The sequence below is a fragment of the Microcaecilia unicolor genome, chromosome 12 (assembly GCF_901765095.1).
Source record: "Microcaecilia unicolor chromosome 12, aMicUni1.1, whole genome shotgun sequence".
NCBI lineage: Eukaryota > Metazoa > Chordata > Amphibia > Gymnophiona > Siphonopidae > Microcaecilia > Microcaecilia unicolor.
In genome coordinates, this window is record NC_044042.1 from 97,459,666 (window position 1) to 97,520,613 (window position 60,948).

General features: G+C 45.0%; 1 protein-coding gene across 1 annotated transcript; it reads left to right on the forward strand.

Annotated features, from left to right (window-relative positions):
- The first annotated feature begins 25,760 nt into the window (after positions 1-25,760).
- NAGLU (N-acetyl-alpha-glucosaminidase) lies at positions 25,761-56,150 on the forward strand. The gene is given in 7 exon segments (XM_030221766.1): positions 25,761-26,337; positions 39,047-39,194; positions 44,214-44,360; positions 46,277-46,362; positions 51,895-52,151; positions 53,303-54,430; positions 54,433-56,150. Coding segments are annotated over 7 exon segments (2,274 nt in total). The 5' UTR covers positions 25,761-25,918; the 3' UTR covers positions 54,522-56,150.
- The last annotated feature ends 4,798 nt before the right edge of the window (positions 56,151-60,948 follow it).

Genomic DNA, 60,948 nt, shown 5'->3' on the forward strand with positions numbered 1-60,948 from the left:
CCAATCCCACTTCCTAGCACCTAAATTCTGCAATTAGATTTAATGCAAATACTTTTAAAACTTATTTTTAGCACTTTTAAAATTTCTGGGGTCAGTGCAAGTCTCTTTAGTATGAAGTGCTCATGTGCAGGAATTCATCCTAGTTAAATATCTCCCTGGCAACCCAGGACACCTCCAGCCAACCCCCCTGCTCTGCTTTCCCAGCAGTAAGGTAATCAAATTACAACTGGCTATACACAAGGCTAGAGACGGCTTTCACAGCAGCTGCTGCTATTTAAACCCCCCAGAGCAGCGGGACTCACTCCCTGGAGAACTACTACTACTACTACTATTTAGCATTTCTATAGAAACAGCTGATCCATCCTGCTGTGGCTGGGGAGGCATAGCCTCCCGAAGCCTCTTATACCGGGCGCCTATGCAATCAGGGACCATCCAGTTAAGTGTCACTGAATATCGCTGGATAGCCCTGCACAAGAAATTAAGGGATAGGATATTCAGCCACCAGCAGTATTTGTTTAACCACTGCCGGTGTTATACCTGGATATTCGATGCCGGGGCTCATCCGGGCACTGGCATTGAATATCTGGATTTATGCAGCCAGCTACAGCAGTGGTTTCCAAACCTGGTCCTGGAAGTACCCCAGCCAGTCAGGTTTTCAGGATATCCACAATGAATATTCATGAGAGAGATCTGCATACACTGCCTCCACTGCATGCAAATATCTCTCATGAATATTCATCATGGATATCCTGAAAACCTGACTGGCTGGGGTACTTCCAGGACCAGGTTTGGGAACCACTGGCCTAAGCGACACTGCATAAAGATAGGACTGATTTTTATGTGGTCCGACATGGCTGCCTAACTTAGGCTGAACATCAGTACTTAACTGCATAAGTGCCAGCTGCATCCCCGAACCTCTCACAAAATAACTGGCTTTCGCTTTTAGCAATCGGTGATATTTAACAGCACTATCCAGTTAAGTATCACTGAATATCAGTGAATAGTGCGGCACGAGCAATTCAACTGGCCAGGAGCGATCCCTAAATGGCTAGGAGCCTGATTTGTGATAATTTCCTAAAGACCTGGTTATTTACAAGTTTTTGCTGTGTTTCATGATCATCTTGGAATCCTGGGTCCTTGTTCTTGTGCAATTTCTTCCAATGACCTTGATGAACTGAATTTGGTATAAGTTTATGATGTCTGTTTTTAATGGAAACCAATGAGAACATTGTGTAAAGCTTTTAATAAATAAATAAAGACATCTGTGACTAGAAATTTTAAAAACAGTGAAGAAAAAACCCTTAGACTGAGAGCACACTGTGCCATTTTTCAGCAGCTTGCTTAGGTGAACTCTCCCCCCCCCCACACACACACTAACTCCCCTGTTTACAATGCCGTGCTAGTGGCCTGCCAGTGCGCTAATGCCTACCAGTACAATACAGGGCTAAATTTACAACTCTATGTCTGATCTTCAAGGCCCTTAAAGGAAATGGCCCCGAGAACTTGAAGAACAGGATGACCCTCTACACACCTCCAAGGACACTAAGGTCCTCCCAATGGGTATCCCTAACCACACCCTCTCCAAAAGACATTACACGATGTGTTACCGGCAAGCAAGCTTTCTCCGGAGTAGTCTCCACACTCTGGAATGCACTCCCTGAAAGGCTCTGCTTAACACGAGACCATCTCTTTTTCAGGAAGCAGGTGACAGCTTGGCTCTTCAAACAGGCCTTTAATGGAAGAAGTAACTAACTTCTGATTGATTGATTTATGGGTTCAAAGTGGCTTACAATTTACATTTTGGGTGGGTGTTCTGTCCTACGACAGCCTCGCACTAGTTATAACATGATCCTAAAATGTGTATAATACTTTTACTGCTATTCTCAGTTCTAAGGACTATCATTGCTGCAGTTTCTCACTGCAAAGATAAATGAGCAATGCACTGTGGGTAATGTAGTTCACAGGCAGTGCAACCACACTTGCTTGGCTGTGTAAGAACTGTTACCACTGGTTATGAGGCTGCCCAGACCTCTTCTCTCTCTCTCTGCCAAGCTTGGCTCTTTTGTTTTCCTGCTATCATTTCCTGATCATTTTCACTATCTCTGTCCTGGGAGGTCAGCCAGGTATGACCTTTCCCTCCAATCGAGAGCCGTCCTCTAGGACCACCCCTTGCTACCCGATGGCAGGCTCTGTCCCCATTGGTTTCTATCTGCTCCTCCCTGAACCCACGTGAAGCCTCAACACCTCTTTGTCCCTTCAGCCATGAGGCTTTCCCACCACCTAGCTAGAGACATGGAGCATGTACCATCTTATTCCAGACAGCTCTGTCCTGCTGAAACTCCCTGTAACGAACCTGATTTTTTTTTACCTTGAAAATATCTCCTCTCTAATGAGATATTGCACATTCCAGTCACCCAGCTTTGGACCATTTCTACCTGTTCAACTATCCTTCCCCCCCTGCAATATATCTACCTCTCTTCAGATCTCCACCCCCAATAGCTCTCAGATTAAGGAGCCTCTGTGTCCTGGAGCAGCATCTCTGAACATCTATCTGTGAGTAAATTATCTGTGATTTATTCAATAAAAGAGACTTCATAAAAATAATAGAGACTTCGGGTGATTGGTGTGCCAAGGTTATACTCCAAGATATTGGGGCCTCTAGTTATTAAGCCTCAAGATTCTTGACAGTGGGGTTACAATAGTGTTGTACAATGTGGAGAGGGCATCCATAGTTCATGTATTTGTTTATATAGTTTCTGAACAGATGGATTTGAAGGTGGGAGAGATTCTTGTGATTCGTTGTGGAGTTTTGGTGGTCTTTATTCATATAGTTTTATGGAGGTAGTGTTGGAAGTAGGTGGTGATATCTTTGTGTTTAGCTGTAGAATCTTTTGAAGAGAGAAGTTTTGATTTCCTTTCTGAATAGGAGGAGATTTGTGATGCTTCTTATGGTTTTTGGTATCAAGTTCCACCATTTGTACCCTAGATAGCTAAATCCTGCTGTGCAGATGGTTTTGTAGATGGTATTTTTGCAGTTAGGAAGGTGTAGGAGTAGGTAGTTTCTGTTTTCTGCGTTTGAATTTCTTGTAGATAGTTTGATCATGTCAAACATATATTTGGGTGTCATTCCAAATAGTATCTTGTACATTAGGTTGCTCACCTCATTCTTGCTTCGACTGGTAGGCAATGTAGTGTCTCAAGCAGTGGGATTACTCTTTCATATTTCGATTGAAAATCAGTCTTGCTGCCATGTTTTGGACTGTTTGTAGTGATTTTAGTGCATTTTCCTTGTACCCTATGTATGCTGCATTGCAGTAGTCTAGTTGCAATAGTATTATTGATTGGACCAGTATACGGAAAGATTGTTTAGGGAAATAGTCTCTTATCCTTCTCAGTTTCCAAAGTGTTCTGAAGCATTTTGATGTCACTGCTGATATTTGGTTGTCCAGTGTTAGTTATTTGTCAAGTATGATCCCTAGTATTTTAAGGTGTGTTTCAAGTTTGTATGTTTGTTGGTTGATTGTGAATTTTTGGTAGGATGTGGGGCTGTGTGGGCTAGATAGTACAAGGAATTAGATTTTGTGTTTGTTCAGTTTGAGTTTGAAAGTTGTAGCCAGTCCAATCCTTCTTTTTATTTTGTCCTGTATGTTTGTGATATTGTATTGGAAAGGTATGTAGATGGTGATGTCATCTGCATATATGAATGGGTTGAAACCCATTAGTTCCAGTTTTTTTCCGAGTAGTGCCATCATTGCATTGAATAGTATTGGCGATAGTGGCGATCTTTGTAGTACCCCGCACTCGGAGATCCATGATGCTATTTGATTGGATATCTTTACAATATAGGATCTGGTTTTTAGGAATTCATTAAACCATGTTGCCACTGCCCCGCTGATTCCCATGTTGTCGAGCAGTGTTGTGTAGTGTGGTCTTGTAGGATGAAAATAAGTAATTAGGGCAATAATTATTCCCTGATAATACTTATTACAAGGTTCCCGCTCAGCCTAGGGGAAATATTATAAAGGAACCTTGTTGCTGGCACCCTGCCAGTGTTTTGTTCTTCACCAAAGAACCAAAGCCACGTCACAGATGATAATTATTATTTTATTTATTACAGGTAGAAAAATAGACACTCTGCAATAGCTTATATGCAATATAATATCTCTTACTGATATGCACATTGACAAAATATATTGTCTAACTACACTCTGATTATCCTGAGACTACATACAGTAATGATTAGAACAGTACAAATGATATCCTAATGATCCTTATGAAACCTTATCACATCTTATGCAAAATACACATTAGCAGCTTTCCCTGACCAAGAGCTGACATAAACCAGTCATACTTAGATAAAACCACTGCCTAACCCCAGACTTGGAAATATATCACTGTGATCTTACCACACTGTCCTGATGACAGCTTCAGATAAGACCGGAGCAGAATCTCCCCAGACGCTATCTCAGCTGTCTGTGTCTTATGTAGTGCAGGTCTTTCTCAGCAAACAAGCAGGTTTCTGTCTCTCTGTTGGTAATCAGAGCCAAAATCTCTGCCACAAGTATTTGCACCAGTTATGCAGGTCAAAAGGTTGGTATCATACAGTCTCTAGCTCACCCAGAGCCTTGCTGGATTTCTCAGTTCTTCAGAGGTACTCCACCTCCGAGGGTCTCCGACTAACTTCTCTCCTCTCCCCGCGCTTCCAGACCTCTCTGTCGGGTGATAGCCTGGACCAATTCTTCTCTCGTACAGTCCAGTGCATGGGCAAGAAGAGTTCTTTGTTTTGTGACCTTGGAGATGGTAACTTCTGGTGCCATGAGTATGACTCCCTTCCCAGCCTCAGAGATAGAAGGGGGATGGTTGGAACACAGAATGTCCTTGGCTTCAGCAAGCCTGTCAGTGATTTTCCACAAGCTGAAGCTGTATCTTGATGACACAGAGATGAGCAGGTCAGAGGGTTGCAGCAGCCATCTTATTGTATCAAGCTGTCATAGGCTTGTATAGGCCATGACCAGCTCAGGCTAGATCACAGGGAAATAGCCCTACAGTCTACTAAGTCGAACACACTTAACATGTTGAATTGTAATAGTAATACGTTTTGTCCTTGGCTTATTATGCTTCTGAATTTCGTTAATAGAGTGATTATGACCATCTCAGTGCTGTGTTTGCAGTCTGAATCCTGACTGTGAGTTATGAAGAATTGAGAATTTTGTCAAGTATACCATTAGTTGCTATGTTATTAGAGCTTCCATCGTTTTGGTCAGTAGTGGCAACTAGTCTATAGTTTGTGATATCGCTGATCTTGCTGGTTGTGTTTTGGGGGATGGGTGTGAGTACTATGTCTCCTTTGTCTGTTGGGACTTAACCTATTTCAAACGTGTATGTGATGTTGTCAGGTTCTCAGGTTCAGAGCCCGCGGGGCCGGGCTCTGGAGCAAATGTGAGCCCTTGGGCTGCTGACGAGGAGCAAAAACAGCAGGCAAAACCCACCAACCAATGCTGGGCAAGCACACCGGCACTGGCAGGGACTGCAGGCACCACCCAGCGAGCTGGAACACACGGACTGGAATCCCCCGGACTGGAGGACACAGGACTGGAACACCGGACTGGAACACTGGACTGGAGCACACACTGGACTGGTCCGTACAGCTTCACCTGACTTAGCCACTGCCCCCCCAAGGGTTGAGCCCTTGGGTTCGAGTGGCCGGCAGGACTTACCGGATACCAGATGACACAGGGACCAGGACTGGAAACAGAAGTACTCCTAAATCCTAAACTGACCTAATTGCTCCCAAGCCCTAAACCAACAGAAGTGTTCCTAACAGTAAACTAACAAAAGGACTTCCTAAGCCCTATACTAACAGGAGTGCCCCTAGGCACTGACCTAACAGGAGTGCTTCTCACAGCACCAAAGGAAAAGCAGGGGAGTTACAAGGGAAGGCAGGGAAGCTAAACACAAAGCTAATAAAGGTGCTTCCAAAACACCAAGCTACAGCAGCTCTACAACTCTAAACTAACTAAGGTGCCCCCACACACCAAACAACCAGAAGAGCTCCTAGCACTAAAAGGGAAGACAGGGGAGCCACAAGGGAAAAACAGGGAAGCTAAACACGTAAGCCAAAAGTGCTTCCAAAGCACCAAACACAAACAGCAAAGACAGCAATGCTCCCAACAGCACAAACACCAGAAGTACTTCTAACAGCCAAATCTGCGGTGTTCCTAACAACACCAAACCCTGAAGTACTTCTATCAGCAACAGAGCTTCCAAAGCCCTACATACAGCAATGCTATCAAAGCACCAAGAGGGAAAAGCAGGGGAACCACAAGGGAAAAGGAGGAAAACTAAACACACAGTCACCAGTGCACACTGCACTAACACTAACCTGGACCTTTAGCAAAAGCAAGCAGGGAAACTAGACACAAAGTCAGAAGTGCACACTGCACCACCCTACCTAAAGCAAATGTTGCAAAGGCCCTGAAGGGAAGAACACCACTTCCTTATCAAGGCCCTCCCTGATGATGTCACACTCCCTAGACCCAGGCAGACAGCACACTGAAACCCAGAGAGGCCCAACCCACACAAATGCAGCACCGTGAAGCACTTGAAGCCAGTACACCCAAAGAGAGGTAGAGCTAACTCAGTCCACACACACAGCTGTAGTAAAGTGAAACAATTAGAGTCATGCTGCTGGAAGCTGCCAGCATAGAGAGAGAGAGCTAGCTCAGAAAGGACAGACAAAAGAAACAGAAGCCAGCTAAGAAGCTGACCCCCAGGAAAAAGGTAAGTTTGAGAGGGGTTCTGACCACGGTCATAACAGATGTGTTTGGTGAGATGTTCGATGAATCACACGCAAGGAGTGACTCGGGCTGCACATACTGCAGCAGGACATGTTTATCCACTCCTACCCTAGCTGAGATAACATTTAATCATCTCTCTGACTATGCCAATTTGATGCATGCTGCACGCACGTAGCCCCTTATGTGCCTTGGTAAAAGGGCCCCTTAAATTTCAGGCCCCAGGAAATTCCAAGATGGCGGCCGAGTAAGATGTTAGGAAGATAGCTCCGCTGTTATCCGCTCTACTCCTGGAACATTTTTGCCTTGATAACCTTGAAACTCTAAATAATATGCCTAAAAGGAGAGGTAAAGCGCGAGCAAGCCCCGTTACTCCCTCCTTACCTAGAGCGGGAACGATGGAACACTTCCTTCTACCGAGCACATCGTCGGGGACTGCTTCGCTGCTGGAGAGATTAGGGAGAGGTCTCCCGTTCCCCCAGCTTGAACATGGTTTTCTGGCATGGGCCCTGGGTCGACGCCTGAGAAGCCGAGGAGTCCTTCTGTGGAGAGCACAGAGGTGAAGAGAGGAGTAGCTGTTCCTGTGGAAGAACTCGGAGCAGTGGGAGGTCAATCAGCTTTGCCTGCAATTTTCACAGCTGATTTTTCAAGTAAGTCGTTTCTACCTGAAAAACCTCAACAAATAACGTTGGATAATATTTGGGAAGCACTTGTAGGCTTAGAAGCCTCATTTACTCAACAATTTACTCAGTTAAATAAGAAATTCACGTTAGATAATGAAAGGATCACTGAAATGGACATGATGTTAAAATCTGTGGGCAAGGAAGTTGAAACCAATTCTTCTGCAATTAAAAATTCTCAACAAATACAAATAAATTTAATTAAAGAGAATATGTATCTTCAAAATAGGATTGAAGTACTAGAGAACTATCAACGTTCAAATGCCCTCAGACTGATAAACTTTCCTAAGCAAGTTGCTATTTCCCCATTGATAACCTTTAAGCAGTATTTAACAGAAGCTTTAAAAATTCCAGAAAAAACACATCCACCTATTTCAAAGATTTTCTATATAGAACCGTTTCGCAAGAAAGATTCTTTACAAAGTGAGGAAGTTAAAGCTCAATCACTGGACTTGAATTTGACTCAGATTATTGAAGGAGACAATGAGGGTTTAACAACTGCAACGCTTAAAGTGATTTTCATACTCCAACCGGATAGAGACTGGATACTTAAACAATTTTTTCTGAATAAGAGACCTGATTTCCTAAACTGTAAAATTAGAATTTATCCGGATGTCTCAAGAAATACTCAAAAGAAAAGACAGGAATTTCTGAAACTGAGACCAAAGGCAATACAACTTGGAGCCTTATTCTGGCTGAACTTTCCCTGCAAGTGCGTGATAAAACTAAATTCAATTAAGTATGTATTTTTTGAGGCTAATCAATTAAACTCTTTTCTGGAGACAAAGCTGAAAGACTTACATCCTCCACTACCAGGAACATTAATAACTTCAACTCCATAAATATTGTATATTGCTTGGTATGCTTATATCAGCCTCCATTTGTTAGATTTTGAAGTTGTCTTCAAAATTGAAATATTTCCCTGAAAATTGTGATAATTCTCCCCAATATTGTGGACTATAGACGAGAAATGATCTTCTTGCTATTATAATTTTTCCCTTTTTTTTCTTTCTTTGATGTATTTTTAAGAAATTTACCAAGATACTAAATCGTCTTTATCTGTAATCAAGATATTATGCTTGAATATATTTTGAAATGAATAAATAAATAAATAAATAAATAAATAAATAAATAAAAATTTCAGGCCCCAAATTTGCCCCTTCCCCCCCCTCAAAAAAAAAAACCTCATTATGCTTGTACATATTAAACTATGTGGGGGGAATTTTATAAATGGTGCTCAAAAATCAGCGCTCACCGTGATCCTATCAAGGGCGTGCACCCTTGATAGAATCGTGCTTAGTTCTGATTCCTGCGCTTATCTTTTACTGCCAAACTTACACCTGCTGAACCCTGGTGTAAAAGCCGGCACCCACGTTAGGTGCGCTGAGACAGTATTCAGTAAGAATGCATGCAACTTTTTGGCATGCCCATGCCCCTCCCATGGCCACACCCACTTTTGAGTTACACTCTATGGGCCCCTTTTACAAAGCAGCAGCAAGCCCAACATGGGCTTATCGCTGGCTAAAGAGGAAGTTAGTTCCCACCTCCAGTGCATCGTCATATCCAGTGCTACAAAAATATTTTTACCGTCAGGTTAACATGGGAGCCCTTACCGCCATCTCAATGGGTGGCGATAAGGGCTCCTACCCGAAATGGCCGTGTGGCAAATGAAGCATTTGCCACACAGCCATTTCCTGAAAAAAAAAGGAAAGACATACCTTTTACCCGCCATGGTAAAAGGGGGCCTCGGCACGCATCAAAAACACGCACCGACGCCAATGCAGGCCCCATTTTGTCATAGCTTGGTAAAAGGGGCCCTATTAGAGTTAGGCGCCATGCCTTATAGAATAGTGCGGATGCAAAGTTTAATGGGGGCCAATTAACATCAAGAATTGGTTGTTAGCACCCAATTATTGACATTAATTGGCTCAGCCAATTAATTTGGACATGCATCTTGAAAGCGCCCAAATTTTGACACACAAATCTAGGCACCATATATAGAATCCGGGGGGGGGGGGGTAACACAGTATTTATTTTTATTTATTTATTTGTAGCATTGTATCCCACATTTTCCCACCAATTTGCAGGCTCAATGTGGCTTACATTTGCTGTAATGGTGGTTGCCATTTCCGGGTAACAGAATTACAAATGTTATTGCATTAAGGTGCTTACATATATGGTAACATACATGGAACATAGCATATATGGAACAGATCATGGTATATATATATATATATATATATATATATATATATATATATACCATGTGCATACATATATGGTAAAGAAGAATAAATTATGGTATCGCATGAAGTTTCCTGAGAAAAATTGGGTTGTAACATACATTAGGTCATCGATTATAGAGAGTCCCTATTCAGCATAAGGTTGAAGTGGTAGTGCTTGATCATAAATTTCAAAGAGGTTAATCATTCATGTGGTAAAAGATCGGTTATGTATAGATCGTGTTTTGTGTTATTATTTAGTATTTAAGATGGATGTTTGTGGTATGCCTTCTTGAAAAGATCTGTTTTCAGTAGCCTTCGGAAGATGGTTAGGTCCTGCGTTGTTTTTATGGCCTTCGGTAGTGCGTTCCATAGCTGCATGCAGATGTATGAGAAACTGGTTGCGTATGTGGATTTATATTTTAGTCCTTTACAGTTAGGATAATGGAGATTAAGGAATGAGCGTGATGATCTTTTTGCATTCCTAATAGGCAAGTCTATAAGGTCTGACATATCACACAGACACACAAATAATAAGTCAGAAAACAACAAGGCATGTGGTCCGCCAAATCCAACGTGAAAGAGAACAAGAAAAGGCAGACCTTACATAAGTACATAAGTAATGCCTCACTGGGAAAAGACCAAGGGTCCATCGAGCCCAGCATCCTGTCCACAACAGCGGCCAATCCAGGCCAAGGGCACCTGGCAAACTTCCCAACGTACAAACATTCTATACATGTTATTTCTGGAATTGTGGATTTTTCCCAAGTCCATTTAGTAGAGGTTTATGGACTTGTCCTTTAGGAAACCGTCTAACCCCGTTTTAAACTCTGCCAAGCTAACCGCCTTCACCACGTTCTCCGGCAACTAATTCCTGAGTTTAATTATGCGTTGGGTGAAGAAACATTTTCTCCGATTTGTTTTAAAGATGACCTTGTGGAAAACACAGTCATTATTAGTCAACTAAAAACTCCCAGAAGTGTCAACATAAAACGAAGTGCTTTCAGATAAAGACTGATCTCAGAGTATTACTTGCCAGGTTTCAGACAGGCTGATTCTGAAGTTTTACTCCATTTGATCACTACTGCCCCTGACGCAGCCTGTAATTCTGGCAAAACATGGCCATGTCGGACGTTTTACGTTGAAAATTCTGGGAGCTTTTTGACTAATAATAATAATTATTGATCTTTTAAATCAATTAAAATTCAATGCGAAGAAATGCAAAGTGATGCACTTAGGGAGTAGAAATCCAAGAGAGGCGTATGTGTTAGGCGGTGAGAGTCTGCTAGTTACGGATGGGGAGAGGGATCTTGGGGTCATAGTATCTGAGGATCTGAAGGCGATGAAACAGTGTGACAAGGCGGTGGCTGTAGCTAGAAGGTTACTAGGCTGTATAGAGAGAGGTGTGACCAGCAGAAGAAAAGAGGTGTTGATGCCCCTGTACAAGTCGTTGGTGAGGCCCCACCTGGAGTATTGTGTTCAGTTTTGGAGGCCGTATCTTGCTAAGGATGTAAAAAGAATTGAAGCGGTGCAAAGAAAAGCTACGAGGATGGTATGGGATTTGCGTTACAAGACGTACGAGGAGAGACTTGCGGACCTGAACATGTATACCCTGGAGGAAAGGTGGAACGGGGTGATATGATACAGACGTTCAAATATTTGAAAGGTATTAATCCGCAAACGAACCTTTTCCGGAGATGGGAAGGCGGTAGAACGAGAGGGCATGAAATGAGATTGAAGGGGGGCAGACTCAAGAAGAATGTCAGGAAGTATTTTTTCACGGAGAGGGTGGTGGATGCTTGGAATGCCCTCCCGCGGGAGGTGGTGGAGATGAAAACGGTAACGGAATTCAAACATGCGTGGGATAAACTAAAGGAATCCTGTGCAGAAGAAAGGGATCCTCAGGAGCTTAGCCTAGAATGGGTGGCAGAGCTGGTGGTTGGGAGGCGGAGCTAGTGTGGGCAGACATATACGGTCTGTGCTGGGGCTGGTGGTTGGGAGGGGGGACTAGTGCTGGGCAGACTTATACGGTCTGTGCCAGAGCCGGTGGTTGGGCGGCGGGGATAGTGCTGGGCAGACTTATACGGTCTGTGCCAGAGCCGGTGGTGGGTGGCAGGGATAGTGCTGGGCAGACTTATACGGTCTGTGCCAGAGCTGGTGGTTGGGAGGCGGGGTTGGTGGTTGGGAGGCGGGGATAGGGCTGGCCAGACTTATACGGTCTGTGCACTGAAGAGGACAGTACAAATAAAAAAAGTAGCACATATGAATTTATCTTCTTGGGCAGACTGGATGGACCATGCAGGTCTTTTTCTGCCGTCATCTACTATGTTACTATGTTACTTTTGTTTTCCACAAGGTCTGCCTTTTGTTGTTCTCTTACACAAATAATAAGGGCAGCTTCCAAAAGTCGTTTACCCAGCTAAACAGATAATTTGAATATTGTCTACCCTTCCGGCAGGTTGGTTTTTGAGTTTTTGCTTTGACTGCAGCTGCTCTTTGTTCCCCCTCCCCCACCCTACCCAAGCAGCTTCTGTCCTAGGCAACTGCCTTGCCGTGCCTAATAGTTGGATCAAAACACATGAAGTCCATACACACTAATAGAAATGCATCAATACACTCTCTTCTGAATTTTCCTACCCCGTATTCTCACCACACTTCAATCTCCACCCACAGATACAACTGTGATACCCTATGTCCTCTTGCTATTGTTCTATCGCCCTATCTTTTCCCCATTGTAACATTCCATTGTTTCTACGCCCTAAACGATGTCTGACTTGACTCTGTTTTCCCATAACTCTTCACAATGTAACTTATAATCGTACTGTAACACATTGTATTTCCATCACTCACAATGTATTGTAAGCCACACTGAGCCCGCAAATAGGTGGGAAAATGTGGGATACAAATGCAATAAAATAAATAAATAAATAAAGACCCATCTATTTGAATCAATTTACGGAAAGAACCAAAACACATAGAGTCCACACTCACTGTTCATCAATGCATCATACATCCACCTATGATCTCCCATCCCCCATAATTCCACATTACTCATACATTTACTCACAGAAATATGTACACCATATGCCTTTGTGTCTTAACACTGCCCTTAAGCTTCCCATTGTCTCCTCCCAATGTCTCAATGTTGATGTCCCATTGTGATTTTCCTAATGATAATTCGATTATCTCGCATAACTTGTACAATATAACCCATAACCAAGTTGTAACAAATGTATTTTCATTATTCTTATCTTATTGTAAGCCACACTGAGCCCGCAAAGAGGTGGGAAAATGTGGGATACAAATGCAAACAATAAATAAATAAATAAAAGACTAGACCTGTGTAGACATCTAACACGGCAAGAGTGAAAGCAGAGAAAATCAACAGAAACAGGTGGAAAAGACATTCCAAAAGAAACATTTCTCTGCCCTTGAAAGATGACTTGGAATTACCAAAGGACCCATAACTTTGTTTCATTGGCCACAGGTTTTGTATTTGTTTGAAGCAGGATCATCTGACACAGCCTTATGCCAAAACCCATGCAATAGAGGAAGTACAGGAAGCTCGTGACAAGCAGGGAACACATTCAAGTCATGTGCCAGTGAGACTGCAGACAAAACAGGAATTTGAACTGCAACAGGGACATTGTGTATTGTTATTCAGAGGAGAATTTTTACCAGTAGTTTACCCAGTGCATTTTTCCTAGCAAAAAAGGTGCCAGTACTCAAATGCTAGGCCACCCTTCAGGGGCGGGGTGATCACTGAGGGACCCACCCCACAATAGCCAGGCCCCTGCAACCAGTCACAGAATCTATGACAAGGCAGAGTTGGCGTGTAGAGCCTGAGCTCGTTCGTTAAAACTTGGGGGATCAGGGGTCAATTTTAGCAGACGATAGAAATGCTGGTACTTAGTACCCCCAAGTATCCCCTCAAAAAAAGCCCTGAGTTTACCTATGTAGATTATCAGGGCTCCTCGAAAGGACTGTTCAAAGAATCCACAGGCTTTCACAGTGCAGGTGCTCTTAGCTGGGTTACAAGAAGCATTAGGAAAGCACAAACAGCAGGGAGTGACACTAAGGATGATGCAGAATAAAAACATCCAATGTACTGAGACTTTATTCACAGTAAAATGGATGACACGAATCGTGTTTCGGCCACCAAGGCCTGCCTCAGAAGTCCCTAAACAAATACAGAAACAAAAATATCATAAAGCCATAAAAACATATGCGTATAATAAAATGTGAGATAAAATATCAAGAGATAAGATGACAAAAGAACATATAGAACATTTATATTAACTCATGGTAATATAAAAGGTTACAAACTTGAATATGAAGCAAAACAAATTTAGAACAAATATGGTTAAAAGCCTAGACATATGACAGGAGAGGAGCAAAGTACAGTATCAAAAAAAGATTGAAAGCATAAAGAAATCCTTGGAGTGGAGGAGTGGCTTAGTGGTTAGGGTGGTGGACTTTGGTCCTGAGGAACTGAGTTCAATTGCCACTTCAGGCACAGGCAGCTCCTTGTGACTCTGGGCAAGTCACTTAACCCTCCATTGCCCATGTAAGCCGCATTGAGCCTGCCATGAGTGGGAAAGCGCGGGGTACAAATGTAACAACAAAAATATGACAGGAGAATAAACATATGCAGAAGTCATACAACTTCTATGTGAAGCCTAGATATATGTTATAGAAATAAGCAATCATAGAGGAAAACAGAAAGATGTGAATTGAAAGTAAAAAGTACTCAGGGCTTGTCTTCAGACTATTTTCAAATATACTGTACACATGCCATATCACCCCCGAATCGGCATCCAATAGCAGGGACACAGAAAAACAGGGTGTAGGGGGACCCCAGAGATGATCGCAAATATCAATAGTGTCTGTGGCTAGAACATGCAAAACACCCAAAAGTCCTTCTCCCAAGCTCACAGACTTGTCAAAGGGTCCCCTGAAGCTTGAGTGTTCACTTAGAACAAAGCATCTGCCAGGCACAGAGCTGACAGAAAAATCGACAGAGAGGGGGTTGCTCTAGACTATGTATAACCCCCTCCCCCCAACGTGCCAAAGTATGTACAATAACAAGGAGATGAAATAATGAGACAAACAGTCCATGAAAACAAAGTCAAGTGGCTGCAAACAGTATTGAAGATATATTTTCTTCTAGGTCTCAGGCATCTCTTCCACTCCTTATCCGCTGGTCAGACCTGCCCCTTATCTTGGCACCAGCAGGGCCACCGAGAGGAGGGGGGGGCAGGGGGGACAAAATTCCCTGGGCCTCCAAGGGGCACCTGGCGCCGCAGTTCCACCCGCCCTCCGTCATCGACCGTCTGCCACCGGGCCGGGCCCCCTGCAATGAACTCACAGCGCCTCTCACCTCCGTGTGAAAGCGCAGCAGGGCAGCAGATCGCCTCCCTTCGGGCCTCCTTCCCTCCCTGTGTCCCGCCGTCATCTGTTGTACTACTACTACTACTTATCATTTCTAAAGCGCTACTAGACGTACGCAGCGCTGTACACTTGAACATGAAGAGACAGTCCCTGCTCGACAGAGCTTACAATCTAATTAGGACAGACAGAACAAACAAGAGATAAGGAAATATTAAAGTGAGGATGATAAAATAAGGGTTCTGAACAAAGTGAATAAGGGTTAGGAGTTAAAAGCAGGGTGGGACACAGGGAGGGAAGGAGGCCCGAAGGGAAGCGAACTGCTGCCCTGCTGCCTGCAGCGCTTTCACACGGAGGTGAGAGGTGCTGTGATTTCAACGAGGGGGCCAGGCCCGGTGGCAGATGGAGGGGGGGCGGGTGGAGCGGCAGCAACCTTGGGAGTGGGGGGGTGGAGGCGGGGCCCTGGGGGCGGCCTTGCCCCGGGCCCAGCCCAGTCTCTCGGGCGGCCCTGGGCACCAGCATTGTATGTGGCCAGCTAAAACACAGACTGTTAAGTGCGATATCCAGCACTTAACTAGCTTGGATGAACCGCATAAAGATAGGTGTTTGTTTTATATGGTCCTAATTATTTGGTTATCTTAGCCGGTTAAGGTCTGCATATCGGCACTTAACCAGCTAAGTGCTAACTTTGCCCCCCGAAAGCCCACAGATTACCCAGTTTAACTCCGGACAAGCAATTTAAACAGCCGGAGCCATTTCTGACCAGTTAATCGCTTTGAACATTGACCCCTCGTTGTACACTGAGGCCAGTGCGGTGAGAGGCATCAGTCAGTGATAATTCAGTGTAAGCTGAGGTCAATGCAATAATTGTTAAAAGTGGAATAACTATTAAACGTAGTGGTGACTTCCTGAAATGCAAAAACGCTGAAGAAGTAGTTTTGAAACTGGTCACACTGGGATAAAGTCCATGAAAACTTTTTTCCTGCACAGCTTGCCCAAGTTTTAAAGTGAAAGCACGTGAATCCTTTTACATCTTTCTTTCCAGATCATTTTTGCCCAGAACATAACATATGCAGATTTGAAAATGCAATCTCTGGATGCTATTTTCCTGCTCGGCTTAACCCCCCCCCCCCCCCCCCCCCCCACCCACACACACACAAGGAACACCCCCTCTAAGTACAAGTGCATTGAGGAAGTGCAGTTTTCAGACAATGCTACTGACCCCATAAATGGCTTTGAAAATTGTCCTCCTCGTGTAGTAATCTCTACATTTTCACTTAGACACAGTCCCTAACTTTCTATTTACTGAAAAAGCAAATGGGGGTTATTCAAAAAGGGACTGCTGGGTTGTCACTAATGTTTGATTTTTAATTAGGTGTGTATTGTTATCTGCCTTGGATAAAGACGGGCTATACATTTTTATAAATCTAATAATAAAATTGAGACTCCATTTTTTTCTGTCAAAGGCCCTACACTTTGTAATGCATAAGAACATAAGAGTAGCCATACTGGGTCAGAACAATGGTCCATCTAGCCCAGTATCCTGTTTTCCCGAACAGTGGCCAAGCCAGGTCACAAGTACTTGGCAGAAACCCAAATCTTGGCAACACTCCATACTACAAATCCCAGGGCAAGCCGTTGCTTCCCATGTCTGCCTCAATAGCAGACTATGGACTTTTCCTCCAGGAATTTGTCCAAATCTTTTTTAAACCCAGATACGCTAACCACTTTTACAACATCCTCCAGCAAAGAGTTCCAGAGCTTAACTATTCATTGAATGAAAAATATTTCCTCCTATTTGTTTTAAAAGTATTTCCATGTAACTTCCTCAAGTGTCCCCTAGTCTTTGGACAAGTAGAAAATCGATCTACTTCTACTCGTTCTACACCACTCAGGATTTTGCAGATCTCAATCATATCTCCCCTCATCCGTCTCTTTCCAAGCTGAAGAGTCCTAACCTCTAGCCTTTCCTCATACGAGAGGAGTCCCATCCCCTTTATCATTTTAATCAATCTTCTTTGAACCTTTTCTAATTCCGTTGTATCTTTTTTGAGATATGACGACCAGAACTGAACGTAATACTCAAGGTGCAGACGCACCTTGGAGTGATACAGAGGCATTCTAGTATTTTCGGTTTTATTCACCATCCCTTTCCTAATAATTCCTAGCACCCTGTTTGCTTTTTTTGGCCACTGCCACACACTGAGCAGAAGATTTCACCGTATTATCTACAACAACACCCAGATCTTTTTCTTGAGTGCTGACCCCTAAGCATTGCCTCACCATCTATGTACTGAGACAACATTTGACCGATTCAAATCCGACCTGAAGACCTTTTTATTTAATGATGCCTTAACTTAAGACTATTACTGCCCAACCCAGTGGTTCCCAATCCTGGTCCTGGAGGCACCCCAGCCACTCAGGTTTTCAGGATATCCGCAATGAATATTCATGAAAGAGATTTGCATACACTGCCTCCACTGCATGCAAATCTCGGTCCGCCCTGGGTGCACGCTGCAGGCGGGTGCAAGGGAGCAGCTGCACAGCTGTCAGCTCCTCTGGTTCCCTGCTTCCTCTGATGTTACTTCCTGTTCCAGGGCAGTGGGAACAGGGAACTGGCGGAGCTGACAATTGCGTGGCTGTCCCAGCACCCCAGGAGGTAAGAGCAATGCACTGGGGGGGAGGGAGTGTTTGGAGGTGATCACCAGGGGGGTGTTTGGAGGTGATGCGCCTGCGGGGGGGGGGGGGGGGTGCGCAGCAGCGATCTTCCCCAGGTGGCAGCCGACCAAGGAACACCACTGATTGTGGATATCCTGAAAACCTGACTGGCTGGGATGCCTCCAGGACTAGGTTTTGGAACCACTGGTCCAACCCCTTTCCTCATGCAATACTAGGCTTCCTCCCAGCTTGAGCCTGTGGGCTATGACTCTCAGCCCCTCTACCCTTCCCCAATTTATCCCACCTCTCATCTTTCCTTTCACATATTGTAGTTCTCCACCCCACCCCACCCCCATTATTTTATCTTCACCAATAGCTTTCTACTATACACTACCCTGACTTGATAACTGCATTAATATTGTAAACCACTCAGATAACCTCCTTAATGGATGGTTTGGCAAACATTTAATAAACTTGGAAACTTGGTATTATATCTGTCTAATAGGTCCCTGAGGCAACCACACCTGGAGTACTAGGTGCAGTTCTGATCACCCCACCTCAAACAGGATATAGCAAAACAAGAAAAGCTGCAGAGAAGTGGAATAAGAAATGATAAAGGGAACAGAACACCTTCATTGTGAAAAATAGGATAAAAGTTTGTGCTTTTCTGTCTGGAGAAAAGATGACTGAGAAGGGATATGACCAGTGACATAGCTAAGGGTGGGCCTGGGTGGGCACAGGCCCACTCATTCTTGCCTCAGGTCCACCCAGTCAGCAGCTCATGAGTCCCCCAAAACTCTTCAGTGGCGGCGCCTCACTACTCTCGCTCCCTGTTCTCCACTCGTGGCCTGGCATCTGCCCATCTCTCTCTCTCTAGAACCCCCCTCCCGGTCTACCTCAGAGTTACTGCCAGCGGCAATTCCTATAGGCATCCTGCGCCGGCCCTGCAGGCTTCTCTCTATCATGTCCTGCCCTCAATGATGTCACTTCTTGTTTCTTTGGCAGGAACATTGTAGAGAGAAGCCTGCAGGGCTGGCGCAAGTTGCCTATAGGAATTGCGATGGCCAACAGCTCTGAGGTAGGACTGAGGGAGAGGGTTCAGAAAGAAACGGGCAGACGTTGGTTCATTAACAACATTACATGTATGTACAGGAGTGGGTGTGGGAATGGGAAGGGCTCACCCAGGTTAACTCTGGGCCCACCCAAAATGGCAGGTCTACCTACGCCCCTGGATATGACAGAAGTTTATAAAATTATGAGTTGGGTGGAACAGTTTAAAAGAGAATGGTTGTTTAACCTTTTCTACTCCTTCTCCACAGTTTATATGGAGAGTTATATATGGCTGACACAATATTTTTTAAAATTAATCCTGATTAAATGAATGTTCTGTGGGTCAAGGCTAACCAGAAAAAGTCACAGGGGCCCTTTCATAATGGCCTCTGCAGTGCAGCGTGCGTCAAATCAGCATTACAGCCTGGCTAGCGCATGCGCCAGGCGGTAATTCCAAGTTTGGCGCGCGCCGAAAACCCGCGGTAGAAAATAATTTTCTATTTTCTGCCGCAGGGTCGTTCCTGGCAGTTGGCGCACGCTGGACGATTTCTGCTTGGGTAACGCGTGAGCCCTTACCACTAAGTCAGTGGGTGGTGTTAAGGACTTAGGCGCGCTGGTTTTCATTTTGCCGCACGTCCATTTCCCGGCCACCGCAAAAAACCCCCTTTTTTCCCAACGCGGTGGAGAAGTAGTCCAGCACACATCCAATACACGTACCCACACAGGCCACTTTTTGGCACGCCTTCATCAAAGGGCCCCAGGGGAAACATTTGTTGGGAATTTGATTTGGAAGGTTTTCTTTAAATTGGGTTTATTGCAAAGATTTAAAATATTTCCTGAATAAATATCATTTACAACTTGTTATTCAGACATCAATTCTTTCATTATTAGATTACTGTAACACCTTTCTATTCAGATTTCCAATTAAACAAGTACAATCCTTTGAAAATGTATTGGCCAGGAGTCAAGATGGCGCCGACACGCTGAGCTTTGTGAGACGCTCGAAGAGAACTTCTGCTGCTGTTTCTTCATTTTTCCTCTGAATCGAGATGCCACATTCAAAAAGAAAGGGGACCGTCAAAGTTTCGCTCTCCCAGACTCGTACGTCGTCCCCTGGGCAGCGAACAATCGATAGTTTCACAACTCGGTGCCCACCTCAACAAACCGGAGAAGGAGCTCCGCTAGACGCAGGTACAGGGAACCTGACGCCATTGGAGTTTGAAGTTTCGCTATCTCCTCCGGATCCTGGTAATCCGCCCTGCCCTGCCCGAACACGCGAGGGGAGTGCTGCACCACTTGACCCAGAAGTTAGGGAAGTTGTGGGCAGTAGAGAGGGCCCCCCCTCGGAGATGAAGACGGCAGTGGAAGGTGATTTAACATCGGGAACAGGTTTAGTCCCGCCCAGGGTAGTAACTCTTGACACTCTTTGGACTGCAATGGAAAAGATGCAAATTTTGATTATAAATTCAACGCAAGAAACTAAGAATCTCGTAACTACTATTGATCAACTTTCTAAATCAGTTGATAAACTGAAACAGGACTTTAAAGAACAGGAGAAGAAGTCTCAAGATGAGATTCAAAGGATTAAAGAAAATGTTACAGTTATAATGAAAGACAATACTAGTATTCGTCAGAAGATAGAACAAATGGAAAATTATAATAGAAGATTAAATATGCGAATCCTAAATTTTCCAAAGCCAATAGGAGTCTCGCCATTGGACATGTTTAAAAAATTTCTTGTTGAAAATTTAAAAATTCCTAATCAAAATATACCTCCAATAAATAAGATTTTCTTTCTTCCGGTAAAGAAAAGCCAAGAAGAGACTCCTGGACTTTTAGACCAAGGAAATTTTGGCGAATTGAAAGATATCTCACTTATTCTAGAGGACTCATTGACAGAGGTAACTAGCAGAGCTACTCTATTAATTTCATTTGTATTCGAACAAGACTTTAACTCTATACTAAGACTATACTTTAAAAATTCTCAACAGAAGTTCTGTGGTCAGAAATTGTGGATCTTTCCAGATGTTGCAAAGACAACACAGGAGAGAAGGAAACAATTCCTGGCATTGAGGGAAGAAACGAGATCATTGGGTGCAACTTTTTTGCTTGCATACCCATGTAAATGCATTGTGAAATATCTGGCTGTAAAATATGTATTTTTTGTACCGAATCAACTAAGAGAATTTATAGGCATGAAAAAGATTGTCAAGTCATGATACCAGATTTAAAGATTTAAAAGAAGGTGGAAGTTAGGGCATATGCCTTTTCATGTTTATTAGTATTCTTTTCTTTTTTAGATTCCCTGAATCTGTATTTTCTCCTCCTCCAGAATTTATATTGAGGTCTAAGATAGTGACATTGTGATTTAATTTTGAATTTCTTATATTTTGCTTTAAGTATTATTATACTGTATGTTCACAATGTACCTAATGTTACATGTAACAAGATATCTTCTTGTGAAATTTAAAATTGCATAAATAAAATAATAAAAAAAAAAAGAAAATGTATTGGCTAAACTGATTGTAGGTGGAAGGAAATCTAATATAATAATTTGCTCCGTCAACGTTCCAATGTGTCTCACTGGGTTCGTAACCATCTCCTGACGTCACTCTCCCGCAGTAGAAGCCTGCATGCCTGACGTCAGGAGATGTTACTGTGGTCGCCTCTGTCTCACTGTCTTCGGACTCTGCATTGCTGCCGCTCTCCTCCGCAACCCCACGTCCCTCTCGCTTCCCGCTCAGGTATCGGTGCCGGTCGTTCCATCTTCACTTACCAAGTCAGGGTTACGGCGGCCGCCAGCAACAGTAAAAGGCGTGCAGGCTCGGCCCTTTTCTCTCTCTCAGCTGTGGTCCCGCCCTTGCGGAAACAGGAAATGAAGGCGGGACCACAGCTGAGAGAGAGAAAAGGGCCGAGCCTGCATGCCTTTTACCGCTGCTGGCGGCCGCCGTAACCCCAACGAGGTAAGTCAAGATGACTTTCAAACTTTGTAGGGAGAGGGCCTGGAACTGAAAGGGAGGAAGGGAGGGATGACGACCCTGGAACTGGGAGGGAGGGAAGGGGGGACCCTGGAACTGGGAGGGAGGGAGGGAGCCTGAAACTCGGAGGAAGGGGGGACCCTGAAACTCGGAGGGAGGGGGGACCCTGAACCTTGGAGGGAGGGAGGGGGGACCCTGAAACTGGGAGGGAGGGGATGACCCTGGAACCCGGAGGGAGGGGACTACCCTGGAACTCGGAAGGAGGGAGGGAGGGGGGGTGGCACATACTTTCAATCTCACACACACACTCTTTCTCTCACAGACACACTCGCACCCAGTCTCACTCTCTCTCTCTGTCACACACACACACACACTCGCACATTCACTCTCTCTCTCTCTCTCACACAGTCACTCTCACACACTCTCTCAAACATACACACTCCGAGGAAAACCTTGCTAGCGCCCGTTTCATTTCTTTCAGAAACGGGCCTTTTTTACTAGTATGATTATATATCACTGCTGTTATGTGAAAATCACTGGCTGCCAGTATGAGCTAGAATTGAGTTCAAAGTGCTGTCATTTGTTTTTAAGATTTTATGCAGTTTATGTCCTGCTTATTTAATATCTGTGGATTAAAATTTGTCAACCTTCTCGTTGTTGTATTAGATTGACACAATAATTGTTATTGGTACTGTGTTCTCATCAAGTTTGTCGATTAGGGGACCTTTCACTAAGCCGCTGTAAAAAGTGGCCTGCGGTAGTGCAAGAGTGACTTTTGGGCACGCGCTGGGCCATTTTTTTACCGTGTCTAGGAAAAAGGGCCTTATTTTAAGAGGCTGGAAAATGGACGTGTGCTAAAATTGAAACCAGCATATGTCCATTTTCGGCCTGAGACCTTACTGCCATCCATTGACCTAGCGGTAAGGTCTCACGCGCTACCTCTGCGGTAAGCATGCAGCATGCACCAACTACTGTATACCGCCAGGTAAGTAGCCTGTAGTAGAAAATAGAAAATTATTTTCTACCACAAGATTCGGCGTGTGCCAAATTTGGAATTACCGCCGGGCTCACACACTAGCCAGGCGATAGAGTCGATTTGGCATGCGCTGTACACGCGTAGGCCCTCCTGCACCTTTGTAAAAGGGCCCCTTAATGAGTACAAAATATTGAACTTTGGAAAGCTCTTGAGCTCTGGAATACTTTGCCGTCATATATTAGGAAAATAACCTATGTGGCATTTCAGAAAGCCCTGAAAACATGGCTATTCCTCACCAATTTGCTTCATTTCTTTGAAGGCATGAATAAACATGTGGATAAATGTGAGTCGGTTGATGTAGTGTATCTAGATTTTCAGAAAGCTTTTGACAAAGTTCCTCATGAGAGACTCCTGAGAAAATTAAAGAGTCATGGGATAGGAGGCAAGGTTCTGGTGTGGCTTAGGAATTGGTTATTGGACAGAAAACAGAGGGTAAGGTAAAATGATCATTTCTCTCAATGGAGGAGGGTGAACAGTGGAGTGCCACAGGGACTGGTGCTATTTAACATATTTATAAATGATATGGAAATCGGAACAACGAGTGAGATGATTAAATTTGCAGATGATATAAAACTATTCAAGATTGTTAAAACACGTGTGGACTGTGAAATATTGCAGGAAGACCTTAGGAAACTGGAAGCCTGGCCATCCAGATGGCAGATGAAATTTAATGTGGACAAATGCAAGGCGATGCACATTGGAAAGAATAATCCGAATCATAGTTACCTGATGCTAGGGGTCCACCTTGGGGGTCAGCACTCAAGAAAAAGATCTGGGTGTCATTGTAGAGAATATGCTGAAATCATCTGCTTAGTGTGCAGTGGCGGCCAAAAAAGCAAACAGGATGCTAGGAATTATTAGGAAAGAGATGGTGAATAAGACCGAAAGCACTATAATGCCTTTGTATTGCTCCATGGTGCATTTGCACCTTGAGTACTGCATTTAGTTCTGGTCACTGTATCTCAAAAAAGATATAGCAGAATTAGAAAAGGTTCAAAGTAGAGCAACCAAAATGATAAAGGGGATGGGTTCAAATCTCACTGCTACTCCTTGTGATCTTGGGAAGTCACTTACAACCTCCATTATCTCAAGTACACAATTAGATTGAGCATTCCAGGAACAGGGGAATACCATTTTGAGCTGCTACTGAAAAAGGTGTGAGGAAAAGTCAAGTGACCCAACGGTAGGATGAAATCTGAGCATTCCTTCAGAAATACTTTGCCTCCCCTTTCCCTACACCTACGGGTACCTGTGCTCTGAAATGTCTGTCATGCATTCAGCCACTGACAGTGCTCTGGGCCTCCAGGCCACTAAAGGTCATTGGGCCCCCCATCTGCACACTGCTGCCCTGCCCCCACTTACTAGTGTGCCCTCCCTGTCCTACTTTGAAGGGCCCTGGTGGTCTAGTGGCCTTTTCGGGGGTAGGAAAGAACCCTACTCTTTTCTGCCGCTGCTCTGCCTGGCGGCGTCCTGTTTTCAAAACAGCTGCCAAAACTCCCTGTGGTAGCCTCTTGAGACTACCACAAGGAAGTCTCAGCAGCCATTTTGAAAATGTGGCACGACTGCCGGTCGGGCAGAGTAGCAGCAGCGAGCACTCCAGGCAAGAAAGAGTAGGGTTCTTTCCTGCTCTCAAAGAGGATGCTAGACCACCAGGAGCCTTGCAAGTGGGACTGGGGAGGGTCCACAGAGGCTCAGGGGGGCTGTATTTTGCAGGGGCGGGGAGACCACTGCCCAGTTGCCCGTATGCAGGGTCGCCGAGAGGGGGGGGGGGACAAAATTCCCTGGGCTGGCGCCGCCGCCGCAGTCTGGTCCGCCCGCCCTCCGTCACTCCCTGGCATTGAATTTAAGCGCCTCACCTTCGGAAGCACAGCAGATCAATCCTTCCTTCCATGTCCCACCCTCGCCTGACGTAACTTCCGCGAGGGCGGGACACTGAAGGAAGGAGTGGTCTGCCGCTGCTTGCTGCGCTTTCGAAGGTGATGCGCTTAAGGTCAGTGCAGAGGGCCTAGGGGTGGAGAGAGGGCCCGGTGGCGGGTGGAGGGGGGCCCGGTGACCTCGGGTGGGGGGCCCCGGGGGCAGCCTTGTACCGGGCCTGGCCCAGTCTCTCAGCGGCCCTGCCCGTATGGTCAGTCCGCCCCTGTTTCCCAAGCACCAAAGAAAAACATGTCATCTCATGCTGCTTTTCTCATCTGCAATTTGTTTCTACACTTATACCCCAGATGCACTATCTGCAAAATCTCACTCTGGAAATATTCGCCTTTGGTATTTCTATATGGCGAGAGAAGATCTGGGAGTAAGGAAGTAGGTAGGACAATAAGGATATTTTGGGTCCCAAATGACGGAATCACATTTCGTAGCAAGGCTTTCTAAACCTGCAGCTAGTTCAGTTTTCAGGCTATCCACAATAAATAAATGTGAATATTTTGGATCTTATATTCATTTGTGGATATCCTGGAATTAAGCTTGGCTGTAAGGTTCTGAAAAATAATCCTTCCCTCACTACTGTAATCTTTAGAGCTATATTTTCTGTGTAGTGTAGCTAGGGCTATTAAAAACTGAATTTGCATTTATACATTTGTATTGTATGGGGGCTGATTGGTCTTTAAAAAGTAATACATAGAAATAAAAAACAGAAAATAAAATAAGATACCTTTTTTATTGGACTAACAATACATTTTTGATTGCCTTAGGAAGGCAACCCTTCTTCAGATCAGACCAGAAGTAAGCAATCAATCTTAATTTCTCTTCTCCATTTTGTTTTATTTCTATTTATTACCTTTAAACGTGGACTAACATGGCTACCCACATCACTCTACTCTTTCAAAAGTGAAAGTGGTCAATCACAAAGGGGCGGGCCCGAGGCTGGAGTGACCAATGGGAAGGAGAGGCGGGGCCTGGGAGGTTCGTAGAATCAGGAAGTGGGGCTAGTCTAGTGCTCGCTTGAGTTGCCGGTCAGCTGAAGTGGTGCAGAGGACTTTTCCCTTCTTGCTGCTTGATGGGTGCAGAAAGGGAGTGTTGAGCCGAGGGATCCAGTAAGAGAAGCTGCAAGAGGATCCAGCAGAGAGGGAGGGATCTGGGAGGCAGTAACAAAAAGCTGCAAGAAGATCCAGCCATGAAAGGTGCTTCTCAGCCTCTGGCTTTCCTCTCTTGCTTGTTTGTAGTGGAACTGGTGGCAGGAGGTGGGGTTTTCCCAACTCTTGCTCATCTAAAGCCTCAGGCAAGCGATGAGATCCAGACCCAGGCGGTAAGGGAGCTGCTGCAGAGGCTGATCGGGGTCAGGGCCAGTGAATTTGAGGTTTCCGTGAATAGTTCTGTGGCTGGCAAGGATGGCTTGGATACTTACCAGCTGAGTTCTGGTGGTGGGGGCAAAGTGCTGGTGACTGGGAGCACAGGGGTTTCTGCGGCTACTGGACTGTACAGCTATCTGAAATATTATTGTGGCTGCCACATTTCCTGGTCTGGAGTCCAGATGCAGCTTCCCTCACCTCTACCTGCTGTCAGCAGAGTGATCAGAGTCACAACACCCAACAGGTAAGAACATTAACATTACCATCATGGTTTATATCCAGCTGTTGCCTTTCAGTCCATTGACAGTTATCTGGGAATTACAATCAATGATCCACGTTTAACCTCAAAAAGAGGAGCACATATTTTTTAAAAAGAAAAGTTTTAACTTTCTTTCTAAAATTAAGGTAAACATGAGAAAGCAAAAATAATCCAGCAATATCCTTACATAATCCAGCAGCCTGAACAGCCAAGGATTTCTCAAAAATTGATATTCTCCTTTTCCCCTTAACAGAAAGGAAGGTAAAAAAAAAAATTGGCACTGTTGTTACATCGTGATCTTAAAGAGGCTGCAAAATGAAAATAATAGAGAAAATAACTAGGAACGAACCTTGAAGAGTTTTAAAAAGAAAACAAGCTAGTTTTAAAAGACTTTTTTTTTTTTTTTATTTGTACCCCGCACTTTTTCCCACTCATGGCAGGCTCAATGCGGCAGGCAATGGAGGGTTAAGTGACTTGCCCAAAGTCACAAGGAGCTGCCTGGGCCAGGAATCAAACTCAGTTTCTCAGTTCCCTAGGACCAAAGTCCACCACCCTAACCACTAGGCCACTCCTTTCCTTCCACAGGTAACCAATGAAGTCTGGCATAGAAAGGAGAACTTAAAGAGGCCAAGCAGGGCCGCCAAGAGACTGAACTGGGCCCGGGGCAGGGCCACTGCGCCCTCCCCCCCCCCAAATCATCATCTGCTGCCGCCCCCCTCTCCGATCGCTGCCACTCCCTCCCCGATCACAGACACCCCCCCAATCTCTGCTGACCCCTCCATCGCTGCCGCAACAGAATTGAGATACCTTGGCTGGCAGTGATCCCGAGGCCCAGCCAGCAGAAGACGTCTTCCTCCAGCGCTGACTGGTTTCAAAACCGAGCATGTGTGCCTGAGAGGAAAAGCAGCCGCTCAGCAATGGGCAGAAGAGCAGCGCTGGAGAAAGCTCTGGGTGCTCCGCAGCCTCCAAGGGGGGCCCGGCACTGGAGTTTTCTCTCTCCTGCTCCTGTCGGGACGTTATCATTCGGATCCCGTCAGGAGCAGGAGAAAGTCAGTTATTGCAATTAGGGTAACAAGCAAGGACTACTCTTACAGAGTTTTAAATACATTTCATTACCATCTAAGAAGGAAACACTAAATAAATCATACAATATACTATATAAACTAAAAGACACTTTTATATTAGGCTAATATCCTTAATACTGTAGCAAGTTTTAAGTTATTGAAAAACTCAAAAACATTAAGATGGAGTCAGCAGTCCAGCAGCGAGAGGGGTGCTATCCAGTCTTTTGCATTGAGTGTCACATGTATGATTATCTCCCAGTTGGTGAGATGTCATATGTGTGTGCCCAATGCAAAGAGCTGCTAGCTCTCAGAGAACGTGTCCGTTCTCTTGAGGCTAGAGTAGCAGACTTGGTGGAGCTGAGGGAGATAGAGGAGACCTACAGGGATGTTGTAGAGAAGTCCCACCTTCAGTCTGGTAGCCCCTGTGTTACCTTGGAGGAGGGCGGTCTCCTAGAAGGAGAGCATCACCCTGGTGAAGTAGGAAGTACTCCTGTAGCCACGACCTGCCCACCAGGGGACGTACTATCCTCTCGTACTGAGGATATGTCTCCAAGTGCTGACCGGGAAGGAAAGGTTAGGACAGCTGTTGTAGTTGGTGATTCGATCATTAGGCATATAGATAGCTGGATGGCTGGTGGACGTGAGGATCGCCCGGTGACTTGCCTGCCTGGTGCGAGGGTGGCGGACCTCAAGTGTCACCTAGATAGGATTTTAGATAGTGCTGGGGAGGAGCCAGCTGTTTTGGTACATGTGGATACCAATGACATAGGAAAATGTGGGAGGGAGGTTCTGGAAGTCAAATTTAGGCTCTTAGGTAGAAAGCTCAAATCCAGATCCTCTAGGGTAGCATTTTCTGAAATGCTACCCGTTCCATGCGTAGGGCCGAAGAGACAGGCAGAGCTTCGGAGTCTCAATGCGTGGATGAGACAATGGTGCGAGGAGGAGGGTTTTAGATTTGTTAGGAACTGCGCAACATTCTGGGGAAGGGGGAGCCTATTCCGAAAGGATGGGCTCCACCTTAACTAGGGTGGGACCAGGCTGCTGGCATCAGCATTTAAAAAGGAGATAGAGCAGCTTTTAAACTAGAAACTGGGGGAAGGCCGACATTCGCTCAAAAGCGCATGGTTCAGGCTAAGGTATCTTTCCAAAGATGTCACCAAAACAGGGAAGATAGGGTGTCCTGATGGTGAGGTTGCAAAACAGACCGTAGTAGATCAGGTGTCCTTAAATAAAAATAAAAATCAGACAAAAGATTGCAGTCTGGACACAGGAGTGGAACCCCTGACGCAGCTTCGGTGAAACGGGGACTCCCTGTTGGGTTATGTGGATCTGATGTGGCTGTGAATAGAAGCAGCACAGCACTGGAGGAATTGGAGACACTCCAGATAAGTGCTGGGGGGCTGCCCCACTGGAATACTACTATCGAGACGTAGTGCACAGTTAGGATTTCTGATATTTCTGGTGCACGGGTCTGTTACTTGCAGTGCGCAGTAAGGTTTGTCTGCATTCTGTGTCCTTTCCTGTGCATGGTTTGTCACTTGGACTTTTCAGCACACGCTCAAGCACAAATAAACTGTGGAGTTTTTTTCAGGCAAGATGATGGTGTACCGGACCCACGCCTTATAGCTGAATGTATTAGCTGGCTAGGTGGTACTACTGAGGCCTTTTTTCTCCACTAGTAGACGGCTGGGTGATGCTTGAGAGTTTGAGTTACATTTGGTTAATAAGTAGAAGTATACCTGCAGCCAGTGAGCTGCAGGATTGGATTTTCATATATAAGCATGTATGCCACATTTCTGCATTTGGGCTGTCAGCATCACTACATGACATCATCAAATGTGCACATAACTTACCCTACACAGGGCAGTAACCACCAGATCTGTTGTGTTTGGAGTAAGGTAGGCAGCTGTTCTGTGTTGACTATTATTTCTTCTTCCATGGTCACCAGGGCAGGAGGCGACATGTGTCTGTAACATTTTCTGTACAACAAAGCTAGTAAGGCTCCCTGTGAGGGAGATGCTGGACAGGAGTGGGGGAAGGAAAGAGAAGAGAAAAGGGAGATGCTGGGAAGGGGGAAGGAAGAGAAGAGGAAGGTGCTGGACTGAGGGAGGGAAGAGAAGAAAAAATGGAGATGTTGGACTGGGAGAAGGAGCAGAAAAGAGAAAAGGGAGCTGCTGGACCGGAGAGGTGAGAGAAAAGGGAGTTGCTGGACCAGAGGAGGTGAGAGAAAAGGGAGTTGCTGGACCAGAGGAGGTGAGAGAAAAGGGAGCTGCTGGACCAGGGGAGGTGAGAGAAAAGGGAGCTGCTGGACCAGGGGAGGTGAGAGAAAAGGGAGCTGCTGGACCAGGGGAGGTGAGAGAAAAGGGAGCTGCTGGACCAGGGGAGGTGAGAGAAAAGGGAGCTGCTGGACCAGGGGAGATGAGAGAAAAGGGAGCTGCTGGACCAGGGGAGGTGAGAGAAAAGGGAGATGCTGGACCAGGGGAGGTGAGAGAAAAGGGAGATGCTGGACCAGGGGAGGTAAGAGAAAAGGGAGATGCTGGGCTGGGAGGAGGTGAGCGAAAAGGAAAATGCTGGAGAAAAGGGAAATGCTGGGACCGGAAGACATGAAAGGGAAATGCTTGGACCGGAAGAGGCAAGAGAAAAAGGAGATGCTGGACCAGAAGAGGTGAGAGAAAAGGGAGATTCAGGCCCGGGGGAGACCAGAGAAAAGGGAGATGCCTGACTGGGGGAAGACCAGAGAAAAGGGAGATGCTGAACCGGGGGAGGCCAGAGAAAAGGGAGATGCTAGGCCAGGGGACAAGGGAAGAGAAAGGGGAGGAAAGAAAAAAGGGAGATGCTAGACCAAAGGAGGGGATGACAGGGGGGCAGTATAGTTGTATGCCTAGGCCTATCAAAGGGTTAGAACATAAGAATAGCCATAGTGGGTCAGACCAATGGTCCATCTAGCCCAGTATCCTGCTTCCAACAGTGGCCAATCCAGGTCACAAGTACCTGGCAGAAATTAGTAGCAACATTCCATGCTACTTGGGGCAAGCGGTGGCTTCCCCCATGTCCATCTCACTAACAGACTATGGACTTGTCCAAACCTTTTTATAAACCCAGATACACTAACCCAGGGGTAGGCAACACCAGTCCTCGAGAGCCGCAGGCAGGTCAGGTTTTCAGGATATCCACAATGAATATGCAGGAGATAGATTTGCATACCATGGAGGCAGTGCTTGCAAATCTATCTCCTGCATAGTCATTATGGATATCCTGAAAACCTGACCTGCCTGCGGCTCTCGAGGACCGGAGTTGCCTACCCCTGCACTAACCGTTGTTACCATATCCTCCAGCAAAGAGCTCCAGAGTTTAACTATTCTGAGTGAAAAAAAATATTTCCTCCTATTTGTTTTAAAAGTATTTCCATGCAATTTCATTGAGTGTCCCTGGCCTTTGTACTTTTTGAAAGAGTGAAAAAAATCATGGGCGGCTAAATGGCAAATGACGTTTAATGTGAACAAGTGCAAGGTGATGCATGTGGGAAAAAAGAACCCGAATTATAGCTACGTCATGCAAGGTTCCACGTTAGGAGTTACGGACCAAGAAAGGGATCTGGGTGTCGTCGTCGATAATACACTGAAACCTTCTGCTCAGTGTGCTGCTGCGGCTAGGAAAGTGTTGGGTATTATTAGGAAAGGTATGGAAAACAGGTGTGAGGATGTTATAATGCCGTTGTATCGCTCCATGGTGCGACCGCACCTTGAGTATTGTGTTCAATTCTGGTCGCCGCATCTCAAGAAAGATATAGTAGAACTGGAAAAGGTGCAGTGAAGGGCGACGAAAATGATAGCGGGGATGGGACGACTTCCTTATAAAGAAAGACTAAGGAGGCTAGGGCTTTTCAGCTTGGAGAAGAGACAGCTGAGGGGAGACATGATAGAGGTATATAAAATAATGAGTGGAGTGGAACAGGTGGATGTGAAGCGTCTGTTCACGCTTTCCAAAAATACTAGGACTAGGGGGCATGCGATGAAACTACAGTGTAGTAAATTTAAAACAAATAGGAGAAAAGTTTTCTTCACCCAACGCATAATTAAACTCTGGAATTCGTTGCCGGAGAACGTAGTGAAGGCGGTTAGCTTGGCAGAGTTTAAAAAGGGGTTGAACGGTTTCCTAAATGGACTTGGGAAAAATCCAAAAATTTCGGGAATAACATGTATAGAACGTTTGTACGTTTGGGTAGCTTGTCAGGTGCCCTTGACCTGGATTGGCCGCTGTCGGGGGACAGGATGCTGGGCTCGATGGACCTTTGGTCTTTTCCCAGTATGGCATTACTTATGTACTTAATTCACTTCTACCTGTTCTACACCACTCAGGATTGTATAGACCTCAATTATATACCCCCCCCCCCCCTCTTCAGCCATCTGTTTTCCAATCTGAAAAGCCCTAACCACTTTAGCCAGTCCTCATATGGGAGGAATTCCATACCCTTTATTATTTTGGTCACTCTTTTTTTAACCTTTCCTAATTCCACTATATCTTTTGTGAGATAAGGCGAACAGAATTGAGTGCAATATTTTAGGTGAGGTTGCACCATGGAGCAATACAGAGGCATTATAGTATTCTTGGTCTTATTTTGCATCCCTTTCCTAATAATTCCTAGTATCCTGTTTGCTTTTTCGGCCGTTGTCGCACACTGGGCAGAAGATTTCAGTGTATTGTCTACAATGGAATGGAATGGAGAAAAAAATGAGGCCATTATAATGCCTTTCTATCGCTCTGTGGTGTGACTGCACCTCAAATATTGTGTGCAATTCTGGTCACTGTATCTCAAAAAAGATATAGTTGAATTACAAAAGGTGCAGAGCAGGGCGACAAAATTGATAAAAGGAGATGGGACGACTTCCCTATGAGGAAAGGCTGAAGCAGCTAGGGCTCTTAGCTTGGAGAAAAGAAGGCTGAGGGCTATAAAATAATGAGTGGAGTGGAACGGGTAGATGTGAATCACTTGTTTACTCTTTCCAAAAATACTAGGACGAGGGGGCACGCAATGAATCTACAAAGTAGTAAATTTAAAACGAATCGTAGAAACTTTTTCTTCACTCAACGTGTAATTAAACTCTGGAATTCGTTGCCAGAGAATGTGGTAAAGGTGGTTAGCTTAGTGGGGTTTAAAAAAGGTTTTGACGGCTTCCTAAAGGAAAAGTCCATACCATTATTAAAATGAACTTGGGGGAAAATTCACTGCTTATTTCTGAGATAAACAGCATAAAATGTTTTGTACTTTTTTGGATCTTACTTGTGACCTGGATTGGCCACTGTTGGAAACAGGATGCTGGGCTTGATGGACCTTTGGTCTGTCCCAGTGTGGCAATACTTATGTACTTAAGAGCCCACAAGCCTCTTGGGAATGAAATAAAGCTCAGAACCAGAAAAGACATTTTAATGATTTTCTGTCATTAGCTGCTTTATCAGTTACTGCTATTTTCAGAACATCTGGTTCTGTGAATTTATTTTCAGAACATCTGGTTCTGTGAATTTAAATGATCTGCCACCCCTCTGTATCCCATTAAAGGAAGAATATAGGCTTTACAATTCCATCTGATAGTCATTTGTTATTTTGAAGGCTCCTTGTAATGCCTTTATGGCCTCTCTATACATAACACAAGGGGGTGAAATGGCTGCAGAGATTGCCAGAAACTGAAACATTCTTACTTACAGGAGGCAGTGCAGAATGTGAATTTTTAAAATGGGCTGACATCCAACTCGGTACCCTTGTCTACTTATCTACTGTTTGCTGAATGTGACCTTCAGGAAGTCACTTAACCTCCTTATGCTTAATTTACTGTTGGGCTCATTTTCAAGAGAGATACGGCCAAAAAGTGGCATAAATCTACATTTGGATGTTTTTCTCACAAATACTTAGATGTTTTTCAGCCATAATGGAACAGAACAAAACCGTCCAAGACTAACACTAAGACATTTTGAGCTAGACCTGTTTTTATAACGAATAAGGCACAAAAAGGTGCCCTAAATGACCAGACGACCACTGGGGGGAATCAGGGGTGACTTCCCCTTACTCCCCCATTGGTCACTAACTCCCTCCCACCCTCCAAAAATGTGATTAAAAAAATACTTGCCATCCTCTATGCCAACCTCAGATGTTATACTCAGGTACATTAGAACAGCATGCAGGTCACTGGAATAGTCTAGTGGTGGGTGCAGTGCAGACAGGTGGACCTCTCCCTACCTGTTACACCTGTGGAGGAAACTGTGAGCCCTCCAAAACACACTAGAAACCCACTGTACCCACATATAGGTGCCCCCTTCACCTGTAAGGGCTATGGTAGTGATGTAAGAGTTAGGGGTTGTGGGGGGCTCAGCAGACAAGATAAGGGAGCAATGGTGAGATGTGTACCTGGGATAATTTTATGAAGTCCACTGCAGTGTTAGGGTGCCCTATTGCTTTCCTGGGATGTCTAGTGGACCAGTCTACTAAAAATGCTGGCTCCTACATCCCAATGGCTTGATTTTGTGCGTTTTGCACTTGGGCGTTTTTTTATTTGAAAATGGACCAAAAAACAAATGTCCAAATCACAAAACCTTGTTCAAAACAGTATTTTCAAAAACAAAAGATAGACGTTTTTCTTTTTTGGAAATGACCTTCTTTCCTATTCAGATTTTGGAGGGTTTTTTTTTGCAAAACATCCAAAGTCAGATTTAAACATCATATCGAGAATGCCCCTCTGTGTGACCTTAAAAGAGTCACTTATCCCCCTCACCAATAAGTTTAGGCAGTGAGTTCTTTGGGGATATGGCACCAGGTGAATTCTGATTCTGTTTTGTCATATGAGCTCAAAAGCCCAAAGAAAGGGATGAAAAGTTTTTTGGGGGGGGCATGGTCTTAGTTCCAGCGCACTGGTCCCTCTGAGCTGAATTGCTGCCAGTGGGAGGCGGTGCTTCAATGTTATGTTTTCAATTGCTAGAGACAGGCAGGTTCCCTGGAGTCCTGCAGAGGTTTCCCTGTCCCTTATAGCTGAAAATTAAAATAACCTTTCGGCCGAAACCAAAACTGGACAGAAAAAAAGATTTGGGGGAATCGGTAATTGTTCAATAACATAGTAACATATAGGCATATTTTCAAGCACTTAGCCTTCCAAAGTTCCATAGGTTTCTATGGAACTTTGGAAGACTAAGTGCTTTGAAAATACGCCTCATAGTAACATAGTAGATGATGGCAGAAAAAGACCTGCATGGCCCATCTAGTCTGCCCAACAAGATAAACTCATATGTGCTACTTCTTGTGTATAACTTACCTTGATTTGTATCTGCCATTTTCAGGACACAGACTGTAGAAGTCTTGCCCAGAACTAGCCCCATTTTCAGGACACAAACCGTAGAAGTCTTGCCCAGAACTAGCCCCACCACCCAAACACCAGCCTCGCCTCCCAATCTCGGCTAATTGTTCAATATATTTGGAAGGTACTGTGGGACTCTGAAGTGATACAGAAATGCAATTGATTTTACTCGGCTATGATTACAGCATGTCACAGAATGTCATTTTGTTCATGGATCAGCTAAATTAACTCTGTGTTGTCGTTCATTAGAGGGCTTTCTTAGCAAGTAGCTGGCAGTGTTCTGCCACCAGCAGCCTAATACTAGTTTTATAGTGTTGTCCTAAAATGTGTTTAATGCCTTTACTATTGTTGGAGGAGTAGCCTCACTGCTTCTCATCCTTTGAAGTTCACACCATCCGTCTATTCTACCCGCTGCCACTCAGAGTTGCAGTCATTTACCACCCCCCTGATAAGTCCCTATCTTCCTTCCTTACCGACTTCGATGCCTGGCTCTCCGTTTTTCTTGAGCCCTCATCCCCATCCCTCATTCTCAGAGACTTTAACATACATGTTGATGACCAATCCGACCCTCACGCTTCTCAGTTCCTCACTCTAGCATCCTCCTTCAACCTCCAGCTATGCTCCACCACCCCTACTCACCGAGACGGCCATTGTCTTGACCTCGTCCTCTCCTCTACCTGCTCACCTTCCAATTTCTGCGCCTCAGCTCTTTCTCCCTCTGACCATCACCTGATCACCTTCACACTGCATCACCCTCCCCCGCAGTCCCGCCCAACACTAACCACTACTTCCAGGAATCTCCAGGTTGTCGACCCTCCCAACTTATCCTCCATTATCTCTAATCTCCTCCCTTCCATCATGTCCTCCGAGTCTGTCGACAAGGCTGTCTCCGCTTACAATGCCTCTCTCTCCTCTGCTCTGGACACCCTTGCACCATCCATCTCCCGTCCCACAAGACGTACTAATCCTCAGCCCTGGCTGACCCCTTGCATCCGTTACCTTCGCTCCTGCGCCCGATCTGCTGAACGCCTGTGGAGGAAATCTCGTACCCATTCAGATTTCCTTCATTACAAATTCATGCTATCCTCCTTCCAGTCCTCCCTATTCCTTGCCAAACAGGACTATTACACCCAGTTGACCAATTCTCTCAGCGCCAACCCTCGTCGTCTCTTCGCCACCCTTAACTCCCTCCTCAAAGTGCTCTCCGCTCCCACCCCTCCTCACTCTCACCTCAATCACTGGCTGACTACTTCTGCGACAAGGTGCAAAAGATCAACCTTGAGTTCACTACAAGGCACCTCTTCCTCTTCACCCTTCAACCCTCTCCCTCAACCAACCAACCCAGGCCTCTTTCTCCTCCTTTCCTGATATCACCGAGGAGGAAACCGCCCGCCTTCTTTCCTCCTCGAAATGCACCACTTGTTCCTCTGATCCCATCCCCACCAACTTACTTAACACCATCTCTCATACTGTCACCCCCTCCATCAGTCATATCCTCAACCTCTTTCTCTCCACTGCAACTGTCCCTGACACCTTCAAGCACGCCGTAGTCACACCTATCCTCAAAAAAACATCACTTGACCCTACCAGTCCCTCCAACTACCGCCCCATCTCCCTCCTACCCTTCCTCTCCAAAATACTTGAGCGTGCTGTTCACAGCCGCTGCCTTGATTTTCTCTCCTCTCATGCCATCCTCAATCCGCTTCAATCCGGTTTTCGCCCTCTACACTCGACAGAAACGGCACTCTCTAAAGTCTGTAATGACCTGTTCCTTGCCAAATCCAGAGGCCACTACTCCATCCTCATCCTCCTTGATCTATCCGCTGCTTTTGATACTGTCAATCATGATTTACTTCTTGCCACACTGTCCTCATTTGGGTTCCAGGGTTCTGTCCTCTCCTGGTTCTCCTCCTATCTCTCCCACCGCACCTTCAGAGTACACTCTCATGGATCTTCCTCCACCCCCATCCCGCTCTCTGTTGGAGTTCCCCAGGGATCTGTCCTTGGACCCCTTCTTTTTTCAATCTACACCTCTTCCCTGGGCTCACTGATCTCATCTCATGGTTTCCAGCATCATCTTTATGCAGATGACACCCAGCTGTATCTCTCCACACCAGACATCACCGCGGTGACCCAGGCCAAGGTATCGGCCTGCTTATCCGACATTGCTGCATGGATGTCCAACCGCCACCTGAAACTGAACATGTCCAAGACCGAGCTTATCGTCTTTCCACCAAAACCCACTTCTCCTCTTCCTCCACTCTCTATCTCAGTTGATGGCACCCTCATCCTTCCCGTCTCATCTGCCCGCAACCTCGGAGTCATCTTCGACTCCTCCCTCTCCTTCTCTGCGCATATCCAGCAGATAGCCAAGTCCTGTCGCTTCTTTCTCTTTAACATCAGCAAAATTCACCCTTTCCTCTCTGAGCACACCACCCGTACTCTCGTCCACGCTCTCATTACCTCTCGCCTTGACTACTGCAACCTACTCCTTACTGGCCTCCCACTTAGCCATCTATCCCCCCTTCATTCTGTTCAGAACTCTGCTGCACGTCTTATATTCCGCCTGAACCGATATACTCGTATCACCCCTCTTCTCAGGTCACTTCACTGGCTTCCAATCAGATACCGCATACAGTTCAAGCTTCTCCTTCTTACCTACAAATGCACTCGATCTGCAGCCCCTCATTACCTCTCTACCCTCATTTCCCCTTACGTTCCCGCCCGTAACCTCCGCTCACAGGACAAATCCCTCCTCTCAGTACCCTTCTCCACCACCGCCGCCAACTCCAGGCTCTGCTCATTCTGCCTCGCCTCACCCTATGCTTGGAATCAACTTCCTGAGCCCTTACGCCAAGCCCCCTCCCTACCCATCTTCAAATCCTTGCTCAAAGCCCACCTCTTCAATGTTGCTTTCGGCACCTAACTTTTATACCTTTCAGGAAATCTAGACTGCCCCTATTTGACTGACTGTACATTTGTCCTTTAGATTGTAAGCTCCTTTGAGAAGGGACTGTCCTTCTATGTTAAATTGTACAGCGCTGCGTAACCCTAGTAGCGCTTTAGAAATGTCAAGTAGTAGTAGTAGCCTAGTGGTTAATGCAGTGGACTTTGATCCTGGGGAACTGAGTTCGATTCCCACTGCAGCTCCTTGTGACTCTGGGCAAGTCACTTAACCCTCCATTGCCCCTGGTACAAAATAAATACCTGAATATTGAATGTAGTTGCAAAAACCTCAGAAAGGTGGTATATGAAGTCCCATTTCCCTTTCTCTTTCTCATTTCTAAGGATTTTTATTGCTGCATTCACTCACTGCAAAGATATATGAGCAATGCATTGTGCATAATGTAGTCTCACATGTACTGCAGTCACACCTACTTGTTTGTATAAAGCTTGTCACTAGTGGTCTATTCTCCTACAAAGACCTCCTCCCTTTCTCAGCCAAGCTTGGCTTCCTTGTCTATCTATGGTCATTTCCTCATTATTCCTATTCCTGATGGGTCAGCTAGGGTATGACCTTTCTCTCCAATTGAGGATTGCTCTCTAGGAGGACCCCCCCGCTACCTGGTCTCAAGTTCTGGCCCTATTGGTCCTTCTATCTCTCTCCCCTGGGCGGGTGGATGCTCTTCTGGACTTCTCTGACCCATGAGCTCAGACCTTCTCCATCTTGTTTGGATGAACATGTTCCTGATCCCTTGAAGAGAACTCTTCTTTTTACCTTCTTCATTCTTTCTCACAAGATATTGCACGAATCAGTATCCCGTCTCTGAACCACCTTCATTCACCTATCAGCTCTCCCACCTCTGCCATGAAGCTTGTTTCTCTTCAAATTTCCATCTCCAGCCTCCGTTACAGCTGTCAGAACTACGAAGTCTCTTGCCTTGGGGCAGTAACTTCTGAGAATCTACTAACTCTGAGTAAAGTGAATTTCAGAAATAGGTAAGAGACTTCTGGTGTTTGCTGCCATGCCAAAGTTATACTGTCTGCTAATTTTAGTACATATCTGGCTCAAGAAGATATTATGCTTTAAGAAACCAGAAACAGTATAAACCGTTCAGACTGGCACAGCTACACATGAATATATTGTTGGAGGCAGCATTTATTTTAATTCTGGAGTTTTGCAATGCAGGAGATAAATACTTTATTTTTTGGAGATGTGAATTCTGATTTCAACTCAAGTCACGAATGGTGTTCATCCCAGTAGATGTTTGCCCGCCTCCCTAGTACACTTCCAGGAAAGAGTGAGTCCTGTAAATATTTCAATCTGTTACCTTTTATATTCGCTTACAGGTTCCGTTACTATCAGAATGTGTGTACCACCAGTTATTCCTTTGTCTGGTGGGACTGGGATCGCTGGGAAAAGGAGATCGACTGGATGGCTCTCAGTGGCATCAATTTACCTCTGGCATTTACTGGGCAGGAGGCCATCTGGCAGCGGGTTGAGTATTTGCATGCTTCCTATTATCTTGGCACAGTTCAAGCTGCTCTGTGGCTGGTAGGTGTCACGCAGGTCTGACCAAAGAAACTTGAATGGCCCTCTGTCATTCTGAATAAGAGAGAAACATCGGTTTTAAATAGATTATGAACCTGGTAGCCTGCTGCTGCTCTGAAACAGCGACCACAACTGTTTGAGCTCCTTTATGGCTCCTCGTTTCACAAACCAATGAGATTTCACCCCATTTAGATACGCTTTTAGGGAAACTAGGTGGCTAAGGGCGTTAGTGGTGACATTGCCAAGCACAGAGCTATGAAAGGCTTTCAAGGTGAATTCAAGAAGAGCTGGTATTGAAAGTGAAGATTAAAAAGCTAAGGAATGAAGACCTGAAATCCCACAGTCTTCACTTGCTCAAATAGTACATGTGGAGGGGCATAATCGAACGCGAACGCCCATCTCCATGTGCGTCTATCTCCGAGGACGGGTATGTGAAGGGGCGGGCCAGACCGTATTTTCAAAAAAGATGGGCGTCCATCTTTTCTTTTGATAATACGGTTTGTTCCGGTCAAATGCATCGGATTTGGGCGGATTTGAGCTGGGCATTATCGTTTTTCAGCGATAATGGAAACCGAAGGCGCCCAGCTCAAAAACGAACAAATCCAAGGCATTTGGTCATGGGAGGAGCCAGGATTCGTAGTGCACTGGTCCCCCTCACGTGCCAGGACACCAACCGGGCACCCTAGGGGGCACTTGTAACAGTTACAAGAAAAAATTAAAATACCTCCCAAGTCCATAGCTCCCTTCCCTTGGCTGCTGAGCCCCCCAAATCCCCCCCCCCCCAAAACCCACTGCCCACAACTCTATACCATTACCATAGCACTTATGGCTGAAGGGGGGCACCTAGATGTGGGTACAGTGGGTTTTGGGGGCGGTTTGGAGGGCTCCCATTTACCACCACAAGTATAACAGGTAGGGGGGGATGGGCCTGGGTCCACCTGGCTGAAGTCCACTGCACCCACTAACAACTGCTCCTGGGACCTGCATACTGCTCCAGGGACCTGCATACTGCTGTGAAGGAGCTGGGTATGACATTTGAGGCTGGCATACAGGCTGGAAAAAAATTTTTTTTTTAAGTTCTTTTTTTTGGGTGGGAGGGGGTTAGTGACCACTGGGGGAGTCAGGGGAGGTCGTCCCCGATTCCCTCTGGTGGTCATCTGGGCAGTTAGGGCACTTTTTTGGGACCTGTTCATGAGAAAAAAGGGTCCAGAAAAAGTGACCCAAATTCTCGCTTCTGGCACCCTTCTTTTTTCAGTTATCGGCCGAGGGCGCCCATCTCTCCTCGGCCGATAAACACGCCCCAGTCCCGCCTTCACCATGCCTCCGGCACGCCCCTGTCAACTTTGTCCGTTCCCGTGACAGATTGCATTTGGAGACGCCCAAAATCGGCTTTTGATTATACCGATTTGGGCGCCCAGAGGAGAAAGGCGCCCATCTCCCGATTTGGGTCGAAATATGGACGTCTTTCGAAAATAAGCTGAATGGTCTTTATCTGCCTTCATTTTTCTGTGTTCTATGTATTTATGACTTTTTTTAAGAGTCACATTTGCACATTAATTCATACTCTCATGACGAACTATTATCAAAGATTTGGTGAGGCTCTGCCAAGGCAGAGAAATGCCGAAAACCCACGACGAAATAACAGTACATGAAGGAGTGGGAAATAGACCATGCAAACCAGAAGAAAGCGATGGTACAGAGTTTATTGATGAAGACTTGACACAATACTGTGTTTTGGCTGTAAGTCTGCTTCAGGAATCTTTTTATAAAACATCATAAGAGTAGGCCATACTGGGTCAGACCAATGGTCCATCAAGCCCAGCATCCAGTTTCCAACAGTGGCCAATCCAGGTCACAAATACCTGGCAAGATCCCAAAAAGGTTCAATACATTTTATTCTTCTTATCCCAGAAATAAGCAGTGGATTTTCCCCGTCCATTTTAATAATGGTCTATGGACTTTTCCTTTAGGAAGCCGTCCAAACCTTTACCACATTCTCTGGCAACGAATTCCAGAGTTTAGCCTAGAAGTTCACTTTTCAACATGATGGGCCCAGCTCTCTGGAACTTCCTCCCTCTACTTACATAGTAACATAGTAACATAGTAGATGACGGCAGAAAAAGACCTGCACGGTCCATCCAGTCTGCCCAACAAGATAACTCATATGTGCTAATTTTGTGTATACCCTACTTTGATTTGTACCTGTGTTCTTCAGGGCACAGACCGTATAAGTCTGCCCAGCACTATCCCCGCCTCCCAACCACCGGTCCCGCCTCCCAACCACCGGCTCTGGCACAGACCGTATAAGTCTGCCCAGCACTATCCCCGCCTCCCAACCACCAGCCCCGCCTCTCACCACCGGCTCTGGCAAAGACCTTATAAGTCTGCCCAGCATTATCCCTGCCTCCTGGCTCTGGCACAGACCGTATAAGTCTGCCCAGCACTATCCCTGCCTCCCAACCACCAGTCCCGCTTCCCACCACAGGCTCTGACACAGACCGTATAAGTCTGCCCAGCACTATCCCTGCCTCCCAACCACCAGTCCCGCTTCCCACCACCGGCTCTGGCACAGACCGTATAAGTCTACCCAGCACTATCCCCGCCTCCCAACCACCAGTCCCGCTTCCCACCACCGGCTCTGGCACAGACCGTATAAGTCTACCCAGCACTATCCCCGCCTCCCAACCACCAGCCCCGCTTCCCACCACCGGCTCTGGCACAGACCGTATAAGTCTGCCCAGCACTATCCCTGCCTCCCAACCACCAGTCCCGCTTCCCACCACTGGCTCTGGCACAGACCATATAAGTCTGGCCAGCACTATCCCTGCATCCCAACCACCAGCCCCGCCTCCCAATCTTGACTAAGCTCCTGAGGATCCATTCCTTCTGCACTTGAGAATTGAAGCTTCTTTCAATAAGTTTAAGAGCTTATTAAAAGTCTGTTATGGAGACAGCTGTTTTAAAAACCCTGCTTATTGTAATATAGTAGAATTGGAAAAGGTACAGCGAAGGGCGACGAAAATGATAATGGGGATGGGACGACTTTCCTATGAAGAGAGGCTGAGAAGGCTAGGGCTTTTCAGCTTGGAGAAGAGACGGCTGAGGGGAGATATGATAGAAGTGTATAAAATAATGAGTGGAATGGATCGGGTGGATGTGAAGCGACTGTTCACGCTATCCAAAAATAATAGGACTAGAGGGCATGAGTTGAAGCTACAGTGTGGTAAATTTAAAACGAATCGGAGAAAATTTTTCTTCACCCAACGTGTAATTAGACTCTGGAATTCGTTGCCGGAGAACGTGGTACGGGCGGTTAGCTTGACGGAGTTTAAAAAGGGGTTAGATAGATTCCTAAAGGACAAGTCCATAGACCGCTATTAAATGGACTTGGAAAAATTCCGCATTTTTAGGTATAACTTGTCTGGAATGTCTTTACGTTTGGGGAGCGTGCCAGGTGCCCTTGACCTGGATTGGCCACTGTCGGTGACAGGATGCTGGGCTAGATGGACCTTTGGTCTTTCCCAGTATGGCACTACTTATGTACTTATGTACTTATGTACTTATTTACTCTCATTTTATATTGTAAACTTTTCCCTTCCCTAGAACCTTCTTGTAATTTGGTCTGTCTTGTTATCTGTACAATTACCCTTCCCCTTTTTGATTTGTAAACTGCTTAGATTTTCATTGTTATAGTTGCAGCATATCAAATAAACTGAACCCGAAGCTATATACATTTTTATAAATAAATAAAATAAGGACCATTTGCCTCCTTGTTTTCACCCTCAGTCTGCCCAGTTTCCTGAACCTTACAGCGGTTCCAGCATCTTCTATCCTGGGATGCAGTTGGCTGTATCACCACCATCTAATCTGAGACTTGTAGACCGGACTAGCCCCAGCGGAATGTTCAAGACGGTTAACATGAAAGAGAACTCTTAACAACACGAGGAGCTGCAAAAAAGAAAATGATCAAAATATATCAAATAAAAAGCTTTTACATTTTTTTACGCAGTAGCATAGAGCCAGTCTCAGATCGAATTGGTAAAGGAAGTGCATTCCAAATTGTAATAGCTCGTAAGGGAAACATCGCCATAAAATGACGTTTCAATCGAACACCGTTAAATGCGGGACGTTTTCTTGCAACTGAGAAAAAGATCAGGAAAACATAAGATTAACAAGTCCGTGGTACCTGTTTAGAACGTGGAAAATCATACAAACTGATTTAAAAACAATACATGCCCTTAAAGAAAGCCAATGGAGAAAGCCATGGGTAGTGGTCTAAAGAAGACATGTAAAAGATATGGATTATTTTTTTTGTTTGTATTTTATTCCTGTTTTGCCTCAATTTGAATATGCCTAGTCTGTATTGCCTTACAAGTATTTTACTTGTTGTGATGTAAGTTTAAACCTAAATAAATAAATTAAAAAAGAAAGCCAATGCAATTTTCTAGCATATTTAGAAACACTGTCATATTTTTTCAGCCGTAAAACCAGATGTACGGCTGTATTTTGGATCATCTGTAATTTATATAAATTTTAGCAATCGACCCCACTTAGAGAGAATTGCAGTAGTCTAAATGTGCATGTCAGGTTTCTCTTTCCATTTGTCTTTCATTTTTGGCCCTCTACTGATGCTTGGAATTGAGATATAAGGGCTTTAAATGAGTCCATTGTTAGCCCACCTCATCCCCAGGCCCTGACCCGTTTCTTCCAGCCTGCACCCTTATCACCAGGGCTGCCTTCAGGCTGGTGTGAGCAGTGAGACAGAAACAGAAGTGGGCAGACACATCTCAAGGTGAAGAGTTTTATAGAAAGAGAAAAGGAATGCCCTACTTAGAAATGTTTGTCTGCAGGCTTTAGCCAAATGTAATTATTTGAATTCATGGATGGTGCATGTGGTACAGTCAGAAGAGAGAGACAGATTTTTATCTTTTTTTAATGTCAACATGCTTTCTCCTTTCCTTTCAGGTCTACCTAATGTTGGGTCTCAACCAGTCTGAAATCAATGACTATTTCACCGGGCCTGCATTTTTGGCTTGGGGCCGGATGGGGAACATTCATTCCTGGGCTGGCCCACTGCCCCTCTCCTGGCATCTGAAGCAGCTGTACTTACAGGTAAGCTGAGTTAGGTAACAATGCACTGTGCCCTTGCCGGCTCTGTAAGTTCATGTCTTTCTCGCCTGACTCTCAGGCACTGCAGCCTGACAGAAATGGGGACATTTTCAATGTATTATAAACTACCAGTGAAAAGTCTAACACTCTAGATAGATTTGGTTCTAGACCACCCCCCATGCATTTCTTTTTTTTTTTTTTTGCGTGTGATCTGACAGCTTCCTCCTGCTTCTTTGGGCTTCCAGCACAATAAGAGCCATAGTCGAGCCTTCATTCCCAACAGTCTATGGGGGTTTCCCCTGTTTTATATCCCCCACCCCAGGATAATTAGGCTGGTCATTGCAAGGATAGCTCTAGAAAACAAACAAAAAAAGCAACACTGGGCCTTCAAGACCAGAACAATAGGTGACCTGCTAATAAAGTACTCCTGGTGTCCTAGTCTTGAAGGCCCAGTGTTGCTTTTTTTGGTTGTATACTTTGGTTGTATGCTGTTTTACCCTCTCTATCTGTACAAGGATAGCTCTAGGCCAGGGGCTATGCTGCACCAGAACGTTCCTGAAACTCTGAGGTCATGGGTTCTGAATCAGCCATCAGGTACAACTCTTAAGCAGCATTTAATTCTTAATTACTACCCATAACTCCCAACCCCCTGCTCACACAGTCTCTGGAAGGGAGGGGGGCTGTGAACACTGTTTCTGCACAATCATCAGCTGAGGATTAGAGCAGAATATCAAATATAAAGATCAAACCAAGGACCTTTCATATAATACTACACAGCACTTGAGTTTACATAAATACATAAGTGTTGCCATTCTGGGATAGACTGAAGGTCCATCAAGCCCAGCATCCTGTTTCCAACAGTGGCCAATCCAGGTCACAAATACCTGGCAAGATCCCAGAACAGTACAATACATTTTGTGCTGCTTATCCCAGTGATAAGCAGTGGATTTTCCCAAGTCCATTTTAATAATGACTTAAGGACTTTACTTTTAGGAAGCTAACCAAACCTTTTTTTAAACCCCACTAAGCTAACTGCTTTTACCACATTCTCTGGCAACGAATTCCAGAGTTTAATTACACATTGACTGAAGAAATATTTTCTCCAATTTGTTTTAAATTTACTACTTTGTAGCTTCATTGTGTCCCCCCTAGTCCTAGTATTTTTGGAAAGAGTAAACAAGCGATTCACTTATACTTGTTCCACTCAAGTCAGTATTTTATAGACCTCTATCATATCTTCCATCAGCCACCTTTTCGCCAAGCTGAAGAGCCCTAGCCGCTTCAGCCTTTCCTCATAGGGAAGATTCTGCCAGGTACTTGTGACCTGGATTGGCCACTGTAGGATGCAGGATACTGGGCTGGATGGACCATCAGCCTGACCGAGTACACTGGTTACGTGGATGGCCCCAGCACATTTCTTATGTTCCAACTTTGCTTCCCTCCTGTATCCCACAAAATCACTCACCAACTTTAAAGTCTGATATACTCCCAAGGACGTACTTCCACACAAAACTTGAATGAGTTTGGTCCAGGCATTTCAGTTATAAGATGGAGGAAACAAGCCACTTGCATTTCATATGGGAAAATTCCAACTTTGGTCCTGTCTTGTAGCTCCTTCCCCCATCACCCAATATACCCACTAAATTTGAAAGGTAGAAAAATCTGATCACCCCTTTTGGCCCCTTCCATGGATCTACCTGTCTCCCCACAAATTCAGACTAATAACCAGAATAAACCAGGTGACCGCAAAATTGGCTAAGCTGAAATTCTTTCCAGGGGTGTGTTGACTGTCTGAGGCCAAGCTGGTATATTGATCTGTGATTAAGGAGAGGGCAGGACAGTAACCACAGGGACAGAGAAAGCACTTTCAGAGTATAGCAGTGGCTTCTCTTGCTAACCAGCCATTTTCTTGACACCAGTACAGAATCCTGGGGAGAATGAGGTCACTAGGGATGATCCCAGTCCTTCCAGCCTTCGCAGGACACGTGCCGGGTTCTCTTCTACGGTAAGTGAAACTTTTCATATCGGGCATGACCTCACCCTTCGAGTCGACGCCGCTGAAAGCAATCTTTGCCTGGTGAGCTTTCTCTGGCAATAGCCCTACCGTTGATCAACTCCTCTCCCCAACCCCCACTCTATCTGGCTTTCTCCTAGATGTGAGCCACCAAACTCTGGCCCCGATGCTCAAAAGTAAACTCAGGCGCTAGAGGCCGTTAACGCCATACTAGTGCCTGCATGTACCTGCGCAGAATGTTCAGAGGCCCGGATTAGGGGAGCAAACGAGCACGCAGACGAACAATGCAAGTAGCATGCTAATGTAGTCAAGCGTATGTTAATGAGGCCGTTTTGTATTCCTCCCCAATGCTCAGAAAAGAGCACCCCCCCAAAAAAAAAACTGCCTTACCGCTGCAAAAAATAATGCCAGGTCAGAGCAGGCGTTAGGGTGTTGGAAGAGAGGATTTCTCATGATTCATGATTCCTTCTGCAAAATCTGCCGGTTTTATATTTCAACGGTTTTTATTGATGAAGTACCACGTCAAACAAAACCAATAAAGTCAAACATTTTGTAAACATTCAGTCATGTCATAATTGTACATGTGCATCTAGTCTAACATCATCATCATTATTTTACATCCTTTCCTCCCCCCCCCCCCCAACCTCCCCTTTATTTTACTCCTTTACCTTTATCTACTTATTTCATGGTAATTATACTAGCAATATCTATTACAGGTATTAACCGGTCCAAAATCCGGAGCAAATATCTGCAGGACGTCTCACTACCTAGGACGTATCCAATTTGTTAAGCACTGCACTTCTAGCCTTGTGGGAGATATTTTGTAAATATTTAGACCATATATTAACAAAGATCTTTCTTTGGGTTACCGTAAGCCTCCCTGGCCTCCCAGAGCATTAGCTCATGGAACCTATTTCTCCAGTACCAAAAGGAGGGTGGCTCAGCCTGCAGCCAATGTCCGAGTATACGTTTTTTCCCCACTGCATGGGCCTTACACAAGAATAACTCCTGATTTTTGTCTGCGATCCCATAAGCATTGCTTTTATTCAAAAGCACTCCCCTCCAGGAGGGAAGCAGTCTATGTCCCAATAGTTGTTCAAGATATTTCTGTAACATTTTCCAAAAGTGTTTTATTCGATCACATCGCCAAAATGCATGCAAAAAAGTGTTATTATCTCTATGACACTTAGGACATTGAGCATCAGATATCCATCCTGCCCTTCCTGCTTGTGATTGTGATATGTACCCCCTGTGAATTACCCTGTATTGACTCTCCTGCAGCTCCGCCCCTCCCACTTGTCTTGGTATATCTTTTATCAATTTTGCAAAATGTATTCCTTTCAGCTCATAGCCCAAGTCTTTGCTCCATGTCTTTTCAAGTATCTCATAGGCATGGGGGTGGGGGGGGGGGGGGCTAAGGGACTCCAATACTTTATGTAAAAAATCTGCCGGTTTTGATTAGGGCAGCCCCTTGCAAGTCCTTAAGCGCTGGTCATGAGAAATAGCAGACCCAAGTGAAGGTAACATTGGCATCTGTGTCTAAATATAACTATCCAAGCTAAAAACAACTAAAAACACTTATATTTAAGCCGCAGAAAACAGATGCCAGTGTGTGCTTCATGTTCGGTTTTTACCAGGTGCATGTGTACAGGAGCCAAGCTTACTGCGGAGCTCTTCGCATGCACCAAGCACAATCCTCCCGCTAAACTCCCTAGAGTGCTCAACACTAGGAGCGAGCCTATATTTGCATCTCATTAGCGTTGGGCATTAGGGTGGCATTCTTCCGTGCTATTCTGGCGGAGTTTTGAGCATTGGGGCCTCTGAATCTGAGCCTTCCTGGCCTGCTGAGTATAGTGGTTCAGTGGATACACACTAAAAGAAATGCATCAATACACTCTCTTCTGAGTTCTCTTCCCACGTATTTTCACCACACTTAAAACTCTACCCACAGATAAAATTGTTATACCCTAATGTTCTCTTGCTATTGTTCTATCACCCTACCATTTTCCTGTTGTTACATTCCACTGTTCTATTCCCCAAATGATATTTTGACTTTGACTTCCCACAACTCTTCACAATGTAACCCATAATCGTACTGTAACAAATTGTATTTCCATCATTCACAATGTATTGTAAGCCACACTGAGCCCGCAAATAGGTGGGAAAATGTGGGATACAAATGCAATAAATAAATAAAATAAAAGGTCCGCCAAGGCGGTGGAACATGGAAATCCCACAGCAAAATAACAGAAAAGCAAACGGAGTGGGAAATAGACCAGGCTAACCAGGAACAAACGAGGAGACTTCAGTTGATGGTAGACAGTTTATTAGTGAAGACTCCACACGGTACCGTGTTTTGGCAGTTCGCCTTCTTCAGGAGTCTTTATATAAAATACGTAAAACTATCAAATGGTTAATAACCGTTGGTATGAGAAGATGAAGAAATATGGTCATTAAAGACCAATTTCTTTCCCCACAGTCGCCAATTCAAGGCCCTATACACACTGAAGAACCAAACACCCTTCAGCACGTCTGCTTCTTTCAACTTCCAGGAAGTTTTACATATTTTATATAAAGACTCCGAAGCAGGTGAATTGTCGAAACATGGTACTGTGTCGAGTCTTCACTAATAAATTGTCTACCTTCAGTTGAAGTCTCCTCGGTTGTTCCTGGTTAGTCTGGCCTATTTCCCCACTCCTTTTGTTTTTCTTCTGTATATAGTGAACAAATAGATCACTGCAAATCACCAGACAACTGAAACAGTCACACAGAAAACATGGCTGCCTGTTAGGGCCTGGCATTACCGGTCCCACCTTTATGTGTCAGGAATGGTACACATGTGCAGAGCCCTTCCCCATGGAAAGAGATCTTTTTATCAGGGGCCAGTTTTCAAACTGTCTGTTCAAGGACATAGGGCAGTGGTTCCCAAACCTGGTCCTGGAGGCACCCAGCCAGTCAGGTTTTCAGGATATCCGCACCTTAGTCCATAAGATTATCTACGGTGCAGCCCCAGGTTACATGATTGACCTAATCAGTCTCCCAGTCAGAAACAGTACCAGTTCATCACGGTCTTACCTGAATCTCCACTACCCAAATTGCAAAGGACTAAAATACAAGACAACCCATGCATCCAACTTCTCTTACATAAGCATGCGCCTGTGGAACGCATTGCCACAAGTGATGAAAACAACTTATGATCACCTAAAATTCAGAAAATTATTAAAGACTCACCTATTCGGAAAGGCATATCTGACTGACCCAACTTAAATGACTCAACCCTTCAACACTTCACTATCAAAGATCGTATTGAACATTGACAAACCCTTTTACTTCAAACGCAACTTGATTGAATCTTATCTTCCCTATCCCACTATAACATTTTGTACTATTCCCATACCGGACTTGGCGAATGCCTTCACGGTATTATATAAGCCACATTGAGCCTGCAGATGTGTGGGAAAATGTGGGATATAAATGTAACAAATAAAATAAATAAATGAGAGCGTTAGAGAGCTTTGCATGAGGTAGTGGCAGTGCATGCAGATCTCTCTCATGAATATTCATTGCGGATATCCTAAAAAACCTGACTGGCTGGGGTGCCTCCAGGACCAGGTTTGGGAACCACTGACATAAGGCAAGACTATGTACTTTGCATCAGGGGCTTAGCTAGGTGGGGCCACAGGAGCATGGGCCCCCACAGATTTAGCCCTGGCCCCCTCTACTTTCGACCCCCCCCCCCCACACTGCCGCCAACCCTTCCCTGCTGCCGCCATGCACACAGGACGTCAGGAGTCAGGACTCACAGAAACAGATCAGCGAACGTGCCGGAGACTGGCGCTGAAGAAGACTTCGGCTGCCAGGGGTTGGGGACCCCCGCCAGCAGCGGCGGCAGCAGAAGGGGGGGGGGGGGTTGAAAGTGGTGTGGGGGGTCGGCGGGCTAAAATGTGCCCCCCCCCCCACCTCGGGCTCTTTACCACCCTCCCGTTTGAAGAAATATCTGAATGTAATTCACCTTGAGCTACTACTGAAAAGGTGTGAGCAGGACTGCCCTCTTGGGGAAAAAAAAAACCTGCCACGGGTTCACAGTATCTGCTTTCTGTGCCTATGAGCCTTCAATTTGAAAGTCAGTGCGTTATTAACATTGAGGTCCCCTTTTACAAAGCTGCAGCAAAAAGGGGCCTGGGCCGAGACCTTCTTTTACTGCAGTGGGTAAAAGGCAGGTTTTTGTTTTTTTCAGGAAATGGCCGTGTAGCAAGTGAAGCACTTGCCATGTGGCCATTTGGGGGGGGGGGGGGGACTTACCTCCACCCATTGAGGTTGGCAGTAAGGGCTCCCATGCTAACCTGGCAGTAACAGGACAGTGGGCGGCACTGCCCGATTACCACTGGGTACATATCGCACGCTGGGGGTGGAAACTACCGGCGGTACTTCCCTTTTAGCGAGCGGTAAGTCTGCATTGGGCTTGCCGCCACTTTGTAAGGACCCCTGAGCAGTTTTTCAGACAGACAATTTATACAGGTAAAATTCTTTTTATTCACAGAAATTTCTTTGAGAACTCTCCTTTCCTTGTACATTATCTTAAATTATGTTTAAGGAATGCTGTATGCTTTTAGCAGCCTTATGGGTTGTTTACTAAAGCTTAGCGCGAGTTATCTGCAGCAAGGCCCATAGGAATAAAATGGGCCCTGCTGCAGATAACTGGAGCTAAGCTTTAGTAAATAGGGGGGTTAGTCTGAAAAGGTAGTTTCCTTCCCCCCCTCCTCCCCCCCCCCAGCTCTGATCAACTGTGATTCTGTCTCTTGCCCCAGGGGGCCGCTGAAAGCCTTTTCTAAAACATCACCTTTATCATATCTAACATTCTTAGCCAGCTGATGTGACATTCTGAATAAAATAATTTTCTTTTCCCACCTCCTATGAATGTAATGCGGTCCTTTTTGGAATTAAATTTCTGATGTTCGTGCTCTACACTTTGGTTTTAAAATCATCATCCCATCCAGTGTATTTTAGTCATGGCCTCCACTCTTATAATGTGTCTCCTCCAAATGTTCCTCAAAATAATAGCAGTTGAAAGTCATCTGCCCTGACAGTGTAAAAGCCTGGTTATTCCCCTAAGATTTTTTTTAAAGCAATATATTTTCTTTAATGAGCTTGTTTTTCTGTGTCTTGTGTTTTGTTTTATTTATTGATTATTTTTTGAGTCATGTAATGTTCAACTGATTGCTGTTTGTTTTTATTGATTTTTATACTATTGTATTTTATGTTGTTGGTCATTTAAATGACTTAGAGTTTTCTTTGATACTAGGCATTCAATAACTGGGATATTACTAACCTGATATAAACAGCCATGAGCCCTTCATGTTAAAATTAGCTTGGCTGATAGTATGTATCATCACCTTAATGAAGGAAAAATGGCAGCCACCGGTTGTGATACTGTCCCGAATGTTCCTCTGATGTTTTGCACACTGGCTCATGACTGGTATGTGTCTCATCTCTTCAAGTCTGTCCTTTCTTTTGTCTTTTCAGAGTATTTCCTGAGATGAACGTGACCCAACTCGGGGGCTGGGCTAGCTTTGACTGCACCTATTCTTGCAGCTACGTCCTAGACCCCGAGGATGCCATGTTCCAGGTGATAGGAACACTTTTCATGAAAGAGCTGACCAGGGAATTTGGGACGGATCATATCTACAACGCTGACACCTTCAATGAGATGTGTCCCAGTTCCTCAGACCCCTCTTACCTCTCTGGAATTAGTGCTGCTATTTATAAATCAATGACAGCCGGTAAGATTAGTACAGGAGGAAAAACTGGATTTCTCGATCTATGATCTGAATGGCAGAGCTATGTGATCAGGGTTCAAATCCTACCCTTGTGTTATGCATTGCCGGAAAGGCGGTATATAAAGTTGAATAAACCATAAGACCTGCTGTACTGGGTCAGACCAGAGGTCCCTCAAGTCCATTAACCTGTTTCCAGCAGTGACCAATCCTGCTCACAAGTACCTGGCAGAATCCAAAGAGCAGATCTTTTCCATGCTGCTTATGTGTAGGGGATAAGCCATGGCTTCCCCACATTTACCTGGTTAATAACAGTTTACGAACTTTTCTTCCAAGAACTTGTGCAAACCTTTTTTTAATACCAGCCACAGTATGCTTTTACCACATCCTCTGGTAACGAATTCTCTGTGTAAATTTGAGCAGGCCTCAAAATTAGTTGGTTATTTATGGTAACATTCCTTCTCTTCTTTTTGGAAGCTGCCACACAGTTTAGGTCCTAACATTGGTAACTAGACTTGAGCCCAGAAGTGGCTCCATGCGTTGTATGGTGTATTGTATTTGTCAGACATGTGGGGGGTGCTGTGTGTATAAATCTAAACTAATTATAATATCAAAAATGATTCCCCTCATCCTCCACTGACACAGTTGCACCCTGGTAGAGGGGTGAAGGTCTGGCCATTGCAAATTGTATGAATCAAGATCAATAGTAGTATTCTGCTTCAGTTGGGTGAAATTGAGGCATGGGTGGCAGAGCTTCATGATTTTACTCTGTTATACAGAGTGAGTGGCAGAAGGAGAGATTTGGGCTTTAATCTGAGGATTTCTGCTGACTTATTGTACAGTGCTGACATCAGCTCCCAAATTTCTTGTGTGGAGGAGTAGCCTAATATTTAGAGCCGATGGCTGAGAACCAGGGAAGCCAAGGTACAAAGCCCACTGCTGCTCCTTGTGATCTTGGGAAGTCATTAACTCTCCATTGTCTCAGGTAGACAGACTATGAGACCTCCAGGGACAGGAAAATACCTCCTGTACCTGAATGTAACTCACCTTGAGCTACTACTGAAAAGGCGTGAGCTAAACTCAATCCCCTCCCCCTCCCATTTAAAGATCAGTGTCGCTCCCAAAGATAATTTTTATTTTTCTTGCTTTGTTTGCAGTGGATCCAGATGCCATTTGGCTATTGCAGGGTTGGATCTTTGTCCACGCGCCAAGCTTCTGGAAACCAGCTCAGGCCCAAGCTTTGCTTCACGGTGTGCCCCTTGGGAAGATTATAGTCCTGGATCTGTTTGCAGAGACCGTGCCAGTTTACTTCCAAACTGAGTCTTTCTACGGCCAACCCTTCATATGGTGCATGCTGCACAATTTTGGAGGCAACCATGGCATGTTTGGTAATGTGGAGAGCATCAACAGAGGGCCATTTGATGCCATGAGCTTCCCCAACTCTACCATGGTAGGCACTGGCCTCACACCAGAAGGCATTGAACAAAATGATATGATATATGAACTGATGAATGAAATAGGGTGGAGTCACAAGCCTGTCAACCTTTCACAGTGGATATCTTGGTATGCAGTAAGGCGCTATGGAAGCCAGAATACCCAGACCGTAGCTGCCTGGCAGCTGCTCTTGCGCAGTGTGTACAATTGTTCCACACAGTGGAAGGACCACAACCAGAGTCCACTGGTCCACCGCCCATCCCTGAAAATGAAGACAGAAGTGTGGTACAACAGGAGTGACCTCTTTGAAGCCTGGCAACTGCTGCAGAATGCATCCACTGAGCTTTCCAAGAGCAGAACCTTTCTGTACGACCTAGTTGATGTCACAAGGGAGGCGCTCCAGCAGCTGGTGGCACAGTACTACCTAGACATTAAGCAAGCTTATGAAAATCAGTCACTTTCTGATCTGCTGACCTCAGGTGGGGTTCTTGTCTATGACCTCATTCCAGAATTGGATGCGCTGTTGTCCAGTCAAACCCAATTCTTGCTTGGTCGTTGGCTGGAAGAGGCCCGAACTGTGGCCACAAGTGAGCAAGAAGCTTCCCTGTATGACATGAATGCAAGGAACCAATTAACTCTTTGGGGCCCAACGGGCAACATTTTAGACTATGCTAATAAAGAATTTGGTGGACTGGTTGGCGATTATTATGGCATGCGTTGGAATTTGTTTGTCACAAGCCTAGTAGAGTGCCTCAACACTGGGAAACCGTTCCACCAAGACAAATTTAATGAGCTTGTCTTCCAGGTTGAAAAGGGTTTCATTTATAACCAGAAGCAGTATCCGGCTGATCCCGTAGGGATACAGTCCAGATTGTGAGAAGGATCTTCCTTAAGTATCATCCACATTTGAAGAAACGATACAGAAATACAAAAGGGAATTGAACTCATTTTTCATACTTCAGCTTTTTTTCTCAGAAATTTTGTGCTTATTAAAATTTGTCGGGAGATGGTAGGTGCTGTGAGTGATATCTTATTGCATGAGATGGTCATTCTTTGGCGGCCTGGACCAAAAGCCCGTTCAAGCTGTCTTGTCTCAATGGCACAAAGTGTCTCACTTCGACAGTAAGAGACATCTTTCACAGCATGTATCACCTTGTCATCAAACATCGTCCTCCTTTCTCTTGTGAGCTTTAGAACTGAGCAGAGAGGAGTGTCAAACTTGCTGTAGACTGTCAAGGAAGAGGCTAGTGCAAGAGGCTGAGTCCCCCGCATCTTTGCCATTATGAGGTCAGAGAATGGGGTTGAGTGACCAAGAGTTTGTGAAGGCTGTTAGGAGAAAGGGCCTGAATCAAACCTCTTGTTCAACTATGCTATATATTCTTCTTGCCTATAGATTTTATTTGGTGAACTTCCTGTCTTCCGTTAATGTAACCAACTATATGTTCTTTCTCTCCTGCTGAATGAAATGGTCTAGCTAGACTGTAGAGTTTTCAACCACAAAACCAAACCAAACAGAGTAGCTGATGATGATTGATCTTCAGGTCAGATATTCTGTTCATAGAACAGTCTCCTTCCTTCCTCTGCCCAATGAAATGTTGCTGTTAATTGATTTTTTTTTCTAAGTTCATAGCACAGAAGGTCTAAGATAAACTAGAAGGCCTTGATTCTAGTCAGCTTTCTTCAGCTGCTTCTGGTGGCCCCTAGTAGTGATGGAAAGAGAAGTAAAAAGAAATAGTTACCATCGGGCCCCCTGGTGAAAGAATTGTCTGTCTCGATGCGTAAAATCTCCCCAGTCGTTACTCAATTTCTAGAAAGTCTGACTTTACCTTGATGAATTTCTTTGCAGTGTTAATGCAGTACAACTGTGCCTAGGAACAGGCTGCTTTCATTTTTTACATTCCTAAAATACCATTTTATATGACTGACTGGTACTGTGGGCTACAACGAGTCCTGTTCATTGTGTTCTGCTTGTCTTATGCTTCCCCCTCTGTATTTAGAAGGTAATTTTTGAACTGCCCACTTTAGTATTTTTTACCTGTGGACTTTGACCTTGAAAATTTAGCCCAGGAAAACTACCAACCCATATGTAAACCTGCTACCATAGCCAGTGGACCATCGGGGCTATGAACCAACCACTGGGAAAGTAGGGTGTGGAGATGGAGGGGAGGTTGGTTTATTTTGCCATATGAGCCCCACCCCTGCCCCCACACAAAACCAAAAAGATGTTTAGCTGTTCTTGCCTGCCACGTTGTGTTGGTTTATTATTCCAAGAGAATGTCTGCACTTTCTTCACCCCCACTCCCCTTCTCACTCTGTGGCACTACAGGGGTGCGTCTACCCACACACAAGAAGAACAGTTTTCTAAAAGCTGTTTCAGGGGCACAACACTGCTTTACCTGAGGAAAAAGTACCCATAATTTTTATTTATTTATTTGTTACATTTGTATCCCACATTTTCCCACCTTTTTGCAGGCTCAATGTGGTTTACATAGTACCTTTAGTGGCTATCGCCAGTATCGGTAGAACAAATACAAGGTGATAACATATAGTAACATAGTAGATGACGGCAGAAAAAAGACATAAGTACATAAGTAATGCCACACTGGGAAAAGACCAAGGGTCCATCGAGCCCAGCATCCTGTCCACGACAGCGGCCAATCCAGGCCAAGGGCACCTGGCAAGCTTCTCAAACGTACAATCATTCTATACATGTTATTCCTGGAATTGTGGATTTTTCCCAAGTCCATTTAGAAGTGGTTTATGGACTTGTCCTTTAGGAAACCGCCTAACCCCTTTTTAAACTCTGCTAAGCTAACCGCCTTCACCACGTTCTCCGGCAACAAATTCCAGAGTTTAATTATGCGTTAGGTGAAGAAAAATTTTCTCTGATTTGTTTTAAATTTATTACACTGTAGTTTCATCACATGCCCCCTAGTCCTAGTATTTTTGGAAAGCGTGAACAGACGCTTCACATCCACCTGTTCCACTCCACTGCACGGTCCATCCAGTCTGCCCAACAAGATAAACTCATGTGTGCTACTTTTTGTGCATACCTTACCTTGATTTGTATCTGTCATTTTCAGGGCACAGACCATAGAAGTCTGCCCAGCACTAGCCCCGCCTCCCACCAGCTCTGCCAACCAATCTCCGCTAAGCTTCTGAGGATCCATTCCTTCTGAACAGGATTCCTTTATGTTTTTAATGTATTTATAAATGACCTAGAGATGGGAATAACTAGTGAGGTAATTAAATTCGCCGATGACACAAAATTATTCAGGGTCGTCAAGTCGCAGGAGGAATGTGAACGATTACAGGAGGACCTTGCGAGACTGGGAGATTGGGCTTGCAAGTGGCAGATGAAGTTCAATGTTGACAAGTGCAAAGTGATGCATGTGGGTAAGAGGAACCCGAATTATAGCTACGTCTTGCAAGGTTCCGCGTTAGGAGTTACGGATCAAGAAAGGGATCTGGGTGTCGTCGTCGATGATACGCTGAAACCTTCTGCTCAGTGTGCTGCTGCGGCTAGGAAAGCGAATAGAATGTTGGGTGTTATTAGGAAGGGTATGGAGTCCAGGTGTGCGGATGTTATAATGCCGTTGTATCGCTCCATGGTGCGACCGCACCTGGAGTATTGTGTTCAGTACTGGTCTCCGTATCTCAAAAAAGATATAGTAGAATTGGAAAAGGTACAGCGAAGGGCGACGAAAATGATAGTGGGGATGGGACGACTTTCCTATGAAGAGAGGCTGAGAAGGCTAGGGCTTTTTAGCTTGGAGAAGAGACGGCTGAGGGGAGATATGATAGAAGTGTATAAAATAATGAGTGGAATGGATCGGGTGGATGTGAAGCGACTGTTCACTCTATCCAAAAATACTAGGACTAGAGGGCATGAGTTGAAGCTACAGTGTGGTAAATTTAAAACGAATCGGAGAAAATTTTTCTTCACCCAACGTGTAATTAGACTCTGGAATTCGTTGCCGGAGAACGTGGTACGGGCGGTTAGCTTGACGGAGTTTAAAAAGGGGTTAGATAGATTCCTAAAGGACAAGTCCATAGACCGCTATTAAATGGACTTGGAAAAATTCCGCATTTTTAGGTATAACTTGTCTGGAATGTTTTTACGTTTGGGGAGCGTGCCAGGTGCCCTTGACCTGGATTGGCCACTGTCGGTGACAGGATGCTGGGCTAGATGGACCTTTGGTCTTTCCCAGTATGGCACTACTTATGTACTTATCCCATGCATGTTTGAATTCCATTACCATTTTCATCTCCACCACCTCCCGCGGGAGGGCACTCCAAGTATCCACCATTCTCTCCATGAAAAAATGCTTCCTGACATTTTTCTTAAGTCTGCCCCCCTTCAATCTCATTTCAATCTGATATGGTAGTAGAGTAAAAGTTCATGTGTGACAGACACATTGGGGAATTATCAGGAAGAGGTTAAGTTATGTCCAGTATGAGCTTTGGTTTCATTAAGTTGCAGGGTTCAGGCGTTTAAGTTGGATCGTTAGGGTATGCCTTTTTGAATAGGTTGGTTTTCAGTAATTTCCGGAAGCTTAGGTGGTCATATGTTGTTTTTACGGCAGACGGCAATGCATTCCATAATTGTGTTCTTATGTAGGAGAAGCTGGATGCATAGGTTGATTTGTATCTGAGACCTTTTCAGCTTGGATGGTGGAGATTTAGGTATGTTCCTGCGGATCTTGTTATGTTTCTGGTTGGTAGGTCTATAAGGTCTATCATGTAACTCGGGACTTCGCCGTATATAATTTTATGGACCAGGGTGCAAATTTTAAATGCAATACATTCTTTTATTGGAAGCCAATGCAGTTTTTCTCGAAGGGGTTTGGCGCTTTCAAATCCTCGGTTTTCTGAATATAAGCCTGGCTACTGTGTTTTGAGCAGTTTGGAGTTTCTTTATAAGTTGTTCTTTGCATCTCGCATAGATTCCGTTGCAGTAGTCTAGATAGCTTAGTACCATAGATTGTACTAATTTGTGAAATATTTCTCTCGGGAAGAAAGGTTTCACTGATTTGAGTTTCCACATGAGTGGAACATTTTCTTTGTAGTTGATTTCACTTGATTCTCTAGTGTTAGGTTTCGGTCTATTATAACTCCGAGAATTTTCAGATTGTCTGAGATAGGTAGAGTATGATCTGGGGTGGCTATATTGGTGGGTTTGTTTATGTTGTATTGGGAAGAAAGGATGAGACAATGTGGTTTTTCTATGTTAAGTTTGAATTGAAATGCATCAGCCCATGAGTTCATGATGTTAAGGCTGAGTTTGATTTCGTTGGTGATTTCCATTAGATCATGTTTGTAGGGGATGAATAATGTGACGTCGTCTGCGTAAATGAATGGATTGAGGCCTTGGGTGGATAGGGCCTTGGCTAGTGGGGTCATCATTAGATTAAAGAGGATCGGTGATAGTGGTGATCCTTGTGGTACTCCGCAGGCTGCTTTCCATGGTGAAGATATATTTGAATATAATAAGCTGATGGCAGTGGCACTCACTGCATACTGGGTCAGACCAGTGGTCCATCTAGCCCAGTAGCCTGTTTTCCAAACAGTGGCCAAGCCAGGTCACAATTACCTGGCAGAAACCCAAATCGTGGCAACACTCCATACTACAAATCCCAGGGCAAGCAGTTGCTTCCCATGTCTGTCTCAATAGCAGACTATGGACTTTTCCTCCAGGAATTTGTCCAAACCTTTTTTTTTAAACCCAGATATGCTAACCACTGTTACCACCTCCTCCGGCAAAGAGTTCCAGAGCTTAACTGTTCGTTGAGTGGAAAAATATTTCCTCCTATTTGTTTTAAAAGTATTTCCATGTAACTTCCTTGAGTCCACTAGCCCCTGGCCCACTTAAACATGAAGCAAGACCTCAGGTATAATGACTTTTAATCCTATTTTTGGTATTATATCTCCCTGCCTGCTGTAATCACATTTTACATGTGCTTATGTGATACTTTAATTTTATTGTACATAATTTTGAATATTCTTTAGCTTGATGAGGTGGTTTATAAATAAACATTTATAAAATAAAGGGGCACAAGGTGGGTTTTTTTTTGTGTAAAATGTAAACATTTGGGTGACTTGCAAATACTGAGGTCGATGGGTTAAAAAGTGTTTGATAGGACCAGCCTGGAGGTTTCGTGGCAGGGCCATGCAGAGGGTCAGCTACTCCATTCCCCGGAGTCTGAGCCATTGCTCAACAGTGAGACCTACTGGTCAGATAGGACCGGCTTAAGGGGTGAACCAGAGAGGCTGTAGCTCAGGACACCAAAGCTGAAGGACTCTGAAAGCCTCTCTTATTGGCTGGCCCTTCATAGCAGTAGGAGTGGACTCCTTCGCTCTACTGCTGTGCTTTGCTTCTGTGTTTTCCTGTTTTAAACATGAGAACTGGCACGTCCTGACGTGGCATTCTGAATATTAATAGTTTTGTTTTCCTACCACCTATTAATGTAATCCTTTTTTAATTAAATTTCTGATCCTGGACAATTGGCGTACAGTTCAAGAGATGCTCATACACTTTGATTTAAAAAAAAAAATAGCCCATCCATTGTATTTCAAAGGAACTTTTAGACGTGGGCTCCATTCTTATAATGGCCACTAGGTGTCACCGTTGCATGATGACTGAAGCTGTAAGAGGAGGACCAAGACTGGACCTGGAGGGGAGGTGATAGGTGGACTGGAACAAGGGTGATGATTGGCAAAATTTGACTGGAAGGGGGTTGGTGCTGTGGAAGCTGATATAGGGGGCTGGGGCTAGAAGGTGGATGATGCTGGTGGGGCTGAGAAGGGGGACTATGCTGAGGCTGGGGGAAAAGGGCTAAATGCTGTCAGATGCTGGGCAGCTACCGGGTCAGTGAGAAGGGAGAAGGCAGTTATTGTGGGGAGGGAAGAAGCAAAGGCTTATGTAAGGGAAGGTGGAGGGGGAGGGGCATGGGGATGAATGTTGGGATAGGGAGGAGGAAAGCCAGGATTAATGAAGAAGGAAGTAGATGGGAATGTGCTGGGAATGGAGAGAAGGAAGCAAGAGGAGACACATCTTGTTGGGCAGACTGGATGGTCCGTACAGGTCTTTTTCTGCTGTCACCTACTATGTTATGTTACATCAGGGACACGGGGATTCTAGAGAGCAGAGACTGACAGGTGGAGATTCTAAGATCGAGTGGGAGTCCAAAAGAAGAATCCCCATGTATAGCTCATGTCCACCAGGAATAAAGATGATTTTGCAGAAGGACTGAGCACTGGCCATAATACTTAGCAATGACTTTGTATGCTGGATTAAGTGTTCCGTTGAATTCCTTAATGCAGAAAAATACAATACCAAAGAGAGTGCAAAGTTTTTGGTCGACTTGTT